This window comes from Phasianus colchicus, chromosome 3, assembly GCF_987193195.1.
Source record: "Phasianus colchicus chromosome 3, bPhaCol1.hap1.1, whole genome shotgun sequence".
NCBI classification, from domain to species: Eukaryota; Metazoa; Chordata; class Aves; order Galliformes; family Phasianidae; genus Phasianus; species Phasianus colchicus.
Window position 1 is genome coordinate 64,227,404 of NC_143438.1, and position 72,089 is coordinate 64,299,492.

The 72,089-nt window shown below is 38.1% G+C and overlaps 1 protein-coding gene and 1 long non-coding RNA gene across 2 annotated transcripts; both read left to right on the forward strand.

Annotated features, from left to right (window-relative positions):
- Window positions 1-395: 395 nt before the first annotated feature.
- LOC149918641 (uncharacterized) lies at window positions 396-11,144 on the forward strand. Its single transcript, XR_016465616.1, has 4 exons — window positions 396-951; window positions 5,620-5,786; window positions 9,006-9,168; window positions 10,392-11,144. It is a non-coding gene; the product is annotated as an uncharacterized LOC149918641 (long non-coding RNA).
- Window positions 11,145-13,972: 2,828 nt separating this feature from the next.
- Window positions 13,973-23,898, forward strand: GDAP1 (ganglioside induced differentiation associated protein 1). The gene is made up of 6 exons (XM_031604827.2): window positions 13,973-14,567; window positions 15,224-15,416; window positions 16,618-16,791; window positions 17,722-17,816; window positions 18,267-18,381; window positions 21,214-23,898. The coding sequence occupies exons 1-6, from the start codon at window positions 14,496-14,498 to the stop codon at window positions 21,594-21,596; spliced, it is 1,032 nt and encodes a 343-aa protein (XP_031460687.2). The 5' UTR covers window positions 13,973-14,495; the 3' UTR covers window positions 21,597-23,898.
- Window positions 23,899-72,089: the final 48,191 nt, after the last annotated feature.

Below are 72,089 nucleotides of genomic sequence, written 5' to 3' on the forward strand. Positions count from 1 at the left end.
AATGAGACTTGATGGGCAGAGGTGACCAATAGAAATTTTAGGAGGGAATTACATATGTTTTTCTGTTAGCACAAATATATTGGTGGGTCTTTAGGTGACTTACAAATGATGCTAAATGAATAGTAGTTTATATTTCCAGGTGTATTAATTTTAATGAGATTCTCTTGGAGTTGATGCTTGGTGACAAGATGTATTTGTTACTACCAGCCTTCTCTTACCATATTTTCAGCAGGGGATAGATTTTGAGAGCTTTGAGGACAGAAGTGCTTTGCACTGAACTTTTAGAGTCATTCAGACATCTTGACGATGTGAGAAGAAGCCACTAGTGTCTCATTTCTGAGGTTATAGGGGTGTTTTTTTTTTTTTTTTTTTCTGAAGTATGGAAGTATATTGTGGTATATAGAGAAAGTTAACCTTGTGTAGTTCCATTGCTAAGTACTCACAGCATTAAGTGTGATGACATTTCTGTATGCAGAACACCAGCACCTAAGGACTCTGCATGTATGCAAAACCTGTGCTGCAGACTTGTATTTAGAAATGTCCTCAATGCAGGGATGTAGATGCAACAGGTGAAGATATTAAACTTTAGCAATTTAATATTAACTAGATACAAAACTGCTGAGTTTAAACTATTAGTCTGATAGCTATCTGATGCATGAATAAAAATTAGGCACATTTATTCTTACTTTTAAAAGCCTGATTCAGCGGGGAATTACTTTAAGTACTTTAGTAATCCCATTTGCTTCAGTGGTACTGCACATGAGCTTTAAATTAAACATCTGTAAGATATCTGCTCTCAAATAAAGCAAAGCTTTGAAGAATATTCTTAAGTACTTTGCAGAACAGAGGCAGGATGCTGAACTGATGAGCTATACGTGTTATATGGGGTGAGTCCACAACAGGACAGCTGCGGGAGGCAGAAAGAAGCAGAGGTAGTAGAGAAGCTGCAAGGTAGGAATTCGAAAGGCATCCATATGAACAACCACAACGTTTGTGCTGATTTGTGTGTGTGTGTGCTTGGAGACTAAATGAACAATTATAAATATAGTTCTGTATAACTTTAACATAAATTATTAATTGAAACATACCGCTTTTTTTTGCAGTCAACTGTGAAATTGAATACATTACTGTGAATAGTGGCGTGATAATGCTACAGGATTTTTTTATCCAAAAAGAAGTGAGAAATTGCTGTCCTATTTGAGAAATATTGCATTACAAAACTACTCCCCCAGCTGCATTAATAAGCCTCGGTTCTAGCTTGCAGCTGCAACCTAGCCAGTAAAATAGAGTATTTAATTCCATAGATGTTATGCTTACTCACTGAATATGAAGTTATTATTTAGTTTGCAAAATTAACTATGAAGCTTATAAAACAAAGATATCAATCCTTTTATATCTTGAAGACAAGATGGCTATGTTTTGTACACAGACTTGCTTTCAGCATTGCTCTGAACAGGAACTGAAGTAGATTTGAAATAAAAATGAGGTTTATTTTTAAGAAAGTTTTAAATGCAGCATTTATATTAATCATCTTTGTTTCTCAAGTGGTTTTAACAGTAATAGAGCACTCCATACAAATAACGTACAGTGTATTGCAATATTGCAATGATATATATACATATTTTAATGTGTGAAGATATTAGGTCATTTTATAAATATGGTATGCAAGTATTATCAATACCTGTGAAATTACAGAAAAACAATGAAATATTGTTTCTGGCTCTTGTCAACTCGATCTGTCTGTTTGTTTTTAATGTCTACAGAACAAAAATAAGAATGCATCACTATAGTTACTCTACACTTAAAAAAAAATTTTAAAAAAACACCCAATCCTTCAGATCTGTTTGATTTATAATTCTTGATTTGATGAAAAGTGTTATACCCTAAGATACCACCCAGAAAATGAGGCAGCAGGAAAAGATCTACAAAATCAGTTTTGTCACTAGCAAGTGTTTTCTAAATGGCAATCTTAATCCTGCAACTACTGGATTTCTGTCTATTGCTTTCTCAGGGATAATAAAAACAGTTAATTGCTTTGCTCTTTGCAGCAAATTCATGAATGTTTGAAGGCTGCTCGTCACATCTTGCTTGAGTAATTTTCTTCATACCAAGTAGTTTGTAGCTTTTGTTTCTTCCCTCCTAGAATGTCACTGTTACTGTTCTCTGGACTTTCTCCAGTTATGTATTTTTAATAATAAAAGTTATTAAAGTATTGGATGTTAGAGAATTTGGTTCAGATTTAGTATTTGATACATCCCTCAGGCCTCAGTAATTAATAACTATCACTTAGTGACTGTAAACAACATGTACTCTCCTGCCGCAGTTTTACTCAGATCGTCTTTAATGAATGTGAGGAGCTTTGCCTAGGTTGAAATAGATAACATCCCTTATAGTGGAGGCTGAATTGAAAACACTTTTAGCACTTCAGTTTATCTCTGTATCACATCAGAAAGCTTTCCTCCCCACAGGGCAGCTTTGTCCCTCAGCCTTCTCCTCCTCCTCCTCCTCCTCTTCCCTGACTGGCTTCCGTCTGCCCCTTATCAGCCTTACCTCGTTCTGCAAGTTGGCCTTTCTGATTTTGTCCCTGCGTACTTGCACTATTCTCTAATATTCTTCCTTTAGTAATTTGACCTACTTTCTACTTGCGTATACTTCCTTCTAGTGTTTCAGGATCATCGAAGAGCTCTCGATTTAGTCAAGTTTGTCTTGTGATACTGTTTTTCCCTTCACATTGGGATGAACTGTGTGTATTTACAACTTTCATATTATTTCTTTATGAACACAGATCGCTGTTTCTGGAATTTATAATCAAATAAAATCCAGTAGAGAGGAAATCTAAGTTTGTGGTTTTAACACAACGGTCCTGGCTGACGCTGGCTTGGTATATTTTCATGCCCCCAAGCCCTCCAGCTTGCGCATGCCAGCACAACTGTTTCTTCAGTAAGCTATGATGTGGATCAGGGAACCAATCCAGCTTAAAAATAATCCAGCAAAAAGATTTATTTTTATTTCATTCTTAAAGCTGAATCATTTTATTATACTGTTTGCAGATCATCTATACAAACAATTGCCTAACGCATCTGAAAGAATACAGAAGAACAACCAGCTTTTGTTTTTAATTCTATTCTCTTTTTTTTTTTTTTTCCCTAGGAGTTACAAATATTATTTGTTCTATGATCGTTCAGCCAAGTTGCTGCTAGTGCTGCTTTCTCAGTTGGTTTACCACACTGATTAAAAGGAAAAGATAGGCCAGATTTGATGTACTCATCTAGTGGGTAAAAAAGTTTTCCCCAGAACATTGTACTGTAGTTGTGCTGTAGTTTTACTGTAGTTGTACCTTTCTAGTGGGTCCTCAGTTGTTGAAATCCCATTTTCCCCATTCTGTGTTTTGGAGTATGGACAGCAGCACCCAAAGCTCTCAAGTCCCGTAGATATTCCAAGGCCTGACAGCAGCTTTTCCTAGTTTGGAGCATTTGTGTTAGCTCTCGGGTCAGATAAAAATTGGGATTGTTTCCTGTTCTTAGAGATGTTTATTTCATCCTAGAGATGTGCAAAACACCCATTTCCCTGGATGCGTTTTGTTTTAAACTGTAGGAAGGTAGGATCTTCAAGATCACAAATCTTCAGATAATTTAAGTTAGCTAATGAGTGAGATCATTTTCAGATACATAGCTTTAGCGCAGTGGAAAAAAGAAGTTCAGCAGCCCCACTCAATACTCACCATGCCATGATGGTCCTAAATACCTCTATTGAGAGCCTCTGCTGTCTTCCCAAGTATCTAGGCCACCTATTCATCTAGTCCACCTATTCATTCTTCAAAATCCCCATTCATCAATCAGCGATTTCATAACTAGTGATTACAGATATTCACAGAGGTTTTGGTTTTAAAAAAAAAAAACAAAAAAAAACCAGAAGTTCTTCATTAAGTAGACAGTACCTCCTCTGTAGTTTCTATTCCTGCAACATGTCTCTGTGGTTAAGGAAACCAACACTCTCCTGATGATGTGCACAGTGGCCAAGGCATCTCAAGAAAGCATCTGTCCCCACTTTAATTGGGGATTGCTGTTCTCCATCTGCTCCCTAGACCTCAGAGGTTCTTATGGTCTGCCTTGTTTCTGTCTCATAGTGTGGTTAGAGACTGTGTGGCTGCCTGCATTCATTCTTAACTGTCTTAGCGTGGGATGTGTCCTATGAATTTCTCTGCCATTTCTTCTTAGAAAAATTAAAATGTCTTGCTTTTTTCTTTCCTTAAAAGTAGTGAGTTGATGTTAAAATAGCAACAGCTATCATATTTCTAATTTTTAAATGTGAAGTTAATTTTAAAGCATTGTTAAAATATATGTTTATGGCTCTGGCCTTGAAGTCTGGATTACACCAGGCTAGAGCAGAACAAAACAGCTGTTGCTTTTACCAATGAACTTGGGTTAGTGCTTCTGTTGCATTTGGTAGTTGATTAATTTAACATAAAATACTTTTTCCTTTGAGTGAATTCATCTATGAAAGTGACTGAAAATCACTGCTATTCTAGAAATGAATTATAGGTAAAAACCTTGGAGTTTTTTTGAGATGATGGAGAAAACATTATCAGTGCTGCAAACAAGGCAAAAGCTGAGCTTTTTGCTCTTTCATATTTAATATCATATGGATATTTCTGTGCACTGTACAGTCTATTTTAAGATTTGTTTCTATTAACAAAGTCCTCAATAAAAGAATTGGATTTTAGTATTCCTAGGGTTCCACAGGGCGAGGCAGCTATGATGCAGGTACTTCTAATAGAAAGCCACTCCCTCAATCTGATTAAATGTTGGTGAGGATAATATAGCTTACTCTGCAAATTTTTGATAAAACAGTGGAAGACAAAGAGAAGCATGCTATGCCCAGGTTTATAAATGCTTCTTAGTTACGTATTTATTTTTACTATTGGTGAACATTTTTTTTCTGGGGGAAAAATCATTGTTCTCACAACAGTTACCGTGCAAGTTGGACACTTAAATATGTTTTGATGTTTTATTTTACATGGACAAAAATACTGCAGTGGCCACAGTATTGTAATCAGCCTAACAAATGGATCAAAACTCCCAAGTGGGATGAAATTTTGTTTATTCTTAGTTTGTTTTCATTCTGTTGGCTTTTTCACGTTCCAATAACTATAATGTAATATCGTGCTGTCTTTGTGTAACAAAGACACCTCTTCTCCATGTGTACATGGAGCTCCATGGGCTACACTAGTAGCCCATTTTTTGTCTTAAAAACCATAATTCTTAGCAAATACATTTAATATAATATTGCATTGCTGCAAAATGGTTTTCTATTTATCTTGTGAAATTTTGCTCTAAAGATTAAATTCTACTCTTTGGAAGACATAACCATCAAAATGGAATATTGGACAGTTCTCTCTATATTTTAGTGCAGTACAGTATGAAGTTACTTGAAATCATGTTTGCAGCTCTCCTTATGAATAGGTTATGTATATCTGCTTCTGGCAAATATTAATTGGGCACATTGCACTTGTGTTATTCTTTCTCTAAAGATGAACAGTATGTTTGGGAGGATTTTTAACCTTAATTTTGAATTACATTTCTTTTTTTTTTTTTTTTTTTTTTTTTTTTTTTTTTTTAGCAGAAAACATCTCATGTTAGGTGTGGAATCTAAAACAGGTTTCCTTATGTTCTTTATCAAAGCATCATCCTGAAGTAATCACAGATAATAAAGTCCTTTTGTGTAAAAGTTTATGCTCTTGCTGCAGTAAGATGCTAATGAAAAAGAAGCCATTATTTGAAATTTAGGTGAGTACAATTTTTTGGTCACTGATTTAGGTGTAAGAGAAAAAATATGACAAAGAGGCCAAAGTATCATTGATTCAAGAACTAAAATCAATTTGAAATTCACTTGCTTCATATTATGCAACACGGCAAGGCTTTTGTTAATTCATCCACATTTAACAATATTGTGATTTTGCTTATATGAGGGTCTGCCATGACAACTAAAAATGTAATTGAGCTGGAAGAGAAGGGTTCTGAGGTAAAGCATGCTGGGGTTAGAAGCTGCAGTTTTGTTTTCATATATGCAGGGATATGATTTTTCATTTGTTTTCATTTGAGACTGCTTTTTTTTTTTTTTTTTTTTTTTTTTAATTAAGCAATGCAGCTTTTAACAAGAACTCATTTTAAACAGCTGGTTGGTCAGAATATATAGAAAATTGATCCGAAGGAAACATTTTTGAAAATGTTAGCTATTCTTCAAAATACTTGACATCAGATATTTCCTACACAAAATTTCAGTCTCTGTAAAGTGAATGAATTAAGCACTACATAAATTTGCGATCCTCCAGTTTTGGTACTGAAAATAGATTTGGATAGGTTTAAGAGAAGAAGAAATATTGTGATCCTTCCTGGCATATTTCTAGATTGTTAAGTTTGATTAAATATTTTATCACTGGCAAAATAATAACATTCAAATGTGAAAAATGTGTATGTGACTTCAATCTAAAGTTCTGCATGTTGGGTTTTCTTTTTCTTCCCCCCCCCCCTCCCCCCCCCCTCCAGCCTATTGCAAACTGTAGATCTTAAGCTTGGCTGGGTTTAATTAGTCATGGGAAGTGCTTCTCTCCTTCTACTGGCTACAGTGGTATTTACATTTGTGTGTCTAAAATCTGCTTGTCTCAAATTGGAAGAGACAATCCTACATACTTTCAGGAATGTATTTTTTTTCTCTCTTTTCACTTCTTTGGAGATACATCTACTGTCCACATTTTGAGAGACTGAGCACAGCTGGAGGTATTGTATGATGCCTCCCCAGCAGACCTTGGTAAAATCACTCAGTGGATCTCGGGTACAGTTGAGTAGCCTTATATCATATGACAGTAATCTGTAGTTCCTACCAACTAAGTTAAGTTTTAATTTGTGGTGACACATGGGCTTCTGCCTCTAAATTAATCTGAATTATCTCATATAGTATTTTCTTTATTTTTGTTTATTTGTTTGTTTTGTTTATTTTTTAATGTAACCTCAAGGTCTAATCTACTTAGACCACAAAATATTTAACACCATTATTGAAACAAGCATGTGTGTGTGTATAATGAAGTTGTTAACATATGTCTTCTATATGCAAGTAAGCTTGCTACCAGTAAATTTTGTTTTATTTCATCCTGTCATGCTTGGAGTGAGTGTTGAAAGATGAACGGGTGAACATTGCTCAGCCAGATGGGAGAACGTCATAGGTACCCAAGAATAGCATCAGTAATAAATATGGTCATGCTGTTCTTCACCTGAGATAGACCCAGATCACATTTGTAGTACCCAACAAGTCTGCTGGTTACCAGATTTTCAAGGCCTTCAATGAAACATTACAAATGAAGCTGAAGTTAGGAGGGATCTTCTTCCAGCAATGAGATATCAAAAAATAATAAAAAAAAAAAAATGGGAGGAAACGGTATCAAGAGCCAGAGTTCAAACAAAACATGACTTAAGGGGATTACAGATTTAATCAGAGTATGAAACACTGTTCCAAGATATGAGCCTCTTCTTGTTACATGTTAACTTGATTGTGTTTTCAAGTGACTTATAAGCACTGAAACACTTTTGTAAAGGAGGAAAGGTGGATTGAAAAATAGCTCTTTGTCTTAGGTCATATAAAATGTCAAAATTGGAATTAAAATGTACTCTGAAGTGAAATCTGAGGGGCTGAGAATAATTTTTTTTTTCCACATTCCTGTTTAATTCAGTAATTTCTCACTTTGTGCTTAATATATTAAAGTATTAGAGCTTTCAAGGTGTTTGACAGCAGCCTATTTAAAATGTTGAAGGGCATTTTTTAATTATTAAAGTCTAATCATCTTCAAAACATAGATTATCTTGTCAGGACCAAAAGGACATTCTTATTTCCCTGTCTATAAACTCTGTTCCTATTGACTCTTCTATTAATACAAATACTATATCTTTTTATGGTTGTATTTTACTATGAGGACTGTAAAATAGACATGGTAAGAATTAAATTTGAGGTATGGAACATTCCCCCCTCCCCCAGACGTATGCATCGCTCTAAAATTTGAAAAGCTAGTTTCAGCTTCTCAGTTTGGGCTTTGCCTGCCCACCCTGTATATTAGCTGGGGTGTTAGTGGAAAGGGTTTGTTATTTCAGACACATACCATCACCTGCTGCACTTGCTTCTCTGCACTTGCATAGGGCACGGAGACAACTTCATGCTTTTATTTGTATCAGTTACACACACAGGATTTAAATTCACCCCTTTCTCTATATAGCCTAGTATTTATATATATATATTTTTTTTGTCGGATTACATTTTAAAACATTCTGTCAGCTGCCAGTAATACACTACATCTGTTTTTCTTATGAAAATCTCATTGAGATCAATACAACGAAGGAAGTGTGTTTTCAGAGCAGTGGCTCCAGTATTTGTTCTCTATTCACGAGTGACGTTATGCAGTTAAGAGAAAATCATGCCAATGTATTTCAGTCAGTGCCAAAAGAACACAGGCAGCAATTCAGTGCCCAGATCTATTGCTGCCCATAAGTGTATCTCGTCCTATTTATACTTTCACAAATGAGGGTCTTGCTTACAAGAGGAGGTAGGTGAATATTGTGGGTGTGCTTTCTGATAATGAATTTGTCCAGCCACAGTTTATGTTCTTTTCTTTTCCTTCAGGCATCAACAACTTGAAGTGGCTTAGATAGTTTTTAACAAACAAGTCAAAGAATACTAATTTCTTAAATAATTATTACTCACAGTGGACATAAGTCACTGGAAATACCTGGGTGCCACAAAATGCCTTTGTCCACAAAGGCATTTCTTGCCCATTTCTTGCTATTCAGTACACCTAAAATACACTTGATTACTGTCCTCGTAAATGTTTAAGGAATAAGACTCATCCACAGACTAAAAGGATAATTTTACTTACAGTGGAATCTCTTTGGATCAAGACTCAAATTAAGGGTTTACTAAATGGTATCAGCTAATAATCCACTTCTTTTGTGCTTTTTCATCAGCACTTTGTAAAGGGGCTGAAAACCTCAAAAATTATCAATCAAATATGGAATAGCAGTTTTGTTAAGTTGAAGAAAAAAGCGGAAAAGAAATCTAATCTAAAGGCCTGACGAAATAGGATTCTGCTCTCCGACTGAAGAGAATGGAGATTGTGTAACAGGAACTGTGAGTCTTCCTTTGTCAGGCATAGAAATGAGGGTTGGTACTACTGTAAGTCATGCATGCACAGGGCCCTCCACTGGGAAATATCAGGAATAAAAATTCAAATTCTGATTGGTTGATACAGATGTAGTAAGAAGTGAAACATAATATTCAGCTTTTCAAAATGAAGAACATATAGTAAGTATATAATATCAAAGCTGACTATTACAGTTTCCCAGTTGTCTCTGTTGTACTACAATTGTGAAAAGACACTGCAACGCTGGGCATAATTTATGGGATTTTGGAATAAAAAATTGAAGTGTTGCTCTGGAAGGCAAAATATTCTGTCCGTGTTTATGGCTCCTGTCCCTAGAGGAGAAATTCTGAACGGCCTTGCCCTGCCAGCCCCTGTGGTTTTCCTGCTGGGTGGGTGACGCAGGGAGGCTCTGGCTTAGTGCAGAACAGCCTCTGTCTGTCCTTGTTCCTGCTTTGGTGTACTGTGCCTCAGAGCAGAGGGTGTCCTAGGCTTTTAAAAGAACTTTTTCATCTATCAGGGATGTCTGAAATCTCCTAAAGTGCAGTTTCAAGGCTGCCAACAGAAATATTTTGCCTGTTACTGTACATTTTTCAGTCCAGGCTTGCTCAAAGGTAATGAAGGAACAGCAAGAATTAAGGCTGAAGAAATAAGAATTTCCTTATTTAAAGGAAATATTTAATGGTGTTTTTGCGTTATTTTAATGATTAATGATGTTATGAGGAATGGCTCTTCCTTATTGGCAGCTGTTTTTCTATTTCTCAACCTAATGTTTGGACGTTCAAGATAACCCTTTCAAGTACTTTAAAAATATTTTTGTAAAGAGTTGGTTGAAAAAGATCAATTGTTTTGCTTAAGCTCATTCTATAACGTAAATTGACAGTTTTTACCATATTTTCAATAAAACATGTAACTAAGTGTTTGTAGAGATTTTTGAAGATTCTGAAACTTGGAGCTTGTTCCCTCAAATTTCTTCAAGGCCATGTTTGATTGTTGTCCTAGTTACAGTGTGATTGCATTAGAATTTGAACTGGCTTAAGACCCACTGAAATAAATATAAATCCTTGTTTCAGCATCTAGATAATCTATTTTACTAGTTCAAAACTGAATGTTCTGGTTTTGGCTGCAGGCAATAGCTCTAAGATATTAATTTTTTCATTAATAGTTTGTGCTGTGTTAGTATGTGATTTATTTTATTTTATTTTATTTTCAGGCAGCCAAAACTTAGTGTGCTTGGTAGTGCTGTTCCATCATGATGGCAGTCTTTGCTCAACAAACTGTCATCACTGCTAGATTAACAGCAGAATACAAATCATCACCTGGATGCTACAAAGGAAGAGTGCACAGGAGAACTTTCAAATAGAGCTTTTACTAATGCAAGTAATCACATTTAAGTTGATGCAAGGAAAGCTGAGAATATGAAGCTACCCTGCCCGTGGCAGGAGGATTGGAATTAGATGATCTTTAAGGTCCTTTCCACTCCTGGCCATTCAGTGATTCAGTGCTTCATTCAGAGAGATTGATTTGCAGAACTGTTCCTAATAGCTCAATAACAATCAAGTTCCTTGGCCAACATATTACATGCACAGAGAGACACAACAAGAACAGACAAGTATGCATAAACACGTTTATTATTTGAATGTGACTGATATGTTAGATTTTATAATTTGAAGGTATGGTGAGTACAAAAGCTTGAGAAATTAAAGATTGGATACAGCTGCAATGGTAATAGCAAGATTTCAAGTGTTATTCCTAAAAAAAAACCTGTCGTTTTTTCCTTCATATAAACATAATAAATGTATTTCTGTGCTTGAATTAAAAAACTGAAATTTCAGGAAAAAAATTTATTCAAACTGTTAAGACTGTTGAATTTAATATAGTAACAGAACAATAGCAACTTTTATTATGTCTCAAGAACTAGAAATGTATGCCATCACTACTACTAATTATTTTGTAGTAGGCTTCTTGTACAACTACTAAGAATAATTTTATTAAAAAAATAATTATTAAGCAGTATTTCTGAAGTGTGGTTTTCTGAAACTCCTGCACTGAACATGATGGACTGTAGTATTTAGGGAAAAATTCATCAGAATGTTGTGAAATCCCTGAAGAAAACCTCGTATGGTGTGGCAAGTAACTTTGAAAATGAGTAAATAAATTCTGTTGATTGCTGGATTTGTTGGATGTGAAATTGCAACTCAGTAATGCTTGTTAAGAATACACATCAACTATCAAGAATCGTTCCTACACACACATCTCATCCCTTTTACACACACTTATGTTAGGGCATGGACATTTGAACTGTGGCTGTCAAGATTTATCTTTGCTCTGTGTTCTCGCTGTTTCTAAATAGTTGCATGTCTAATTCATCAGTCATATTAGAAGTCACATAAAAGTCAGTCATCAGTCATATTAAATTTTTAACAACAGTTCTCGTGTCAATATTAAATCTCACCTGTGTATCTGAATTCAGTGCTATGCTCTTTCTGACTCACGTCATCACCAGTAATGCAGAGTCTGCAACTGGGCTTTAGCCAATAAATACTGATGACAGAAGGTCCAGAATAGAATCTGTCTTATTCTCCAAACCGATATTAACTCCTGCACCATTGTCTGCCTTGCCAGTTCTGCACCTGAAACTGAATCCGTGATTTTGCTAACAATGGATATGCAGATTTCAGTTGCTTTTCACACATAATGGCTCTGCATAGAGAAAAAGCAAGAGATTTTTTTTCCTGCAGACTAATCAAACTTAATTTTGAACATATAGAAAGAACTGATCATTTTTTACTTGTAGCAGTCACTACAAAGGCACATCTGGCCTAGTCATTTCCTGACAATATGAGGGAGTGCTGAAGTACGGAAGAAATCTTGACCTAATTTATACATCTGCTTATTATGTAGTAAGTTGATTTTGATACTGTTTATCTATTGGTAATATCTGTAAATGTTATTTTCACCATGTACAAATATGGGCACAAAAAACATTACAGAGGTGTATGTGTACATATAAATACTACATATACATATTTTATATATATATGCATATACGTATACAAAATACTAAAAAAGTCCCAGGAGAGGACATATAATAAAAGAGAGCACAGTTATCAGTATGGAAAGAAAACCTGTTTGTCAGATGATGTTAACAGCCTGCTTTCAATGGCAGAGCACCAAGAAGGACTTGCAGTTTGGGGTTGTTGTCCATTGTGCTCCTTTCGTATTTATCATATTTACTCATTAAAAAGTACCTTTCAATTCTGTACAAATTTGGAGGTCTATACAAATACATTTGGACTAAGGTTTTTTTTTTTTTTTTTTTTTTTTTTTTTTTCAGGATACTTGAGCTTTTTCAAAATCTGGCACTTCTGCTTGCTTTTCTTCACATATCAGAAGGCAGAGGGCTTGGGAGAGAACATACGTGCGTAAACAGGTGTTAATTCAGAAGTGAATGGAATCAGCTGCATCTCTTCCTCAGCATCTCTGTCAGGGAGAAGTTGCTTTGCCTCCTATTCGTAGACAAGGGAGGCCTCGTGTGGTCAGTTCTGCTAACAGCTTCGTGCAAAGCTGCGGGGAGGAAGGAGCCCTGCCTCGGGCACTCCTGACTGCTATCTGCCAGCAGCCTGTGGCATAACCGCGCTCTGACACGCTCTGATTTGAGGAACAAGAAATACCTGAATATGATCGCAGGTGGTCTGTTACAGGACAGGTCAGAAGTAGGAAATACTGCTTTCCCTGTTCCTTTCTTCCTTACTGTGTTAGAACACACATACACCTCTGAAGTGAACATTTTAGTGTTTTTGGATTTTTTCTAAAAAATGCCCAAGCAATAAAAACTTTTTTTTTCTTCTAGTGGATTCTCCAGCAAAAAAGTGACGTGGAAATGTTCTAAGAGAGACCTTATGTCATCAGAAATACAGTCAGTACTCAATGGGGACATTACAGATTCCTGTGTTGCTGTTGGTTGTGAAATACAAACTGCATATAGCTTTAAAATGTTAGGGTCTGAGAACCCAGTTTATGAATAAAATGAAAACATCACTATTATCTGTTTTTACATAATTTCTTATTGATTCATTTTGTTTTAAATACTATGGAAATGTAAAGCATTTAAATACATGTAATATGTTCAATTAAAGAGATTCAGTACTTACTAATCCAAGCTTTTTTATGGTGGGGGATTTTGATACATACATGGACATATAATCTATTACAGTCATCATATTACTTGTGTTTTATAATGTTAACTAGAAAACAGTTTGTCAAATATCATAATTTGTACTTGATTGCAGACTGCTTGCAAGCGATTGATGTGGTAACCTTAATCATAGGCCTCACTTTCTTCAAATATAGGCTTTCTGTGTTCATCCCTTTTGACTTATAAGACTTGTTGCCTCTTTCAGTGGATTTAAATTCATTTCCTTGCTTGACATTAGTCAAATTTTCCCACAAAACTGAAGGTACTCAGCACTGGGATATAGCTCTGAAACACACTGCTCAGGCAGGTCATCACTTGGCATACAGGAACAGTTGGTGTGAGAGGCCCTGAGGCTCCAGCTGTACTCAGTGTTAGGGTGTAGCTCTCACAGCTCTGCTCGTTCAGGTCATCACCTGGTGCATAGAAATGGCTCATGTCAGGGGGGCCATGAGCTGGCGCAGCACACCCTGAGGTGTGATCGGTGACTGCATCTCCGCACTGGTGCAGGTGGGGCACTTTCTGACGATGGAAGCTGTTTGGGTTTTTTTTCATCATATGCTCCCCAAGACTTCACATACAACACCTTCCCCCTCACTGCAGAATAGTTCAATTTTTTTAGACCAAACCAAAATGGAGCAGCCTTCTCTCTTGAGATTGACAGGATAGTTGCGAGCAAAAGCAACGTGTATTATTTTACATTTGTATCTTTATTTCTGTGAATGTAAATGAGGGGCATTTGGCAATGGAGCATTTTACCCCTGGAGTTCTACTCAGGATCTGATCTCTGGTAACATATTGGTATTTTCTTTTCTTTTCTTTTTTTTTTTTTCTTTCCCCTGACAGCACGATGCTGACGTCCCTGAAATCCACCATCAAAATCCCTGCTCAAGAAAAGCAAACAACCCCTCCCCCAAATTTTTGAGAGGCCACGTGACCTTTCCACCTGCGCATCCATCTTCCCGCACCACCCCAGGGAATGTCGTAGCCGGTTTTGTGGCCGGCTTCCCCGTAGGCAGCGTCGGTCCCCCGCCAGCCCCCTCGTTCCGCTGCGGACAGCAGCATCCCCACGCCGTGCCTAGGCGGGCCGCGTCGCGCCGGCTCCCGGAGCAGCGGGCGGGTATGGCGGGGCCCGGCGGGGCGGCGGCGCCGCTGGTGCTGTACCACTGGACGCAGTCCTTCTCCTCGCAGAAGGTGAGGGCGGCGGGGAGGGGGCTCGAGGCTGCCGCGGCGGCGGGGAAGGCGGGGGCGAGCCGCCTCGCATCGCCTGAAGGGCGGCTCCGCGGCGGGCGCGGCCTGCAGGTTGAGTGGACGGGCGCGGAGGTGCGGGTGTGCAGAGGGTGTCCGCCGAGCCCGCTGGGGACGAGCAGGGCAGAGTGCGGGGCTTGGCACGCACAGCAGGAGCCGGCGTGCCGAGAGGAGCTGGGCTGTGCGCGCTGCATTCCCATCTGTTAAATCATAGAATCATAGAATGGCCTGGGTTGAAAAGCACCACAATAATCATCGAGTTTCAACCCCCCTGCTATGTGCAGGGTTGCCAGCCACCAGACCGGGCTGCCCAGAGCCACATCCAGCCTGGCCTTGAATGCCTCCAGGGATGGGGCATCCACAACCTCCTTGGGCAACCTGTTCTAGTTCGTCACCACTCTCTGTGTGAAAAACTTCCTCCTAATATCTAACCTAAACCTCCCCTGTCTCAGTTTAAGACCATTGCCCCTTGTCCTATTACCATCCACCCTCATAAACAGCTGTTCCCCTTCCTGTTTATACACTATCTTCAAGTACTGGAAGGCCGCAATGAGGTCTTCCCAGAGCCTTCTCTTCTCCAAAATCTGGTCATATCTTTCCAGGTGCGCCTAGCCATTGCTGAGAAAGCACTGACGTGTGAAGAACATGATGTCAATCTGCCCTTGAGTGAACACAACGAGCCGTGGTTTATGCGCTTAAATGCATCTGGAGAAGTACCTGTCCTCATCCATGGGGAAAATATTATTTGTGATGCAACGCAGATCATTGATTATCTTGAAGCAACGTTTGTAGATGGTAATCCTATAGGTGTTTTAGTCTGTTGTCTTTCTCACATATACAAGTATCATGCAGCAGCGTCAGAGCTGGATCTGTATTGCTTTGTGTTTGTTTTGTTCTTTATGGCAAAATCTTTATAATCTTGCAAATAAATGGGCTGTGCTGGTGCTGGGTAGTATGGGACAAAATGCCTTCCTTTAATGTGGCCTGGTCCAATCTTCCAGTACCTTCATGAGGATCTGTAAATAAACATGCTGCTGTCTTTCTTACCCATTCTGGTAGCACAGAGAAGTAGAAAAATGACAGCACTGTGCTGTGCTAGTTCTGCTCTGAGGCTGCCCTGGAACAGGCTGTATTCAACAGAATTGCACAACTGCCATTGTCAGACAGCTCCTACTTTTCTGCAAGAGAGAAAGAATAATGGACATTGCGGGTCAGTTCCAGAATAATCATGGGGATAAAAAAAAAAGGAAGTAGAACAAATTTGTTATTTTTGGAGACAAAATGGAACAAAATGGTAAAAAGTAGGAAGAAAATACTTGCATATGGTTGCTTTTGACATTGTTTGTGTCTATGTTACTGGAAAATAGCCTTTCTCAATTTTGAAGAAAATTAATGACTTTCTTTTTTTGGATTGGAAGAGGGAGCATTTTTGTGTTTCAGGGGTTCAATGGTTCTGCTGTAATTTCCAGGGCATGAAGAAAACTTCACATGATGGGCAGTTTACACTGGTATTTTGGTCAATTAAGGGGAAAGCGTGGATAGATTGAGGGCAGGGTAAAACTCAGTGTTGCATGCAGGAGTACTTACAATGATGCTATGAGTTGGTTTTCTCCAAGGCAGTATTCAATTTTCACAGCACTGCAGCTGTAGTAAGGTTTCAGGTGTAGCAGCGTATCTGAAGCTCTGTTGTCAGAGTGAGAAAGGCTTGTGTGCCACTATCGCCTGTCCCTAGAAATACTACATAGGTGCTGAATCAGCTTTGCTGGTTTGAAGGCCTCTTAAGTAAATGCTTGTATAGAATGCTGCATTAGAATGGGAATATTCAAATGACCAAAGTATATATGTGTACATTTTGCGAAGGTATTCAATAACAGTGGGGAATAACAAAGCTCTTAATGGTTGTGTCATTCATGGTAGCTGGACTAACAGGTAACTTTTGAAGTATTCTTCTCAGTCATGTGGTTCTTCTGTTTTTAACTTTAATTTTGTATTGCAGCTGAAGTGCCAAGACTAATGCCGGAAGAAGGGAGCATGTATTATCCAAGGGTGCAACATTACAGGGAGCTTCTAGACTCCTTGCCTATGGATGCCTACACACACGGCTGTATTCTGCACCCTGAGTTAACTGTGGACTCCATGATTCCAGCCTATGCTACAAGCAGAATCCGTAGTACGTACTGTTATAGATCTGAGTGCATATCATATAATAAGATGCTGGATTACGTTCGTCTTGTGTCTTTAGTGTGTCTTAAGCAGAATACATTGAGCATATATTTCTGATTTTAATTTCAGTACTCAGTAATGTTTGCATATACTTTTTATTTGTTTTGTAGTCTGTTAGCATTTGAAAATGGGAATGAGGAAGTGTCGCTTTTGAGATGTCTATAGAATTAATATTCCTAATGATGGAAAATATGCTGCACAAAACAAAATGACAGCTATGACAGGTGTAAATATTTTAATTTCTGATCTTGTTCATGTTTATAAAGAAGTTTCCAGGGAATAGAACTGGAAGGAAGTAGCCTGTATTCATCTGACAAATGGAAATCGTTAAAGCTCAGTTTAAACCCTGTGTGCAAATAACACAGCAAAAGGATGAAGTAGAGATCTGATAGAATCAAGGTAAAATATTCCTTGATTTCCCTTAAGTCAATATTCTACCTGGAGGACTTTTCTACATGTACAGCCACAGAGTTGCATGAGGAATCCTCGTTCAGCTTATTAATGATCATTACTTCAGTTTAACTTTTCAGAACTGCTTTCAGACTGTTAGACTTCTCTACAAGAAAATTGGCCTGTACCTTTTGTGAACTATACCTTTTGCTTCAAATTATACTTCATATCGGATCATACTGAAACAGATAGTACTTGCTTAAGCTCACTTTAGCAGCCAGTCTAGACCACTGACTATCACTGCTATGCTGAATATGTAATATCATAGAAGGTGATATCGTCTACCATCATTGAAGTACCACTTCTCATTTTTTTTGGTGTGATATTTTTACACACTACTAATAAATTTCTGTGAATTGGAGTGGATTTGGATAGCTAATGTAATTCCTTTGTTGGTTTTTTTTTTTGTTTGTTTTTTTGGTATCAGGTCAAATAAGTAATACAGAATCAGAGTTGAAAAAGCTTGCAGAAGAAAATCCAGACCTTCAAGATGCCTACATAGCAAAACAGAAGCGCCTTAAAGTAAGAAAACATTTTGTATTCCAGCCCTTTATTATCAGCTTGTTAGTGTCAGATTTTTTCTGTCATTATATAAACATTTGTTTCACCTGTCATTACCAGTATAGTCATGCAGTGGTTTAACCCTACAAGGCGTGAAGCAGTCTATCCCCCAAATCAGCCACACGCTTCAAGTGTGTGCTGAAGTGTTGGACTGGTTCCACTGACTTCATAGGTAAGTAGATATCAACACTGGTGTTGGAATGTTGAGTGCAATACAAGACGAGGCAAACTGTGCTATCTAACAGCTCTAATATAACTCCTTGTGGTATCTGAATTGTTAGGAGTACCCAAAAGTTATGTGGAGAAAATAATCACGTTTTATGAATAAACACTGTAGTATCTTAAGTTGAAGTTTATCTTACAGAAGTATGAACTCTGTACATTAAGAAACTAACATGTATGTATCTTTAGTCTAAACTGCTGGATCACGATAATATAAAATACCTAAAGAAAATACTGGATGAACTGGAGAAGGTTTTGGATCAGGTTGAGACTGAATTGCAGCGTCGAAATGAAGAAACACCAGGTAAAGAATTATTCTTGCTAAATCCTGTTGATTTTTATGTTTGGGGTAACTGAGTAAAGCAGTTTACAGCACCATTATGGGCCTGTTTTAAATACATCCAAAGTGATACTTTTAGCATACACTGATCTGACTTCACGGAACAGATTAATACTGTTTAAAATACTCATTCAGTTTACTGCTGCTGTCAGTGAGTGGAAATCTGAGTGCCTGATCACATTTCAGCATACTGTGAGTATAATTAGTTGCACAATTTTACAATATCTTGTAAACAAAACAAGAATAGCTGTAACTACAGAATTTTATTCTTGATGTTGTAGTTGTGGAACTCAGTTTATTATAATGCTCCTGACTTTAATGGTAAACACAATTTATTTAAAAGTAGGGTCTCATTTAAATACCATAAGGACATAGGGTGCTGATATCTGTAGCATGTTCAGAATTAGCAATTTAGATGAGTATTTTAATCATTGCACAAGCCTGCTCTCTTGAAAACCTTGAAAGTGTATACCTGCCATCTGTCTAAATGAAAGTTGAGTTTTGTTTGAATGGCAGTAGTCATCTTATTGGGATTCTGGTTCAACTCCCAGTAATACTAATAAAAATTCTTCCTCTGACTTCACTGGGATCTGCATGAAGCATCAGTCAGTATCAGCTGCATCTGCTCAGGTCAGTAATGGTGCATTTGGCTCCGTAAATAGCTGTTATAATAATTATGGGTTATCAGTAAGACAGTAGATTTGAAAAAGCAGTTGAAAATCACAGAATCACAGAATCGTAGGGGTTGGAAGGGACCTCCAGAGATCATCGAGTCCAACCCCCTTGCCAAAGCAGGATCCCTACACCAGGTCGCACAGGTAGGCGTCCAGGTGGGTCTTGAATATCTCCAGAGAAGGAGACTCCACAACCTCCCTGGGCAGCCTGTTCCAGTGCTCCGTCACCCTCACCGCAAAGAAGTTCTTGCGCACATTTGTGTGGAACTTCCTACACTGCAGTTTCTGTCCATTTCCCCTTGTCCTGTCTCCGCACACTGCTGAAAAGAGTCTGGCCTCGCCACTTTGCCCCCCACACCTTAGATATTTATAGACCTGGATCAGGTCCCCTCTCAGTCTTCTCTTCTCAAGGCTAAACAGACCCAGATCACTTAGCCTTTCTTCATAGGGGAGATGCTCCAGGCCCTTCACCATCTTTGTGGCTCTCCGCTGGACTCTTTCCAAGAGATCCCTGTCATTTTTGTACTGAGGAGCCCAGAACTGGACACAGTACTCCAGATGAGGCCTTACCAGGGCAGAGTAGAGGGGGAGGATCACCTCCCTTGACCTGTTGGCCACGCTCTTTTTAATGCACCCCAGAATGCCATTGGCCTTTTTGGCCACAAAATCTAGGTTAACTTTTCTACTGAATCAACAGTGAAAGAGTTGCCGAAAGTGGTTTAGCTCACACAGGATGGTGGAAATCTGTTCAGCCAACACCCTGTCACCATTCCCAGCAGCCCTTTACTTTCTGTGCTACACAGGCTTTCCAGTGAGTCAACTTGTACGATATTGATGAGCTTATGAAAACTGGCAGACTTTGTAGGATTTAATAAAACATATGACTATTAAATGCCTATTTTAATTCTGTCTGAGGTATTGACATTTTGGGAGCTTGTGAACAGTGCTTTTATCAGTTGCTGACTGATCTCTGAGCATTTGCTTCTCTTAGTACTGCTTAGATTCTTCATTGCTGCTGCTACTGCAGTGGCTTTCACACAGGTTACCTTATTTGGTCTTCCTTTCTATCATCTTAATGCACTGAGTTAATTCCCAGATGGCCTTTCCACAGTACAGGAAAGTCTTAGAGACCTTTCTTACAGATCTGTATAGCTAGTTGAAGTGGACCAAAAGTGTCCTGTTTTGTGGGGTGTTTTCCTCAGGTGATAATTAACTTCAAAGGATATTGCAGAATTTCACTTTTTCTGCAGAGGTGCTGCTGAACATTCATGCCAGTGTTTTTGCATGTCTTCTGTGAGGGAAAAACTGCAAAAAGTTGTAGATAGGGAGGGAATAGCATAGTCCTGTTTGAAATCTAAGCTAGAGCAGAGTACTCACTAGCAGCTAGATCTCATATCCTAGGTTTCAAAAGCTCCTTATACAAGTCAGTACAGATATGCCCTTCCGATGATCTTCATATCAGTGTAGTTAGAGCAGTGCCTGCTAAGTCATCTCAAGAAGATTGACCTCCTTGCTTTGACTTGGTTTTGGATAATGATCATTTCTGAAACATCTTGATGTAGACAACATGGTTTTGGGTCTAGGAGGCACAGAAGAAGAAACTCTCTTCTTTTGGAACTGGTGTGTTTGGTACGTGTTAGTCATCTAATTTGTTTCTTTTTTACTTGAAAATCTTTAGCAAGCTAGAAGCTCTTGAATGAACTACCATAGAGATATTTCACTTCAGACAAGATGATAAATTCTGAAGGCAAATAATAGCTTTTCAACAAAAGCTCAGCAGCCTTCCTCCTTTTTTGCTCCTGTTTATGTTACTTCAGATTTGAGAAATGCACTCAAGAAAAATAAATGTTTGCTGTGGGTTTCAATTTCTGAACCTGAAATGTGGTTCTTTCTTCCTTTACGTGCAGGCTAGGATGCTGAACCTTAGACTTTATGTGATTGTGTGAACAATGGAGAGAGAATGTGATCAATGAGGATTGGTAAAATGTTCAGATCCTAGCATAACTGCAGTGTTAGTGTTGTTTGCTAGCATTTTGAAGTAGCACTGAACTAGCCTATGCAGTTTTCTACTTGTGTTTGTACCTCTTCAGCTTTTAATTCTTTATGTTTTATCTCTGATTAGAAGATGGAAGTCAGCCTTGGCTCTGTGGTGAATTCTTCAGTTTGGCAGATGTATCACTTGCTGTCACATTACATCGGTTGAAATTTCTTGGATTAGCAAGAAGAAACTGGGGAAACGGAAAACGGCCGAACTTAGAAGCATATTATGAGCGTGTCCTGAAGAGAAAAGCATTTCACAAAGTTTTAGGACACGTCAACAATATATTAATCTCAGCAGTTTTGCCAACTGCATTTCGAGTGGCCAAGAAGAGAGCACCCAGAGTTCTTGGCACCACCCTGATGGTCAGCATGCTAGCAGGAATAGCTTATTTTGCTTTAGTGTGTCTTCGGAAGAGATTTGCCAACATGATGTTATCAATTAGAACCAGACAAAATTATTTTTAGATCTGTTTGCCCCTGGTGGCAAGTGGAGGCCATTTCTATGCCCCCAGTAGACTATACCCAATAAAATATAAGCGTATAAGAAAGGTTATGTTTGTGAATTAGAACTTTGTCACAGTAATCATCTCCTGCAGTTGTATAATTTGATTGACAATGATGATGTATTTGCAGAAAATATATATGGAGGAGAGGGCAACAGAGGAAAGAATCATTATAGACTCATAAAATTGCTTGAGTTGGAAGGGACCTCAAGGATCATCAAGCTCCAAGTCGCCTGCTGCAGACAAGGCCACCAACTTCCCCATTTAATACTAAATCAGGCTGCCCAGGGCCCCATCCAACCTGGCCTTGAACACCTCCAGTGATGGGCCATCCACAACAGAATCACAGAATGGCCAGGGTTGGAAGGGACCTCAAGGATCATGAATCTCCAACCCCTCTGCCACATGCAGGGCCACCAACCTCCCCATTTAATGCTAGACCAGGCTGCCCAGGGCCCCATCCAGTCTGGCCTTGAACACTTCCAGGGACGGAGCATCTACAACCCATCTGGGCAGCCTGTTGCAGTATCTCACCACTCTCTCTGTAAAGAATTTCCCCCTGACATCCAACCTAAATCTCTCCTCCCTCAGCTTAAAACCATTTCCCCTTGTCCTGCAGTTATCTACCCTTTCAAAGAGTTGACTCCCCTCCTGTTTATAGGCTCCCTAAACCTCTCTGGGGAGCCTGTTCCAGCATCTCACCGCTCTCATAGTAAAGAACTTGTCCCTGACATCCAACCTAAATCTTCCCTCCTTCAACTTAACAGCAGGACAAGGGGAAATGGTTTTATCTACCCTTTCAAAGAGTTGGCTCTGCTCCTGATTGTAGGCTCCTTTAGGTACTGGAAGGAAGATACTTTCTTTTCAGGTGTGGAGGTATAAGGGCTGTGATAATGTTTTGTAGAAGTGGTTAGTGTTTCTATCTCCTTTACCTAGTAGCTGACCTGACTATAATATATTTAATAGCTGCAGAAGTGTTTTCAGTTTTCACAGCTTTTCACTGTGGGTAAAATGCATTACTGTGCAGAAACCAGCATTGTTAAAATACTGAAGATAGTACTTAGTTTAAATGCTCAGAGTAGGATTTGAGTGCCTTTCATGTATGAGTTGAATATCTCTGTACTGATGAATGTCTACTGATATGCAGTTGGATCTTTAAGAATGCATTATTAAGCAGCCTTCTAGAGCTGCTTTTTCCCCAGTATGTCGTTCATGCAGTAATGCAGGAAAAGACCTGAAAGGCATATAAATATCCATAATCTGTGGGCCACTAGAGTGAAATTCTTTAGAGGCATCAGCAGTCAACAGATTCTGGACTTCTCTTGATACATAGATGAGAGTGAAAAACTTGATATTTGCCTTTTCAATGTCTTTTGGGCAGCCTTTGTCCCAGCCAGATACCCAGTTCAGCTACAAGGCCTGGCTGAGTCATGCCAAGCCATCCCAGTGCGCGTGTCCTACTTTCATTCCTATCCCCTCCTTCTATCTTGCTCTTGTGGTGGCCTGATGCGGTTTTCTCCATATTAGTGACCCACATACACCCTCTTGTTAATATGAGCACTGGCTGGATGTTTTTGCACGTGACAGCTATATTAGCAATTGCATGAGCCTCTATGAAATGTTTGCCCACAGTGTTCCACAGCCAACTAGATAATGTATGTATAACAATGCATTTTGTAAAAACAATTTAAGACAGTCTGATTGGGTAATCTATGTTGAAGGTTTAGCAACCTTTTTACTTACAGAGAATTATCATACTGGTGATAAGTGAAAAATATAGGTCAGTTTGGGAATAGACGCAGATTTTTTTGCAAAGCTACAATCTTGTAGGGAAGGTGTAGAAAAACACTGATACTTTCCACGGCTCAGTAAGTATTAACACTTCCATTATGTTTGAACTGAGCTCCACTTTCAGATAGAAATGCCCATCTACCTGAAGGTAGACTCTGAATCATTTTGCAGAAAGAAAGCAGTGAGGAATTGCTGAGAATTCTGACAGCTGTTTAGTAAGTTTTCTGTATTCTTTCTGAATGTTAGAAAACCTCAAAATATCTATAAGCTGTAGATAATTACAACAAGCAAAACATAACTTGAGATACTCAACCAGTGCAAACAAACCTAAGTGCACTTCATATCTGATGCTGATGGGTTGTGGACTATGAATACCTTTGAGCACCAAGAAGATTCATTCTCAACTTTGCTACATAATGCTATATAAAAAAAGCAGATAAAATTATTGAATTATTGACTCCTCTTTATAATTTAATATTATTTTATTTCCTCAGCAAAATAAGATTTAATTCTCATTGCTCCATTTCACTAATGAGAAAAATGTTACCTAGGAAACAATATTTTTTTTATTTGTAAAAAAGGCAGTTTTATATAATTCTATTTCATGACCCAGTTGTTTTCAAGGACTTGATGAAATAAATTGCTCTATTTAGAAAAGAAAAAAAAAAAATTGTGTTATCTAGAATAAGTTTAATCGTTTAACAGTACTGTTTATGTTCTGACAGCTTTAACTGAATTTGGTTGTATATTGCTGTTCATCTGCATTTATGTGTAACAAATTCCACCAAGTTAACAAACACAGGGTAAACCTTGTAAGTTAATGCTTCCCTGGCATGTTCTTATGGCAGGCCATCTGTAAAATACACTCTGATCAAGTCACAGTAAAATTCAATATTTATGACAGCTCCCTGTAGGATAGATTTAGATTTTTTTTCCCCCTTTTTTCTTTTTGAAATGTGTTAGTTCTAGTTAAGAACACACATTTCCACTTATGTGCTGAGATATGGGCTAATTATTGATGAAGCTGTTCAGTTTTGAGCTTGATTGTACATCAGCTAGTGCTCATTGCTTCCCAGGATCTGCAGGTATTGTTGGGAAGGACTGAATTGTCCACCAGATGTCAGTGGTCCTCCAGTGCATGCCTCTGAGACGTACAGGAAATGATGAAGTTTTCACAAACAAGATGTGATCTCAGTGCAAGATGGATGATGTGAGCATGCTCATGAAACCAGCAGTCTCAAGAGCCTTGAAACAACTGCTTCGGTCTACTGCAGGCTAGTTCTGTAATATTTATAAGTTTTGCTTGTGAGTAGTTTCAATACTAGTTAATTAAAATTGCCCAACAGAGAACAAAGCTTAAATGATAGCTCACATTAAAATGAATGCTACTGAATAGCAGTTAAACTTGTCTGCAGGAATGAACAGGGATAAAACTTGCTGAGAAAAGTGTGGGTCCCTAGTTTTAATAAAGTTCTGTTCAACTAAGGCTACTTACTTTCACAGTCCTGAAATACAGTGCACAAAATCGATTTCTGTACAGGTGGCAGCAAAAGGCTTATCCATGATTGTATTCTCAAAATAAGTAAAGATTTTAAAATACATACACTATAGATGACTCTTTGTGCAGAGCACCTTTTGTGTGGTTCTTGTAAGTTTTCTTTTCAGCCTGCCTTATTTTCTTTGCTGAGTACCTCTGGATACTGTTTATATTGGATACACAGTCTTCTGATTTTCATTTACTATTTGCTCTCATATCATGCATCAGATAACATTTCATATCATGTCTTTATATGTGGGACCAGCAAAATAAACATAGATTCTGAGACTACTTTCTAGATTGGTTTATGTATTCTTTTGCAGTAAAACAAAGCACATTTGAGGATTGTACAATATTGCTGTTAATAGTCTGAAGCTGCTCAAGGAGAGAAGCCTTTGATATTTGAAAGGTGTTCAACAGACCTGTGTGTACCTAGAAACAATAATTCCAATGGTAGTTTTTTTTTGGCTGTCTGAGCTGTATATGCACAAGGCTCAACAGAAGCTATTTAATAATGTTAAAAACCCACTTGCAAGAGGGTAAATTGTTATTGTGTTTTCAATTAACCTATTAAAATAGAATCAAAAAAATTTTCCTAGTGAATGTGACTCTTAGTGTACATTGTTGCACTAGACACTCCATTCTGTAAGGTAATGTGATAAACAAAAAAAATGGTGTGTCTACACTGATGGTCATAAGATGGCCATAAGTTCTTGTTTTACACTAAAGCAATCTCATTGGATAATCTTTCTTGTTAAACAAAGGAATAGATAGCAATACTTGTGGGCTGCATATGCTTTCAGTGTTTAGAAAGTCAATAGAGCTCCTATAGTCAGACAGCTGACAGAGCTTGACTTTAAGGATATTATGACATATATGGTCTCTAGACCAGCTTCGAGGTGGCTGCGATGTCAGCATTAACTGGAATTACACGTGGAGCCCTTGCTGTGAAGAGTTTTTATCATCTAAACAGGAAAGAGAAACAAGAGTGAATGGAAAGGTAAATACAGAGAGTATAAATACCTTTTCCAAATTTACATAGTCATACATCCACTGTTGCATGTCACATTTTTAACAGCATTTGTTAGTTAATGTCAATATTAATTTCAGAGAAAGGAGTTACTAGAATGTAGAGAGCAGACTGGTATGCCATGCCCAATTCTCAGCATAGCAGGAGATGAAGTATCATAGAATCACCAAGGTTGGAAAAGACCTCCAAGATCATCTAGTCCAACAGTCTAGCTGCCACCAATATTTCCTCACTAAACCATGTCCCTCTGTACATCTAAACATTTCTTGAACACTGCCAAGGAGAGTGACACCACTATCTGCCTTAGCTGCCCATTCCAACTCCTAACCATTCTTTTGGATAATAAATTTTTCCTAATACTCAACCTCTCCTGGTACAACTTGAGGCCTTTCCTTCAGTAGTTACACAGAAGAAGCAGCTGACCTTCTCAACCTCCTCTCAGGCATGAGATCTTCCTTGAGCCTCCTTCAAAATAAACAATCCCAGTTCCCTCATTCGCTCCTCATAAGATTTGCCCTTCAGACCCCTTCACCAGCTTTGTTGCCCTTCTCTGGACACACTCCAGGGCCTCAGTGTCTTTCTTGTAGGGAGAGGCTCAAAACTGAGCACAGGACTCAAGGTGCATCCTCACCAGAGCTAGGTACAAGGGAGCAATCATCTCTCTGCTCCTGCTGGCAACACTGATACAAACCAGGCTTCTTGGCTACCTGGGCACACTGCTGGCTCTTGCTTAGCTGAGCACTGACCAACACCTCCAGGTCCATTTCTTCCACACAGTCTTTCAGACACTCTGGCCCTGGCCTGTAGCATTGCCAGGGGTCGTTGTGGCCAAAGTATAGGACTTAGCACTTGGTCTTGTTGAACTTTATTCCATTGGCCTCAGCCCAGTGATCCAGCCTGCTCGGATCCCTCTGTAGAGCCTTCCTACACCGTGACAAATCAGCACTTCCTCCCAGCTTGGTGCCATCTGCAAACTTAGGGTGCACTCAAGCCCCCTATCCAAGTCATTAACAAAGATACTGACCAGAACAGGCTCCAGTACCAACCCCTGGGGAACACCACTTGTGACTATTTACCACCACTGTCTGGGTCTGGTCCTTCAGCCAATTCATTACCCAGCAAAGAGTGTACCTGTCCAAGCCATGGGCTATCGGCTTCTCTAGGAGAATACTGTGGGAGAGTTTCAAAGACTTTGCTGAAGTCTAGGTAGACTATGTTAACAGCTTTTCCCTCATCCACCAGGCAGATCAGTCAATTGTAGAAGGAGAGCAAGTTGGTCAAGCAGGACCTGCCTTTCATAAACCTTTAGTGGATGGGCCTAATCCCCTGGTTATTCCACATGTGCTATATGATCTCACTCAAGATGATCTGTTCCATAGCCTTCCTTGGCACTGAGGTAAAGCTGACAGTCCTGAAGTTCCCCAGATCCTCCTTATAACCTTTCTTGTAGAAGGGAGTTACATTAGCAAGCATCCAATCCTCTGGGACTTCTCCAGTTAACCAGGAACACTGATAGATAGTGGAAAGCAATTTGGCTATCACCTCTGCCAGCCCTCTCAGCACCTCAAATGGATCCCATATGGCTCCATGCACTTGTGAAGGTCCAGGGAGTAGTAGGTCTCTTAACCATTTCCACTTGAATCATAGGGGGTTTATTCTGCTCCCTATCCCAGAGTTCCAGGTCAGAGGAATCCCAGGATATTTGGTAGAGTATTCCAAGGATAATTTGTCTGACTTTTAAAAACAAAGATGGTGGTATAAATAAGCCACTGAGAACCTTGCCTTTTCTATATCCTCAGTGGTTGTGTTCCCTGCTGCATCCAGTGAAAGCTGGAGGTTCTCCTTAACCCTCCTTGTACTGTTAATGAATTTGTAAAAATGGAAATGAATGTATCTAGCTAACTAGAGAACACACTGTTCTGCATTAAGGCATATGATTGATTATTCTTTATGGAGACCTCCTTAATAAACTTATCTCATTGTTTAGCTGATGTTAAACAAAGAGTTTTAAGGTTGTGCTTAGGCAATTTATAAGATGTGCTGAGGAAATCAAAGGCATGTAGAAAAATCCTAAGAAAGCATGTTTTTTTCTCCCTGCCTTTATTTAAAAGGAAATGTTTAGTTTTGGTACAATACCAAGACAAAAAGTCAGGCATTCAAAACTCAGGAAATTCCAGAAGCCATACTTCTTACAATACTATTAACTCACTCATACAGTGCATCAGCAGCATTTTTATTTCAGTTTTTCTTTCTAAGTTACAATCACGGTGCTTTACTTAATGTGCTATTAAAAGTGTTGCACCACGAAATAGTTGAGCTATATTCATTTTAGTACTGCATCAGAATTATTGTTACTACATATTTAAAATAGTCATAAACAGTTGTATAAACACGTGTTGTGTTAGCAATAAACAATAACATGATTCCATTTTGCTTTCAGATCCTTTACATATATATATTCTGTATAATATCTTTTTTTGTCCATTTCATAGTTATTCTGCTAAAAATAGCAAATTGACATTTATGTACATTAATATTTTTCCTTGTAAAATCCACATGGAGAAGGAACTAGTCTGCTAGTATCACTGAAATAGTTCTGCATGGGTAGGTGTTTCCCTTCACACTATTAAGACACTATGTAAGACATCATCAGCTGCTGTCCGTCCTTTGAGAGCATTAGAGCAGCATATGGTAATATCATCAACACAATGAATACAGAAACTTGAGCAAATATGTGCTTAGTGTTGTGATGCTTAATCTGCATCATTAGTTGACCATCCAGGTGAGAAGCTGAATTTTATGCTTTTAGATTGAAGGAGGAGCTCTAGCAATTGAGGAAATGTTGCTATTTTGAAAATTACTCATTTAGTGCTTCATTTAGAAAGCCTGCCTAATTTGAAGGGTTTAAGCAGATGGTGTCTTTGCACAACAAAAAAAATAGATCATTCATGGGACCAGACCAGGTATGAGAGGACCACTGCTTCTGTCATGTAATGGTTGAGACACTGACTTCATGGAAAGTGAAGTCTTTTTCTCCAATTTAGTACGAAGTTGGTAAAAGTCAAAAATAGAATGAAAAGCTCTCCCTTTGTATATACATGCCTTATACAGTAAGATGCAGAGCAGGCTCCTGTTCCTGCCTGTTTTATACGCACAAAATGTATCCAGCTTTGGAGAAGTGTGCAGCAAAAGGTGTGATTGTGCCTTCTACCAGGATAGGAGCACACTTATAAAGGTATTAGTCAAGATTTAGTTTAGAACAACACAGGAAAAAGCAGCTACCTTTTCCAGAGGCTGGTGGAGCCTTGAGAAGAACACAGCTTCCAAACAGAGATTCTGCTCCCTCAGTTGCTAACTTATAAAGGGTTAGCAGCACCCAGGGTGAGAAGGGTCCATCCCTTCCAGTACTTAGGTGAATTGCTTGCACCTGTGCTCCTTGGGTTATCTATGCCTTCTCAACTGATGCTTAATCACTGGCTCAGGCCGTGACCTAGCAGTTCCCATTCAAGAAGTCAGAACCATTTCCTTTGATTAGATAGATTGGACATTAAAAAGTGCTGAATTTTTAAAAGGTTTTGAGTAAGCAAACCTGAAGTCCCTTGATTTATTCAGCCCAGAGCAGAAGAGGCTGAGATGGGGGGCTCACATTTGCTTACAGCTCCTCATAGGGAGCAGAGGCAGTGCTGAGCTTTGCTCTCTGGTAACAGCAACAAGGAACGGCACGGAGCTGAGCCAGGGGAGAGTCAGGCTGGGTGCTAGAGAAAAAAGGTCCTTCCCCAAAAGAGTAATGGAGCACTGGAACAGGCTCCCCAGGGCAGTGCAGTGGTGATAGCACTGAGCTGCTGGAGTTCAAGAAGCATCTGGACAACATTCTCAGTCAGATTTTTGGGTGGTACTGTGTGGAGCCAGGAGGTGGACTTGATGATCCTCGTCGGTCTCTTCCAACTCAAATATTCTGATTCTATGGTTTGAGCAAGTGACTGCTAATCACTCAGGTATGGGAGGAAGGACAAGAGTTGTTACACAGCTTTCTCTAGCAGGTGTTCTGAAAAGTCAGCAGTTTGCAAATGCTGGTGTAATGGAAAGAATACTTCTGGGTGCATAACGTAGGTATGGTTAAGAAGGGTATTCCAAGTTCAGGGGTGCAAATGAAGCAAAGAAGAAGGTGTCCACCAGCAGCACAGCTCCATCATCTTTTCTTCTTGCTCAGCTCAGTGTTTGCCCATCTTGCTCTTGCACTGCCACTTGATGAAACATATTTGTTCTCTCTCAATTGAACTATCTATCTGAAATCAGTGGAGGGAAAGACTATGAAGGAATATGTATCTATTGACTGCATATCTACGGTATTTAAGCTAGGCTGCTCGTTGAAAAGGTACTGTGAAAGCACATGCTTTGAACTACACAGCTCTCCCTAGATATCATGTCACAAGACTAGGCACCAAACTGGAGGTCTAAATGATGCTCCAGAGCCAGAGGCAGTAAAAGGGCTTATTGCTTAAGTTTTTAAATCTTTTTTAATAGCTCCAGAGACAAAGAACTCACAGGCAGTCTGTATTGGGTGAAGACAGATGCCCTTTGTCCAAATATGATGCCTGAATGAGTTGTGCATACTTCCATCAACTCTGAAATACAAAGGCAGAAGCCATTACAAGTTAATGAGAAACCAAAATAGGCCACTGTTGCAGAAATGGAGTATCAAGATTTCAGTTTTTAATAGAGCCAGGTTTAGATGTGGTATAAATCATTATTAAAAAAAAAAAAGAAAGAAAAGAAAAAGAAAAAAAAAGTAGTGCATCTACTTACATCAAATCTGAATTTGATTTTAAAGTCATTATGCTATGAATCAGATTTTAAGACTTTGCCTTGAAAAGTTTTGCTTTAATTAACCTGTTACAGAAACAATGAAAGCTGCACAATACCTTCCGGAAACAAAGGATATGTACACAAATTAAGCTTTTGAAAGCTGTTTAAACTCTTAATATGGGCAGCACACACAGAATCAAAAATACTGTAATATGGAGTTATTTTTGGAATAAATAATTCTTTTAAAACAAGTCCAAGAATGTATGTTTAGGGCTGATTCCAGAACAGCATCATAAATTTTTTGTTCTTTGGTTTTGAAAGAGAACCAAAAAGCTATGGCTGACTTCATTTCTCTGTTGTGCAAATTGTGACTGTGATATAAAGAAACTTCATCAAACAAAAAGATAAGAAATTTTCTCATATACACACATATATATTAATAGCTGTGTCCTGTTAAGAGTAGCGTAATAAAGATTATGACTATTCTTGGTTGCTCTAAGGAATTCTCAGGGCTCTCTTGCATAAAGGGAAAGATGGAAATCTTCTCCAAATGGCTGGAAAAACAACAGTGCAGCAAAATCAGCTGAGATTGCAGCTGTACATCTGTAGTGTGAAAGTGGAAGTCTGGCAGTAAGAAATTCATTGCAATCCCCAGTCTTGTGTGGGGGGAGAAGCAAGCTAAGCTTCTAATCTAATCTAAGTGGCAATGCTTAAACTCAGAAAACCCTGTTGGACAGGTGGATGTCCAACATGTCCTGAACATCTCTGTTTAATTTGGAATGACAGAACATATGAGTGTTTACTCAGGCTGTGTTGCTAATAGCTGTATCTGTTAGCCCAGAGATAATGCTTTGGTAAAGGCCTACGTATTGAGACCTGGAATCAGGAAAGAATTCATATCTTGTGTTTATATTTCTGTGGAGAAAGGCTTAGAGGTGTATTCGTGAAGAAAAACATACTCATATCTTGTTCTTAAAGACACAGGAGGAAGAAAGAACATAGGATTTTATGAGGCTAAGTGTTACACGGCTAAGTTATTTGTGCTTAACATTCACAAGACAGTCCAAGTGAGCATTTTCAGAGCAGAAGCAATGAAGACAAGGCACTAGTCAGATCAACTATGAAATTGCCTTCATACATCTTTACTTAAATAAACAAATATTACTATTTAAAGACTAAAGACACCGTGTTTCCTCAGAGTAACTGCCTTGAAGAAAGACTAGAAATATTTTCTTGGTCTTCCAAACTTCAAAGTAATTTGGCTCTTACAGAAGATCATGTTGCATAAACGAAACACGAAGAGGGCTTTCTGTGGAGCAAGGACTCTAGAGGAGAGACAAGAATTACTCAGCAAGAATTAGATTTGAAATAAAGGCTTTAGCTTAATTGGCGCCCTCATGTTATGGGACTGGGAGAGAAAATGAACTGGGAAGATAGTTATGGAAACTCTGAAACAAGATCTGAGTGAGGGAAAGTTGCATTAGCAGGCTGATTACCCTAAAATTTATTTTTATTTTTTTACTGCTTTGTTTTTGAATAAAGAATATACTATGCTTGATGCTAGAAACTACACTGCAATGTGTGCAGTACCACTGTGTGGAGGAGAAGGAATCACAAGATGTAATCTTTCGTTAAGCATGTAGAGACTCTGCTTATTGTTTGTGAGAGTTTATCTGAACATCATTCTGTTAGAGGTTCTAAAGGCAGAGTAACAAGCATTATTACAGGGTTCATTGATGCATTCAATGATGATTCTTTTTACTGAGATGCTCAGTGTTTCAGCTAGTGTTTAAAACATTAATCCAAAACAGTGTGTACTTCCGTGCTTAATTCCATCAATGATTTATTAGGTATTAATGAATTCTATGGTTTTGCATGTCTTGAAATTAATCTCACCACATACCTTGCCTCAAAAGTAGTTTTGTCCTGCTACACTGCAGTCCTTCATGTTGTGTTTGTTTGTGCAGGCTGGTTGCCCTGTAACCTACAGTTTCCTAGGCTACTGCTGGCTGCAAACACTTTCTGTAATGTTGCATCTTGTTGACAGGCAATTTTGGAGCAAGAGCATTGTCTGATGTTACTGTACCACAATTATATGTTGTACTTTAGCAGTGATGGGCATTTGGCAATCTAAGGGTACTTAACAAAAGTAAATGAGACTAATACTCTAATAATAAAATATTTAATTATTTGTGTCATGAATAGAAAAAAACCAGGAACAGAATGCTTCCTTATTTTAACAGTTTTACCAGAGCTGGTGTAGCCCTAGCTTTGACTATGGGAATAAGAAAACCTGGGGGAGGTTGGAGTCCACTTTAAAGAAGAAAAAGGACAAAACTTTAGACAGATTTTCATTTCTTTTTTCCATGAAAAAATTATTTTAATGTTGTGTATTAATCACTGTTGCTGTAATTTGTATTTACAGTGAGTGAGGACAAAGTGGTTTGATGACTGGCTGCCAAAATGGTTTAATTCAAAGTAGTTGCTTGCTTAGGTTAGGAAAGTAAGGAATTTATCAAGCTTTATATGCTCTAAAGCTAAGTTCTTGGTAATAATAGATACTTGGCATTAGCTGTCATTGATGTGACAGATACTTTTGGAATTTCCTAACTTTACATGTGGAAAATATATGCATATTTATGCATATTTATGCATATTTAATTTTCTTCAACACACAAATTGCATAATTTATAAATATAACTGAAAAATTTTTGCAGTAACATGTGAAGGATGGTGCCAATTCTCCATACCCTAAGTAATAGAGATCCATTTACTACTGTGAATACTTCATCTGTAGCATAATGGTCTTTGCCTAACTGCATATGAGAATACATCAGTCTCATTATCAAGGTTACTGAGAATTTAAAGCTCTCACCTAACTATGCAAGAAGAGTGGTCTTCTGCAATTAGTCTCATGGTTGATGTATATATTATTAGGTACAATGATGAAATTCATGTAGGAATAATGTACAAAGGTAAGGCTCAAAGCAGGTCATTTTCACACAATAAAATTCCTTGAACCACTTGCAGATAACAGGCATATCTGATGCAATGTGGTGTGACCATGATCAGTCTGATGGAGTGACAATTTATCCAAAAACAGATGTTTCATTTTAAACAGGCTCATGAAAACTTTTTTCTTTTATAGTTGCACCAGCATTTTCTATGTTTTAGTTTTTGAAACTCATATTTAGAAAATCTAAATATTAAATTGAACCTTTACTAGTTAGTTCACTCATTACCAACTGTAATTTTTTTATTCACCAAAGTTACTACGGAAGCCACAAGGTTCAATGTGACTTCTGAAAAAGTTTTAAAAAATAGTAATAGTTGTTCAACCTGGCTCTCACTGTTTCAGAGCTTCTCTACCATCACCAGATAGAAAGTTCAACAGAAGCACAAGTACTTATTTGTGCAGTTTTTAAATTAAGGTTTTTCTCTTTTGTTCTTGCAATGCAATATTGAACTCAATATAGATTAAAAAAGGTACAAGTTAGTTATTTGGGAATGTGTATTTCTTCATTCCTTATACTGGAGAATAGTCCATTAAATGCCTAAATCTATTATTATTTTAGAAATGGTCTTATTCTTCACTGTGCTTCATGGGAGACAGTTAGATTTCAGTGAGTATAAATGGAATTTTCCTTGTATGGCCTAGCCATACAAAATGTTTATGGGTTTTACATAATTACACTTGAAGTTTTGCTGATGAAGTGTATCCATTGTATCCAGCTTTACCTGAGTACAGTACTTGGTTTATGGTCAGGAGTGTTTGAGTAAGGTATTTGCATAATCTTCTCAAGAGGCAATGACTCCACACTGTCTGCTCAAGTAGCTTTAAAAAAACACTAGATGGTTTTCTAAATGGTAGTATCTCTGTTTGCATGTGAACCTTTCTGTCTGCATTTAAAACAGAAAGTTTTCATACATGGTAAATCATTTTTCCTTTGTTCTGTGAAATCTGACTGATACAGTGTGTATAAGGAAGATGAGGATGTATGATTTCTGAAACACTTTTCCAGACCTGTATCAGAAGAAGCCCACCAAAGAATGATGAATGAATGTATACTTTTGCTTTATATTCCAGCTAATACTACCTACTGATAACTTTTGTTATAATTAACAGCAAGAGTCAAGTGTCGGAGAGTGTTCTATCTGTTCCTTACTTCATGTTCAGAAATAAAAAGAGCATTCTAAAAACTTGTCTAAATATGTCCTGATATTTTTCTTTTAGAGTTGTGTGACAAGTCTCTTCTAAGCTTTGAGCCACAGCTAATTTTAAAAAAGCCTAATCTATCTGATATTCCAGAGTTGGAATGCTAAAAAGAGACCTCAGTTTCAGAGCACTGCTTCCCGTTTGTTACAAAGAATTTTGACAAGTCCATTTCCATTATTCATCTGAAGCAAAGTACAAAGTGGACAGAATTAAGAGCAGGTCTATCACAAAAGACAATGCACATTTTTTCAAGTACTTTTTGTTACTTTTCCACTTCTTTAATTTGCATTTCATGTTTCCCCTGAACTCCTCTATTTCCCTGTTTTTTACAAGTCTTCAAACCAATGCTTTTAAGCTACCAATTTTGAGGCCATCCTCAACTCCTCATTTTAGTGCAGAGATCGAAGATCAAAGGTGTGGAAGACAGAGCTTCCTTGTTTGTCCTTAGAAGTAGCTCTAGCCCTTTCCACAATGTCAGGGTTTAAACTATTACCATAGAAAATACCAATTTCAATTTATCACCCCAAATCACGCTTCCTCCTCCCACAAGACCTCTTCTGTTTGTCAAACTATTCTGGTGGGCTATATGTTAAAATAATTGTGGCTTCTTGGTCCAATGTCATCTATTGCAAAGCATCTACTGCAGAACCTTTCTTCTCCAACTATTAAAATTTGTTATCTAAGCTTTTTTCTGGCTTTCATGGCTCAGCCATACCTTGTTGTTCTTGTGCTAGTAATGATGTTACAGCCTAAGCAAGTTTTCCTTACTTTCATAATGTATCTATATATGAATAATAATTGGTCTACGATGACACCAGAGCAAAATAGTAGAGTAAAACTAGTGTGTTTTACAGGAGAAAAGAAGATATCCACAGGATGCTTTATTCTATAAATATTTTCCCCAGAAATTAAGATTATAAGAAAATACCTGTTACTTTCAAATGTATTTACTACTTTAAAGCCTGTTACACAGGAGAACACAAGAAGTGAGAGCAGTATTCAGTGCAAAGCCAGCATTTTCAGCAACCTGATAAAAAAGTTAAAATACTTGCAAAAAAGCCCAACAATCAGTAACACAAAAAACAAATGAAAAAATGAGCAACAACAACAAAACCAAACCAACAAAAACCCACAAAGGAAAAGAAAATAAAACCAACAGGAAAAAAAAAAATAAAATCAACCCATAAAACTCTTAAAACTGCTTTTGGAAAATCAGTTTAGTCCAAACAAATTGTTAGTACTGATAGATAAATAAGCAGTGATTTCATGATACTGTTTATTTATTGCCATTGAGATTTGATCTTGAGCAAAATATGTAAACAATTACACAACTCCAACAGCTTTGGAATTAAATACAGAGCTGATATTAAAACTGTAATTCCCGTTGATATAGAGAACAATCTGGCCAGAAACTTAAATTAAGGTTGCATTACCAGCCATCTGTATTGCTATAAACACTCTTGCTGCATGCAGAAATCCAGTCACAAAAGAATACTTCTTGTTCAAGACTGATTTTTTAAGAAAAACACATTTATTCATCGCATTTATTTTATATTGTTTTAATTATCCCAACAATATGATCATTCAAAGAAAGGCATTCTTGACCATGAAGAAAAGTGTGATGAGTGATTAAGATGAAAAATGTCATTTCAGAGTCTACTTTCTAAAGCTTCCCTCTTGCCAAGTAATTGACATCATAGGTGATGCTGGCAGCTTTGGAATATCATACATCGTCTATGACAAAAGAGTTTCCGTCCTAGTTTGACAATAAATACTAATAATGTGTAATTAATTACTAAGTTTCTATTTTCCATATTATTAAAAAAAAAAAAGAAACATTTAACAAATCCTCATAGCAACACTCTACTTTCATGCAGAAACAAAGCAAAACAAAACAAAACAAAACAAAACAACAAAAAAAACCAGGCTGGTGAGACACTTTACATTTACATGGCCAGCTGTGTCATCTGCTCCACTCCAGGCACCGTTACTTGACTGTTCCCCCTCAAAGTCCCAAGTGCTGTCATCTATTGAACAAAGGGCAGCTGCCTCCCATCCTCTTCTGAGGGCACTGGGGATTAGCTGGGGCCACTGAACATGCCCCAGCTGCTCAAAGGACTTCCAGCAGGGCTATAGCTGGAAGACCCCTTCCTTCATAAACTGGGGAAGCTGGGTACACAGGGTGATACTTGGAGTGCTGGCCTGTGAGTTCTCCACAGGTTACAGACCTTAGCTTCATCCCTCAGGGGCGCAGAGGGTTATAGACATCTGTGCTACTCACAGACAGATCCTGCTGGCTCTGATTGACCTGAGCACCTGGCCTGGGCCAAGGCACTGGGCAGTCAAAGGAAACCATGGGGGTTTACAAAATGCATTTACAAAACCACAGCTACAATTGATGTCACACAGTGAGAGAAGCAAAAGCTTTTAAGGCCTTCATATGGATGAGGAGCGGTAGTTTTCTGCTCCTTCCTTTCCCTGCCCTCACCTCTGTTGGCTTTCTACTTTGTGTGCTGTCAGGGGACAGTGGTGATGAGTGATCAGTGAAGCCACAGTGAAAAGGTCAAGTTGCTGGATGATGTTTGATGGAGAATGCTACTTAGGTCAATGCAGCCTTTGAAGCAAACAAACCAACTCACAGAATTTTGGGGCAAATGCCTACAAGTTTGATCACAATTGAATTTGCTGCATTAGATTAAAAATTTATAGCTCAAACTCATTAAAACAGAGATGACTGGCAAGGAGCTAGTGGTCAGAAACCTATAAACGCTAAGTGTATGGATGAACAGCAAATCAGACAGTACTGCTCCAATTCCTTTGCTGTGCCAAGCTATTCTTTGCATGTGCAGAAGAAAATAGCTTTCCCTAAAATATATTTTCATACTGAAAAATCCGCACAGCACATCTTCATCCCAGAAATGTATGTTTGCACTGACTCTTTCATACTTCTTTCTCTCACTATACCTCTTTACCGTGCAAACTTTTAATTTACACTCTCATTCTCTTCTGTAGTTCTTGGACAACTTGGCTTTTGCTCAGGCCTCCACTCTTTATACATTTATATCTTTATACATTTCTTTTATATCTTTATACATTTCCTTTTGTTTTTCTTCTCCAGTACTTTCCAGCTTCACACTGTATTTCTCTCCTATCTTGTATAGTCACTCTCCCTACATTCCCATTTGTTTCACTTTTCACCATAAAATTCCATTCCTCCCTCCCTCTCCTCATTCCCTCTCTCTAATAATATCTTCTCCCATCTCCCCTAAAAGGAGAACATTTAGTTGTTTCTAGTCAAATTATAAAATTATTCTAACTACCATTTTTCTCCTTATCTCTTCAACCTACTGTCTCTCTCTTCCTTCTTTCTTGCTATACTTTGCTTTCCTATTATTGTTCTGATCTCCATGTCTATGTCTAGTTAATCTTTCCATTTCTTTGACATTTATATTCTAGAAAATGCTAGATAGTCCTGTTATATGCAGAACAGATTCCAAATTCAGCTGAGTTCAGTGGATGCTGAATGGTGTTCCCATGCAACAGATCGTGATTTCTCATTTTCTCTATTGTTTTCACATACACTTGAGATCACGCTTCCCATGCTGCTTTTTCCTTTTTCCTTTGCTACTCAGACTCTCTTCTCTCTCTTAGATGATTATCTATCTTCTTCCCCATCCTCAAACTCCATTTCTTTTTTTATATTTAATCATAATTTTACCATTACTTTAGTTTCATAAATAGTATGGGTTTAATTATATTGATTACAGTGATTTTAATAAAATACATATTAGATATAATAACAGATATGTATTATTTATAGTAAGATAAAAACAAATTTAGAAAATAATTTTTATGTATTATTAAATAAAATGTAAGATTTAATAAAATGTATTGATACAGCATGTTTATTATCTGTACAACATTACAGAGTAAATGTAAGTATTTTCTTCAATATGTGCATATTTTGGTATATTTGTCATTGAAACACATTATATTTAAAAATCTACTGTAAGTAATCATTTTCAGCTATGGAGTTAGTGGAAAATTCCTATTTTCATTGTTTTAGAATAAACATGAGATATATTTCAGTGTAGAATGTAAGAAAATAGTCTTGGTTTGGAATTCATTTGGAGATTGCACTTTGATAAGTGTCTTAATTTTATTTTGTTTTTGGTTTCCAGAACTGTAACCATACATATAATCCTTCTCTTCCAAGAGGAAAAATAATATTTCATTTCAGTGGAATATAATTAAGTACTATGTGCATATACTTATAAAAGATTATATATAAAACTCTAAATCTCATAATCTTCTTTTAAAACACATTTTTTTTTTTATTTCCATTATATTTTATTTAGCAATGCATATGCCTTTTTCTCTGCGTTTCAGTAAACTGCTGGTACTTTTCACTATCTGTGTAAGCTACTGACAACACCCAAATCTTCCTTTGCGCATGAGAAATATTTTGTTTTTGGCTTTCGAAAACAAGCTTGGAAGCAGACTGCGATGCAAGACTAATGAGTAGTGAACCAAAAATTTTCATGCGGTTGCACTAGAGTAGCGAAGGCAAATGCCTTCTCCAAAAATATCCTACCATTTAACCCAAACACAACTGCTATTTGTATTTACCCCTTGAAGACCTTTAATGTTTTGTCAATGCCAGTGCTGTTAAGAGAAAAAAGTAGCATATTAAAAGTTATTTATCACTGACCAGGAAAACTCTTGGTCATACCACTTTTACTGTTTGATGGATAAGTAGTAGGAAAAGTCTGAAAGTGAAACATGCCAAATGGTTTGTATCTCAGTCTTGTAACTTTGAAGTCCTCGTAAAGTACTAAACGCAGAGATTTGACTTCTGAAATTCTGATGGACTTAAATATAGTTATTGTAACCTATTTCTTTTTGAGAAGATTATAAATGTTAGGTTAGGTTGGGTGTATCAATTGTAAATTAAAGTTACCTGAGAATGTTTACAGTTTGTGCAAAATGCTCCACAACAAGATAGGAAGGAGTCATGGAAACATTTGTTTGCTTAGTTTTTACATTAAAAAAAAATCCAGTTAACAAGGTACAACCAAAAGTGGTCATCTGTGTTTTGGGGTAAAATCAGAGTGAAAGATGAATGCTCTCCTAGAGCATGCCTTTGAAATCAGGGTGGGCCAGAAAAAATCATACACTGACAGGATAACATGAAACATCAACTTCCTAATTCCGCCTTCATTCCTTTCTTCCAAAACATGTTTAGAATTCACTGAAAAACTGTACCTGTATATTTAGATATCAAATTTTTAGAAAAGAGACAGTATTCTGCTTTGTTAATTTGCTTCAGTAGTTAATTGCATTTTTAAAAAATTAAGACTTGATTCTACATATTTGAACCATGATTGTATCCCTCCACATTCAAATAAGCCCAGCTGTGCTTATCATCACACAAAGCTAACGCAGTTGGATGAACAATAAACCAAATAAATGCTTGTCTTTAAAAGCAATGGCTTCCACATGCAGGTCAAGCTCTAATATTCGTTGTGATTGATGAGGAGCTGGTAAAATAGTTAATGAATACAGTATATTAACATGACTGTTGGGATGGCTGGTGGGTTATTTGTGCACTTAAATACAGGGCTGGAAGAAAAGCAAAAGAGAAAAGAAGAATAGTCAGAGATAAGCCATATCTTGGCACACAAGATAGTAAGACAACTGAGGCAGACCTAGGGATTTTACACATACTGCCTTGACCCCACCACTTAGCTCCTTCTAAGGAAATAAAATCCCAGAAATGGAAAACAGGCAGATATATAGAAAAGTAAGTTCTGGGAAGGGGAAGAACTAGGCAGTTTGTTTAAGCATTTGTTGTTTTAAAGTCCATTTTGTACTTTGTATATGGAAACAAGCCAATGAGCATCAAAGAAGAGAGGTTCTATTAGGTTGTTCTGCATTACTCTCTTGTCTTGAACAAAGGCCTAAAGCATATTCCTAGGAAGGAAGAGAAGTTCAGAGGAGTCATATCATTTTGAATTGCTCTGGGAAAAAATCCCAGCTGACAGTGGTTTGCAGTGAAGGGACTTTCAGAGGTAGAAATGGTTTCTTTGTGCTTAACAATGCAATTTATTTCTTTTCGGTGTACTTTTAAGTCTCCTCTTAAGCCTATGTAAACTTTTGCACTCACTATCTTATGTCAAGTGATTCCATAACTAAAAATAACTTAATCACTTCATAAATTAAAAATACACAATGTATAAAAATAGTTTCCTTTTGTTTGTTTTGAATCTCCCACTTGCTGTCTTTATTCAAATGTCCCTCACGCTTGCCTGGGGAAAAACAGTGAAAAATTATCTTTTGACAGCCAATTCAACAAAAATTGAAAACAATTTAAAGCAAGTGTTTCTGTCCCCATCAGGGCCTCCAGGCACTATGAAAGTACATAGACAAAAGACAGAGCTGCTGGTTTTCAGTCAACACAGACCTATTGATTAACTTTAATTGGATACAAATACAGTAATGTAATTTTGAGGTATGATTAACAGAGCTATAAAATCTGCTTCCAAGAATGGTATAAACTGGAGACCTGATAAATAAAGAGATACTTTCAAAAAGATCATAGAATCATGGAATAGTTTGGGTTGGAAGGGACCTTAAAGACCATCCAGTTCCAAACCCCCTTGCTGTGAGCAGTTGCCACACACTAGATCAGTCTGCCTCAAGAAACCTCTTCTTCTTGTGAACCAACTTGAAGAAGGAGGAGCACATAATAGTCCTCTGGCTTTATAAGACCCATTAGCCTATTTTTTATGTCTTGAAGGCAGGTTCCAGCAGGCAGAAAACCACTCTGCAGAGATCGTCTGGGCAGCAAATGGGTACCTCAGTGCCTCTCAGTCAGTCAGTAACACCCTTCACCTCTTTTTTATGTCCTTGGTTGGATCAAGTTAATGCGACTGTCCTTTCTCTGGTTTGAACTTTTAGCCATGCTCTCTTTTCTTTTCAGCCCCAGAGTCTTATATCAGTTTCTTAAGGTCACTTTGGGGGTGAGGGGAGGCTATTCCTTCCACTCCCTGCAGAGAATAGAGTCCAATCTCCCTCGTCTTGTACGGTCTGTCTCCTCGAGGTTTGGAAGATAACTTAGCTTCTTCTGCCTGTGTCACTGCATACCATGCACCAATTTATCTCTCATATTATTGAAAACTATATTGCCTGGTGATTTTCTCACACAACCTGGCCAGCTGCTTGAAAAGTTTTCAAGCTGGGTATGCTTGCACCCATTATACCCTCCTGTCCTGAAGCCTTTGGGGAATTTCCAGATTCTGGAGTTCCCCGCAGCTGAAGATTTTGGCAACAGTTTTGCTCCTCAGAAGGCTTCTCTGGGTGCATGCGTAAGCCTGGAACACTTGCTGCCCCTAAAATGGGTTTCTGCCTCAGCCCAACCACTGTGGCAGGTGGTCAACAAGGAATACAAGGAATGTATTTCTTTTTCATGATTCCTTTTCCTGAGCAGAGCATCGACTGTTTCTAAGCTGAACACTGTGTGTGTGATCAAACGAAAGGATCATCTTGGGAGTGAAATAGTGGTGCTAAATACTGCAAGTTCAGAGACAGACATACAAGTTTTTTTTCTCTCTCTCTTTTTTTTTTCTTTTTCTTTCAGAATTGTCACAGTCTCACTGATTTCCCTCTCAAGATGTAGTTATCCCATGGGTCATAAATATTTTCTGCCTTCACTTTTGCAGCTTTAAGATGTTCCTCTTGCAGGAGGAAGAAGTTTAAGCTTAAATGTTTCAGAGCCTGAAATCCTGATCTGAAAGTTGCTCTGAGAGGATATAGAATTCTTACATTTGCAATGCAATTTATCTCAGCTTAGGGCTTAGATAATGTTTTTGAATTTAAGTCATCTTGATGAAACAAAGCTTTAGTTTAGAAAAAACACATCATTTCAGAGCAGAGAGCAGGAACATTTGGAGTTTGAAAGAAGTCAAGTTCTCTGATACTTATCAACAGTTACAGTTTCTTGGAGAGAGACATGATAAATGAAAATTCTGGACTGCTTTCCAGAAATAGTTCAGCTCCTCCAAAGAGGAAGACTAGCTCAGAAAGAATCACTGATGAGCCAAGGGAAACAGCTGTGACTAGTTAACGTAGTAAAAATTAAGCAGAATAATTGCAAGATAGGGATAGTACAGCTAAATCATTTCAAAACAACATTTTAATGAAATTAATTACAGCAAAAGTCTTGCAACTTTATAATCTTGAAATGTGAATCTTGAAAAGGAAAGAAACAGATGAGGATAGTCTTAGTTAATTTCTTACTTTATTGATGGATTTACAGTTGTATCAATATGCATATTCGTTAGCAGAGTCCTAAAGACACTAATTTCCTAAAATCTCTCTTTCCCTAAAAGGACAAATGTGTAGTTCTTACCACTTTGTACACCCAGGCTACCTTAGTCCCTTAGCATTGATTTTTTGGTTTTATTTACAACATCTAATGTACAAAAGACTAATTCTTGGCAAAGCATTGCTCTTATTCTCCATTTTGCTGTTGTCTATCTCAGTCTCCACTCTTGGCAGCTAAGAAATTTTGATGTTCTGGTGTTTGTAAAGCAAACTAATTCTGATATATTCTGATAATTCTAAACTAATTCTGATATATTTTTGAATACAGTGCCATAAAGTGTAAATGTCATATTTATAATACTTACTGTGGTAGGAATGTGTCAAAGAATAGTCTGAACAGCAGACCTGTTATACTTAGCACAATCAAACTGTCGGAATATCTCCATGGCAAGTTATTTTAACAGCCAGACATTCTAATGAACATTTAGACCTGCAGAAATCTTAAAGGATAATACACCAATGTCTGAAGGAGACCTTGTTGAAAATTTGTACTTAATTGTCACAAATCCTGCATGTAAATTTATCAACTTTGTAAACATCTTACAGAAAGCCAAGATATCAAACTTGGCTGAATGTAAACAACCATGACCTTCCCGAGTTGAGGGCAGAACTAAAAATTGAAAGAAAACTTGGTCAAATTTAATGGAAGACATGACAAATGTTACTGACTGGTTTATCTCATGTGCTCTGATTAGATGCAACCTAGCACTTATTTTCTTAATTTTGCATTTAAGTTCCAACTATTTGCAAACAGCTACATCCATTTCCTTCTTATGTTGTAACTTTTCCATGCAATGAGGTGTGAATTTAAAGCACAGCATCATTCTGTGCTCAATGTGTCCTTCCACACTTCGTTAAAAAACTACCAGAATAGGTTAAAAACCACATGTGTTGAGGGAAACAAACAGATCTGAGTTCCGTCTGCTTTGTGATTTGGTATGGAAGCTAAATAACCACACTGTCTCAGTAAAGACGTGCCTTATTTTATGCCTCAGCAGCAGGGAGGGGGATGAACAATAGAAATGTAAATAGGAAAAAGAACAGATAAAAGGGAAGGTACAGCCACAGCTGTGATTATCACCTTGAAACTTTCCTTCCTTCATCTCCTCAAACATCATTATCTTTATATTTCCTGAGGCTCAGCCAGTATTGTTTCCTTCACTGTGCCAGCCTCCTCCAGAAAGAGGCAGACTGTCACCAGCCCATCTGGGCAGGGCAGCCTGCTTCTTACCACTTTGCTGAACTCCACCAGCTGAACATACTGATGCTTTATGCCCATTCCCCTCCTGCTTGTTCACACTCATGCTGCTTGCATGATTTCACCTGGCACAGGCTTTTTGAGGAGGCTGAAGAAGATGTGGGGACATGGTGAGGAGAAAGGATGGGAGAAAAGACTTCTAAGGTGGAGGGAATGTGGATGTGGGAATAGCATCACTTCTGCCTTAGTGTGCACTTTCTACCTGCACAATGCTTTCTAAGAATGTCCAGGATATTTTCAGAATGTTAAAATGCTAAATCTGCCAGTATGTGTGGAAATATTTAGTTCTGGAATGGCTGAATGACTACTTGGAAACAGTTGAAAATATTTTATTAATAAGATCTATGTTCTGATAATTATTGTGAAAATTTTCAAAAGTGGTGTTCTTTTTTTTTTCTTGTACTCTAGCTTTTCAGTATTTGCTGTCAAAGAAAATGGACATCTGCATTTATCAGTATTTCTGTCTTAAAATCTGTGATAAGTTGCAAGTACTAGACCAAATGACAGGACCCATAGATGTAATGAAAGAAATCATGTATAGCATTCAAATATCTGAGTGGTCATTTAATAAGCAAAAATTAATTTAACAGTATATATCCTGTCATTCTCTCTCTCTTCTTTTTTTTTTTTCTTTTTTTCCTTTCCTAATGCACTCTGCCCTCTTTCAGTATAAAATCTACTCTTTCACAAGATTCAGGATTGAAATCTTGTTCTTATGGCTTCAACTGGACAGATTTTGGCCCTCCTTTGCATCCTCCTCCAGTTAAATCATCACAAACCACAGTTTGTACTGTGTAACTAATAGGATGATTTGGGATTTATCCAGCTGCAAAGAGTCTGACTCACACCATTTATAGACATGCAATTTGTATTATTTCTGAATTTTCCCCAAATGTGAGCAATGAGTGCAGAGTAGGTCACTGATGAAACTGGGAGTGAGGACTTGATTTTCCACACTATCTAATCTCTGTGTTGCTGTATTTTCTGTTTAAAGGCAGCATCCTTTTGTACTTGAAGTTCAAACACTAGCTTAGCATCTGAGATGTGGAACTCAAAATCCCCCTAGGATTTACAAACTGTAAATCTTTGTCTGTGGTCTGAATATTCTTTTCTTATTCTACTCTTGTTTTAGCTACACATCAAATTTTCCTTTGTTTTTGTCTTCTCTTTGTAATATTTGCTAGAGTTTTTGCAAACAGCTGAGTGGTGGTCCTAGGACTACCAGAGATCAGGATGGATGGAGTTACAGCTGCTTGCATAAACACATTAGATGAACTCTGACAATTGTCCGCAGGAGTGCTGCTAGTCCACTGCAAATGCAAAGTAAAACATACTCTCAAACTGTGATGAAGAATGTTCAATGCATTTCAGTTCTTACAAAACAGAATTTGAAAGATGTTCCTGACCTGCTCTTGAAGCTCAGATGAGGTACTGTAATCCATTAACCTGTGGTAACTAAACCAGGTGCTTAAGCCTTATGACAAAGAAAGTGAGTGTCAAACAGTACGAATAATCCAGATGTTTCTCCAGCACTCTTTCTTACTTTTCAAACCAGGCTATCTAATATAACGAGGGGTGAGCTGAGGATACTTCTCTGTAGTGCATTTGTTTATTCACATGGTGTTTGCATCAGAATTCCCATTTGTTCATCCTTCTAAGAAAACCCTTGAAACTTCTGTTATTTTCTTATCACTTAATGGAAGGCTCTGCAGTACTGGATGTCCCTTTGTGTCCTTCTCTCTGATAAAACTGTTGTGCTGGCAGTGGCAGATTTTCTCAACAGATCATCAGTAACAGATAAAGGTCCCTTAGGAGAAAATACAATCTGGATGTAGCATCGCTAGAATTACACATCAGTCTTCATAATTCATGCATTTGGATGGTACTAAAACCATGATCTTCCAGAACAGATGTGAACACTTTTTAGAACTCACTCATAATTCGACCACTGTACATTTTCTGATGACTGTTTGTAGACAACTGCTGACATTTCCTTTACTTATTTGTGTATCGCATTAACTTGTTGTGTGATATTATTTTATAGTGATGGGCTTATTTGTGACAGTTCTAAATTTCATCCTTTTGGATACTGCTGATTATTAAATCATCCTTTTATTAGAAATCTTATGATGGAACACTGAATTTTAGATCAGAATAGGAGTAACTAGGAAAGACTGTGAGGTTTGTCATTGGGCCAAAATTTGCACTACACTAGTGAATGAAATATTATTCTAAATAATCAGCCTGCTACTTTGATGTGGTGTATGAATCTCAGTTGTATAAACTCCAATAGCTGTTCAATGTGACAGATGTAATCTAAATTATCTTGAAGATGAGGCAGCTATCAATTCACCTTCCCTGTGTGACTTCGTTTATGTATTTAGATATGAGTTGTTGCCTGCTCCCTGATAACAGCCAGTGAAAATGAGCTGGTATAACTGTAATTTTCTATCCTGAGATACAGGGTCAGTAAAATATGCTCTGAAGCCGTACAGTCTACTCCAGTGATTTCTGTAGAGAATTCTATGGAGTCAGAGGGATATGGCTTGTCCAGTAAAAAATAGGGAGTGTGAACCTGGATACAAAGAATATAACACCTACTTACCCGAAAATGAGACTGTATGGAGCTAAATTTATCAAGTGAATTTATCATTTGATGAAGACAAACAAGAAATACAAATCCAAACCCCTTCTTTTCCATGTGGTGTCACATGAGAGCATGAGAATTCAAGGAAAGCTCTACATTATTATAAAACTTATTTTTGTTGCCTGCATACACATCTTCTAGCCATGTCTGTATCTTTGGCTGTGACCCTGAACACACAGTTCAAGATTAGCACTATACTGGGTGACTAGCATATAACTGGAATATGACATGTAGCTATCTTATTGTGAGGGAAGTGAGTTTGCTTGCACACTACACTTAAGAAAGGAAAGTATATGTATAAATGTTATCCCCACATCTTCCTTCCTACACCATTCCAATGTAAATTGATTTATCTATTGTCACAGAATGATAGAATCTAGAATATTCTGAGTTGAAAGGGACCCACAAGAGCCATAGAATGATAGAATTGTTTGGGTTGGAAGGGACCTTAAAGATCATCTAGTTCCAACCCCCCTGCCACCCATTAGATTGTCTTGCTTTTCTAGGCAAACTGTTCCAGTGCCTCACCACACAATGAGTAAAGAATTTCCTCCTAAAATCTAATCTAAATATCCCCTTGTTTAGTTTTGGACCATTACATCTTGTCCTGTCACTATCAGATTGTATAAAAAGTCAGTCTCGTGTTTAAAAGCTCTGTTTAAGGACTGGGAAGCTGCAATGAGGTCTCTCTGGAGCCTTCTTTTCACCAAGCTGAATAAGCCCAGGTCCCTCAGTCTTTCTTCATATGAGGACTCCTGCCCTCCAGCCCTCTGATCATCTTAATGGCCCTTATTTGGACCCGCTACAGCAGCTCTACATCTTTCTTGTGCTGAAGTCTCCAAGTCTGGATGCAGTATTCTAGATGGAACTTCATGAGGGCAGAGTAGAGGGGGACAATCACCTCCCATTCCCTGCTGACCACCTCTCTTCTGACGCAGCCCAGGATACTGTTAGCCTTCCAGGCTGCAAGAGCACACTGCTGACTCATGTCAAGCCTTCCATCTACCAGAACCTCCAGGTTCTTTTCTATTTCAATGAGTTCTTTCAGTCTGTATGCATATCTGGGATTGCCCTGACCCAAGTGCAGCACCTTGCATTTGGCCTTGTTGAACCTCATCAAGTTCATGTGGACCCACTTCTCAAGCTTGTCCAGCTCCCTTTGAGTGGTATCCCTTCTTTGTATCATATTAACTGCACCTCTCATCTTGATGTTTCCTGCAAACTTGCTGAGAGTGCACTCGATCCCACTGTCCTAGTCATTGATAAAGATATTAAAGAGCACCAGACCCAAGATGGAGCCCTGGGAGACACCACCCATCACTGGCCTCCATCTGGACATAGAGCCGTTGGCAACAACCCTCTGACTATGACCATCCAACCAATTTTTTTACCCAGCAAACAGTTCACCCTTCAAATCCATATCTCTTCAATGTAGAGATAAGAATGTGATGCTGTACTGTACTAAAGGCCTTGCAGAAGCCCAGGTGTATGACATCAGTTTCTCTTTATCCACGGAAGCCATCATTTCATCATAGCAGGCCACCAGATTGGTGAGGCATAGAATCATAGAATCATAGAATCACAAGGTTGGAAAAAACCTATAAGATCATCTAGTCCAACCATCTTCACATTACCACTGCTACCACAAGCTAATAAACCATATCTCACAGATCCTCATCCAGACGCCTCCTGAACACTGCCAGGGACAGCAACTCCACCACCTCCCTTGGCAGGTCATTCCAGTGCCTGACCACTCTTTCAGAGAAAAAGTTTTTCCTCATGTCTAACCTAAACCTTCTCTGATACAACTTGCAGCCATTTCCCCATCTCAAGTATAGGATGAGAATTATCCTTGGTTCTTCTTTTGCCATTGATATATTACAAAAGGATTTTTTATTGTCTTTTACTGCAGTGGCCAATCTGAGTTCAAGTTAGGCTTTTGCCTTCCTAACTTCCTCCCTGCATACCTTAGCTACTCCCTTGTAATCTCCCCAAGTAGCCTGTCCCATCTTCCAGAGGACATAGACTCTCTTTTTCACCCTGAGTCTCAACAGTACTTCCCAGCTCATCCACACTGGTCGTCTACCCTATGGCTTGCCTTACAGCACTCAGGGACAGCCTGTTCTTGCGGCTTTAAGATTTCCATCTTGAGGAGTGTCCAGGCTTCCTGGACCCCTTTACCCTTAAGAAGTGACTCCCAAGGGACCCGTGCTACAAGTGCCCTGAACAGATCACAGTCCGCCCTCTGGAAGTTCAAGAAAGTAGTTTTGCTGGTCACTCTTTTGACACCTCCAAGAATAGAGAATTCTACAACTCTCTATTCACCAAGGCATGATCTGGCCTTGGTGAAGCTGTGTTGGCTGTCACAGATCACATCTTCATCTTGCCTATGCCTTAACAAAGTTTCCAGGAGGATGTATTCCATGATCTTCCCAGGCACCGACATGAGTTTCATCAGCTTGTAGTTCCCCTTTCTACCTTTCTTAAAAATGGGAGTGATGTTTCCTTTCTTTCAGAAGGTAGAAAATGTAGCCAAAAAAATACAGCTTATTCTGAAATGAATGAAAAACTCTGGAAAATTATTGCATTTAATTTACTTACGTTTTTTAAATCGTACATGAAAGCTCAAGAATGATACCCAATAAAGAGTTGATGTTCTTGATACTTACACTCCAGGAATATGAAAACCAAAAACTTTCATGATTGTGGGCAGTTAGTTATCTACAACAGGCCTGCTCCAATCACTGCAAGGTAGTGATTCCTTTTTAGCTTCACACCTTAAGTTGCAAATCTAATTAAATTTTAGGAAGACTATGATTTATTTTTATGCTTACATCTAGTTGATTTATTTTCCTTTCTTCTATTTGTAGATCTTCATGTGTAAGGTAATTCTTCCAGAGAGAAGTAAAGGAAACCACATTCTGTGCCAGAATAGAAAACAACAACAGAAAATCATGTAGTGCTGACAGTCCTGGCCAGATCAAGATCGGCTTTGGCACTTGGTGGCTGTTTAATATAGCAAACTCTGTATTTAAATTTTATTAGCCAATAATGAATTCATAGATTTACAGGGCCTAGCTTTGCTGCTCTGTTTTTTTTGTTTGTTTGTTTGTTTGTTTTTTTAATTTTTATTGGTTTTCTTTTTATTTAATTATATCTGTGGGTTTTTAGGTATTTTTGCTACCAAAAATGTTTGGTATTTTTTGCTATTACATTGTTTTTGTTACTTTTGGTGCTAGATAGTTGTACAAATGCTTCCAGAAGCTATTTTAACTCTGAGGCAAATAACTTGTTTCCTTCCCTGTTTGGTCCTAAGTGCCAACAGAATCCTACTATCCGCTGGCAAGGAGGGCCACAGGTTCAGTTTCTGATGTCGTATGTCTGAATTTTAGAACTTTCTGTAATGCAATGTGTACCAGCTACTCCTTGTCTTCTCCATGTGGCTCCTCATGAAAAGAAATCCTCTGTTCTCTTTTTAACTGCTCTTTGGGTACTGATGAACGATATCCACCGCTTTTCCCGTGTTGACAGAAAATGCTATTTTGTTGTAGAAAGTTATCAGGTTACTGAATTGATATGTGCCTGCCTTTTGTTTTGTTTTATTTTGTTCTTGTAGATACTGCATAGCTACAGCGCTGCATAAAGATGGCTGAAAAACAAGGAATTGTTTCTAGGAAAAAAATGCAAATTGAAAGCAAAATAAATTAGGTGTGATATTAAACACTTCTTAAAATCTGTTTCTGAAAAGAACGGAGAAAACCTTCTTGCTGCTCAAGAAGTAGTGGGAGATCAGGTGTATTCCCAAGAGTGCACTCCTAAAACTTACTGTTCATTTTGAGACTGTAATTCACAGTTAAATTGCATTAGAAATTCCATCTTGGATATTCAAGATCTTCTTGATTCTTACTTTATTTTAAAACATAATTTGAAACCAGTGATCAGTGTCTTGTTTTAGGCAAATTGTATGTGTTATGAAGGTTTTACAGCAAAAAAAAAAAATTCTAAAGAAACAAACAAAAGGAATACTTCCAAGGAGCCTAGAACTGACTAGACACAGAGGTCTTCTTCAGTGTCTCTAGCTCATACTTACAACCCAGACTGTTCTACTGGACTAATTCTTCTTCTTGGGTGGTTCAAGTTCACTGACTTTAAGTTTTATATTACAACACGAGGTATTCCATAATCATGCTAAGGTTCACTGTTTGGAGTATACTATTCCTTGATTGCTGTAGTTTTCCTGTGCTGATGGAAAATCAACAGATCAGAACTTGTTCCAAAGAATTATAACTCATCTTGTAACGTGTTGACCTTCTTTTGTTTTTACTTTTGAAGCTAGTGAAATTCTGGGCCTTGCTATTGAAAATACTTTTGTTATGGAAAATTATTTATTCTTTATTCTTAGTCCCTACAAAGATTAGTAATATTCAAATATCATTCTGTAGCAGCGACATCATTTGGAATTGCAAGCCCCAAGCTTGGCATTTGAAATAAAACCCACAAATTAAGTGTGGAATGATGAATTTATTTTCTGCTTGTTGTGTCTGAAGAGATTCAATAACACTTTTAAACTTCCTTAAATCTTTGAGACGAACAATTTGAGAAAAGACAAATAAGAAATACATTTTTTTTGTTATGCTAGGATTCTAGTGCCTATTGTAATCATTTCTTTTATGAGTTTAATGTGGCTTAAATGAGAAAAAGGCTATTGGAATACACATTATGTTTTTAGAGCGTGAGGTATTCCTATAGAGCCCTGTAGATTAATAGTCATGTCCAGTGATATGTGGAAGGAGAATGGGTTGATAGGATCATGCCACTTTTCCTGCACTGAATGACAAAGAAATGAAGCAGTGTAGGAAAATTTTGTGGTATGCTTGCAGAAGGGCAGAGAGTAGGAAAACAGTAACACCACCTGAAAGAAAACAAAAAAGGAAAAGTGCTTATTGAGCTGCAAGCTCTGTTTAGTTGTGAGTATAATTTCATATTAAGGATAAAATTTCAAATGGAAACTTTGAATTTGGAGAAAGGAGTTATCTTGTGGTGAGGACTTGGTTGAAAATGTTTTGGGTTTTTTTGTGAATCTGGCAGTGTTGTTATCCACTGTGTGGTTTTCACACATAAACACACTTTTATACTGAAGCTTACACCCTTGCCACAAGGCTAATGGTATCTTGGGCTGCATCAGACAAAGCATCTCCAGCAGGTTGAAGGAGGAATCATGATAGTTCTCTTTGCCTTAACAAATTTTTAGCTCTGGCTTTCTTGCAAATTTCTATTCTTGATGCAGTAGTCTCTAAGGATCACATTTTTCAGGCATTACATCTGTAGGTGAATTATTTCTTTCTCTCCATTGTAGAGCATATTTCATAGGGCTTTTACCTGCTAGTACATTTCGTCTGCAGTAAAAATGAGACAAACTCTTTGTACAAAGAACCTCTTGGAACACAACAACAAAGAAATAATCCCGATTCTATATTCCAAAGTATCCACCAAAGTTGGACTCCAAAGTGACTGAATTTCAAAGATTGATTCATACTGCATATCTTAATTTCCAGAGCAGCCAGACAAAACCTCATGTTATCCTGCTTACTGTGTTCAGGTGATATGTTACTGAAACAGCCTAGTTGTTTCTACTGCTTTGCAATATCTTTTCTGCACATTAAACATCTGCTTTGGTCTACAAAATGTCTGCTCATTTTCTATAATGAAGTATCTAACAGATTCTTTTGGGTACGATAAAGCACTGCATGCAAATATTAAACCAGTAACTTGGCAATACAGAGTGAAGCCTTTCGAAAAACTAAACAAGTTAAGACAGTTTTTGCAGCTTTAATTTGACTCTCATTTGCTTCTTGTGCATATGTGCAAAACAATCTTTAGCTATACAATTGTCTAAGTTCCCTGCTATGAAGCCAAATCCTGATTCCACAGTGACTTTCAGTGTTCTTCTGTAATAGTATTAGAGACAGCAAATGGCAGTTGCATTATCAGTAGAAAATCTGTTGACTATTGCAAGGAGACTATTAAAAATTTCAGAGGAATAACATGGAGGTAATCAGTAGCAGCAAGTGGCAAATACAACCCCAGCAGATACACTCATCCGTTCTTAGCACAGCTATTTGTAATCTAAACCTTTGCTTTTTGGGTAGAGCAGACTTTGAATCTATCTTGGAGCTCCCTCTAGTGCTTTACCGGCCTAGTGCAACTAATATTTAAAAGGAGGTGTTGAGAAGAATTGCTTTGGAGTGTGCCTCGGTAAATACGGGTAACTATAACAAAAAGTCTATGAGTCTTCAGATTTCAGTTATTCTACCAGAGAGTTATGTGGTGACTTCCTATTGAAAAAGAAAGAAAGAAAGAAAGAAATCCCTTGATTTCTTTTATCTTTGACAACTGTTTTTATTTTCAAGTGAAGAAAGGAAACATTTTCATCTCCAACTGTAGTGTTGGTTACTGAAGCTATAACAAAACAGCTGTGACTTGGATGTATCTGATAGTGTCAGTAGTGAAAACATGCATTCATCTGTTATATCATAGTAAAAGATAAAAGAAGAAATATATAAAATAAATGATTGGGACCACTTTGCTGCACATTCATGGTTTCTTCTCTTTGTGAAGAGAAATCTTTTAAATTTCTTTGTTGATACCATGACTTACCTAGTTGTAAAAGCTCTGATTTGAAATTGATGTCTATGGGATAAGTTTAAAGCTAACCTCTGTGAAGCCACAGCGTGGGGTCTGAGGTGACTGCTCAAGAAATTTCAAACTGTACTAAACTGAGATCAGTTGGTCTTCAATTACCTGCTATGGTGTCTTTTGATTCCTCTTCACCATAGTCTTCATCAAATCAGTACTGCAAATTATTTGCTTTTGTTGACAGATAGGGACAGGCTTCTGCAAAGACTGCAGCAACTTGTTTTTGTTTGCCTTTTGTCTCTTGGAAACTGCCCAGTTTCTCCACTTTGATGTGAAAGAAAGAGCGCTTATTTGCTGCCATCGAAGCCAAATATACTGCCATTTGATGAACAAAAAGAGAACTTTGCCATGTGTTATGTGACTAAACACTTTACATGAGTATCTCTTGACTCAGATCAGTGGGATCATGTATTGTGAACTGATGTTTGGAGCAAAACTTATTTGTACTTGTTTGTTTATTTTATTTCAGAACATTAAACAAAAAGTATCTGTTTGTTCAGACTTTGGCTGCACATGTTAATGATAGTTGGAAAACTAAAAACCTCTTGCCAAGGCAAATAGCATTCACCAAAGTGAACTGTTATCCAGGAATCTGAACCAGCAAATTCTTTCTGCTAGCATTCTAGCATTTTTAGGGAACAATAGTGAAACCTGCACGCAGAAGGAAAACAAAGAAGGAAAAAAAAAAAAAAAAAAAAAGAAAAGAAAGAGCATGCTGTTCTTGGCACTTGAATTTGTAATTTATTACTCTCCTGTCAGTTTGAACCTGCAGATATTCCTGTCAGCGTTCCGGTATGGGGCACCACATCCAGTCTATCCAACTTTCTGCATTTCAACAACAGCTTTCAGAGTGCTTACCATATGTTTGGATCCACCTGCAAAGCTTTAGTTAAATAAGCAATGGTCTTTTGGGAGATAATTTTCTGCAACAGGAGTCATTATGAATACTAAGTCAAAAGCAGTGTAACCCCACTGTATCTGCAGTACAAGCTTACACAGTAATACTAAGGATACAGGGAAATTATGAGGTGTGCTGTAACTCACATTGTTACCGAGGAAATAATGCATTTTGGATCAGCTTGAATTTTAACAGTGAAGTACCTCTGTAAATTCTGTCTTGTTATATGCTACTGCGGGCCAAAAAAATGCATTTATTACAAGAGACAGTTACAGAAACTTCCGTATCCTTCCTCACATAGAGCAGAGACTGTTGCATTCTATCGAAATGGGTATGAGAAAAACAAAAATCTCTTCATCTTCACCGTATCATGCCTGGGCTTCATTGCTGAGACATAGGTCTGCTTACTCTGCACCTGAGAGGCTTGTAGCTTGCTGGGCAGACAATCCACAATCCTTTGTGAGCCACCATGACTATTTGTATTTGAAGAATTCAGTTGCTGGTAGGAAGTAGATTTCTCTGTTTTCTTCCATCTGTGGGAAGTCACTGTAGACCAAAGGAGTTAAAGTAAAACTAATCTGAAGTGATTCCTACTAGAGAAGAAAAAAGTAACAGGTCCTGAAGTGAAGGCTTTCAGATATCTTAAACTCTGCTGCTGGAGCTGGATGGACTACAAGCCTGCTCTGGGGGGAAGTGTGGACGTTGGGGTTGAGGCTGACATCAGACGTTTCTGAAGAGCCTTACTTAGACCTGAGAGGTAAATGTTTTGCTGCTGACAGAACAGTAGTGTTATACTCTGAGGTATTGTAAGCTTGTTCTGTTAAAGCTTATTATCCTTCCTATTACCTGTAAGATTTTCAGTTTTCTTTTTATGTAACAGGCAGCAATGGACTCTTGGTTTGTAACTCCTCTGACCTATTTTCTGTCTCTGTTTTAGGGAATGATTGAAGCATGCATGCCATTGCTTCTGCTTGCTTAGAGTGCATTAGCTTTGCTGAAAGTTACATTAAATCACACAGATCCTAGTTTTGCAGTACCAACAGTATTTTGAAGCTCAGGCTGCTCTCTTAGAAGGCAACAGCAGCAGGACTTGGTGCCTCTGGGAGACAAGCCAGGAGCCAAGGGAAAGCCTGGCATGGGCAGGTCAAGTCTCCCACCTCATGATCACAACAGCAAGGTAACGAGCCAGGTCTGGGGTCAGACCAACAAGAAGACCAGCAAGCCAGTCAGTTTTAGCTGGGGACAAAACTAGAGACAGGTACACATAATGGCATCACCAGAGGCCAGAAACTCTGAGCTGAGCTGAAATGTGGCTCCTTGCCCATGGGCGCAGTGCATGGCAGACTCCACAGGTGGGCCTGGTCAGGGTGGTTAAGGCCCATGGGGCCCTGACACGGGTTTCTGAAATCAGTGATACTGGAAGGAATCAACAGGAGAGGAAACATCTCCTCCCTCAACCTGCTGGCAGTAGTGTTAAGGTGCTCAGTCACAGGCTAAGGTTGCCCAGGGAGCCTTGAACAGGAAAGCATTGGACTACATGATCTCCAGAGGTCCTTTGTAACCTCAGAGATTCTGTGATTCATTCAGATCATCTGTAACAGGTATCTTTTTACAGATGTCCTTCATTTTTAAATGCAGATACAAACAAATGATAAATGTGTACAGATACATGTGCATGAATAAACACATAGGCACGTGCTGGTTAGAACTAATTTAGGAACTTATTTTGGAATAAAGGGAAAACATTTAAATGATACAACGTCAAAACAAAACAAAAGCAAAACTGAACAGAAGTATAAACTCACTCTTCCCACAATTATACAAATCTCATTAAAAAGCAAATTATCCAAAGTGAAAGTTCAGATTTGTGATAAAGGCTGAGGAAGAAGTGTAACAAGGTAAAAGGAACAGTTTTCTGAGAGTGGTTCTGTCACTCAGAATAACAATCAGCCATTTTTCTGTGTGTGATTTGCAAGGAAAGATAGTTTTAATGCCTTAGTCTACTTATTGGCCAAGGTGTTTGTTATTACTTATCCTAAATTATTGCTTCTGGGATTTCCTTAACCTCTGTTAGCAATATCATCCAGAATTAAACATTTGTACCTCATTTTCTCAGAGAACGCTGCAGGAAAATGATGATGTATCTTTGTGTAATCACAGCAAGGGTGGATGGGACTGTGTGTATGCACAACAAGTAGTCTTTGCAGCTGTGCATTTCTTTTCCTGAGGCTGGGACTGTAATAGATTTTTAATTCCATAATAGATTTATGTGTGGTTAAATGACAGCTAATCATTAAACACAGTATGTGCTTCCTCCTTGATTGCTAAGTGCATTTCCTTTAAAACATGTCCTCATGATGCATGTATTATTCCTGCTCAATGGTACAGGAAGGAAAAAATCAAAACCTAGAAGCAAGAATGAGACTTATTAGTAGCAGAGTAGGAGAGCTGAGCAAAAACCCCAAGGATTTCCACAGCCTAGTAACTGTATGCTCTTCCTCAGCTAAGAAATAGGGAAGTACAGTTACATTAATGCAGGCAATGGTTCTTGTGAGTCATTAAGTTTTGTCACTTGTCAAGAAAAAGCTATCATAGAAATGCTTTCATGATTATGATTAAGACAGAGGAATTGCCTCAGAACTTGGAAATATAAGATCTTTGTCAACTCTGTGGGCTTTAAATCTTCAAAAATGTTTTTGCTGCTTTCCATTTACTCTGATTTTAATGTGGATTTTGTAGACAAATGTATACACAGTCCATAGGAACTTTTTCTCTAAAGCAAATTAAGGCACTTTAAATCAGTTATCCCATGGATTAGATGCCAAAGAACTAGAATTTCTGGAATGCAATGCTTGAATAAATAAATTCAGAAAACTGGAAATAATCTGTAGGGAGATATTTGAAATGTAACAATAGCTTCTGAGGAAAAAGGTCAGCAAGGTGGTGAGAATTCTTCCTAAGTTTGTGAAACTGCCCAATCTTATCCACAAAACTTATCCCACTTGTTTAGTGTATTAAATAACTTCAAACAAACCAGCTCTGCCAGCTGAGGTTGACCATGATCAGCAAGAGTTGAACAAAGTTTTCAATTTAAGAAAAATTACTGATGCATGTGATAGTATTTACCCTCAGAGCACTTCACTGCAGCCCACTGTATCTGTTACAGTATTCACAGGAATGGAGTTCAGCCAAGGTACCTGCATGCAACTCCTACACGGGAGAGTGCTCTTAGCAGATGGTTGAATGGCATTAGCAAATGGAGGACTAAATGCTTTCTTCTCTTTAACAAACAGCAGGAGAGTGCTATCAATCAATTTAATTAAAGCAGCAGTAACTTTGAGCTTTTCTTTTCATCTTGTCATTCCCACACTGTGGGCTAAATATCTATAGACCTGCTTTATTTGAAAAATGAAACCTCTTGGAACTCCTAAATGCTGCCCTTGATCTTGAGTAAGATTATGAAATTTCTAGTAATCCCTAATGAACAATCAGTTAATGAATTAATTCTGTTTAATTTTATCTGTGTCATGTCAAAGCAGTCAAGAGATACAGCCATAAAAGGACCATAGAAGATTTTGAAATGTGCAGAATGTGGATTTGGAAAGAGAGACATAAGAGAAGGTTTGAAACAAGGCCTCTGAAATACATGTAAAATCCAGCTGTATCTCAGATTCAGTGTTAGGAAACATATTGCTTGCTAGATTCTCCCCAGCTTGTCTTCCTTTTAAAAAAAATCTTATTGAAGAAAAATACCTACTTCTGTATTAAAATGTTTCCTGTGTTAGAAGGGAGCTAAAGGAACTGTAACAGACCTCAGAAATACCTGAAGGTAAGATAACAGCTCTTGAGCTGTTTTGGAGCTCGTCCATCTGCAATTGGACACAATGTGCTATGTATGCCAAAATAGGCAAAAAATCCCAACATAAACTAGAGTTGAGTGCCAGTATTCTAAAATGAAGCAAGCTGCATGAGAAATTTTAAGGAGCTTTTTTTCTTTTCTTTCTTTCTTTCTTTTTTTTTTTTTTTTTTTTTTGAGACATGATGTCAAAGGGAGATATCATTTCAAACAAATGGGGATAGGCAAACAAAGGAGCCTCCATTTCATTCTATAAAAGCAAAATATTTACAAACAAATACTCTGCCATTAAGAAATGTGGAGCTCATAATAATTTCAATGTCTTTCTGCTTATAGGAACAATTTCCCTTAAGAAATTCTAGTTTGAAATACTGAATGTTTACAGAAAAATATCTGATTCACCAAAGGCTTGTATCATGTAGAGTTCATCCTGTGCGGTAGGCCAATTGCTGGAACAGATCAAGGGTGTAGTCAGGAAGACAGGAGAAGACATCAAGCCTGGGAAAGTCACGGGAAAACAAATGGATCAATGACCTGTCTGTTTAACATTTACAGTGTGGACTCTTTTGTCTTTAACACAGCAGGAGATTTGGTACATTACCAGTGGACACAGATATCAATAGGCCTTCTCTGTGATTCACTGAACTCTCCGTTAACTTTAGTATTACAAACAGAAACTTTGAGTGCTGTTGAGCTTTACTTTACAGATCTCCTGGTGTCAGTTCATGGGGAAAAAAAAAAAAAAGGGAAATATCTCTACAGCTATTGTTTGGGTGTTGACTATTTGAATTGATTTTGGAGTATCAGGGAAAGAGTCTAGGTTAGTTCCAATCCCATACTTGAAATCATAATAATCTCCTGACATGCAAACAGGGGTGAAGCTCTATGAAGGTGTTACCTACCTAAGTGTCTTTTATTTTGGACTGAGTAGCTTGGCTGGACCTGAGAAATTAAGTGAAGTTTAGAGACTCAGCAGGTGTTAAATGATGAAGGACTGCTTGAGCAAGGATTAGCATCTTGAATTTTATTTGTGATCTTGAAAGCCAAATGGCAAGCAGGCAATCCTTAATATAGTGATGGAAAACTTTACAACAGTCAATGTTTATAGCTGTGTTAAATGGTTCAAACCTCATCTCCACATGGTTGAATGTGTGTTAAAATGATTTGGTAACAGCAAGTGAAACGAACAGCAAGGGGCAAAATAAATTTGCCAAAAAAAAAAAGAAAAAAAAAAAGAAATGAACACTTCAGTCAATAAAATGAGTGAAAATATGTATGAGCATGTTTTTAATTCTGAAAGGTAGGGAAGGGACAAAGTTCTGAAATGTGAAATGAGGTAAGACTAGATGCTATCACTGCCTGTAGCCTAACAGAGTAAGGGAAGATAGTGTGCAAGACACAGGGGCTAATGCTGCTGTGAAATTACACTAAGGGACATTAGTGAATAGGCTCTGGGGAGAGAAATGGTTTCTGTTGAGAATGCACTGTAGGTAGATATCAGAGCCAGAAAGTGCTGGAGAACAAAACAATTTTAGAGCAGAATGTTGTACGTATACTTGTTGGCTTCATGAACAACTTTGTTCAGTTAGAAGACTTAATGAGAAAAAGTTAAATTTTGTGTATCCTTGCAGCTCTCTCAAACCATATACTACTCCCAGTGCACCAAAAATTTGGAGCTTAGTTCAGTTTTCTAAGTAGAATCATCTAGTGCTTTTGGAGTATGTTTTCTAGCATCCAAGTGTTGGTCCAGAAAGATCTCCTGTGTTTGCTGTGTATTATTTGCCAGTTTTGTGTAGATATCATGGATATTTTCAGAGGTCTCAAGGGGAAGTGTTCCTATTTCATGCATTTCTTTTGATCTTGATATTCTCTTCCATGGTAAAGTGACACCACCGTTCTGCAACAGTCTCTGTATTTCAGATATCATTTTTCTCCATCTCTCATCTTACAATACATCCATAAATGTTGATTTTATTTAAAATTTATCTTTGTTAAAAATTACATCTTTCATCCTTCTGCACTTGGAAATATACTCACATTGCAGGCATCATCATGTTACCCTGTCAGTGCTCAAGTGCAAACATGCTTCACCTGGTGACAGCGTCTCTCAGGACCTAGTCTGTAGCTTGGTATTGTGCTATGGCTTCATGTTGCACCTGCTCAGCCTCTTTCTACTCTGTCGTCAAACAGATTCTGAGTGTTGTAGTTATATGGGTTTGAATACATGGAAATGCTCAATGAGTCGTTCTGTTGAATGAATTCTCAAGAATTTTTTTTTTTTTTTTTTTTTTTTAAATACAATAGATATACACTGAAAGGACTTAGATATCCTCATATTGATACAGTGTGCTAAATCCACACTAGCCACTAGTACGAACTCTTATGTTTTTACCATGAAAACAGCATGTAATAATCACAGCTTTGTAATATGGACACTTCCTAGAAACTATGCAGGAGAGCCTATAAAAATAAGTCACACATACACACTGTCCATGTAATACCTGAATCTTTTGTTCATATTTGCTTCTGTAATCCAGTGAGTTTGCATGTTGTAGATATATGCCATATTGCATTTTCTAGATGCACGTTATTATTTCCACATAGTGATGTATCTGACCATTACTGTATTTACTTTATACTGGACAAAGTTCCTACTGGATAAGAATAGCAATATCTGTCATGGCTGATGTGTAGGGGGGTATTTTATCTAAATGGGAAGCTAGCACTTCTAGAATAATTTAAGCAATGTCCTACAGGTTTTGACTTTTTCCCTCAATTTTACTTTCAATCACTTGCTAAGCTAAGAAAATGACAGATTGAGGAGACTATTAACTTGCCATTGGCATTCCTAGCCTGCTTTCTGCATATTTTATTTCTACATTTCAGAGTGAAAAAGTAGTCTAATAAATCATTCTAATATACACAGATGTGGCTAAAATTATACTCCCTTCTTTACCATTTCTTTTCATGCTCTGATCTGGATTTATCTTGATTTGGAATTACCACTGGAATTTTTACTTAATGCTAGTCCATGCTCTCACATATGTCTGCCTGGTTCCTAGAACAACAGAACTGTAAAAGTAAGCAGAGCCTTAGGGCAATTTTGCTGACTAAATATAGATCTTGACTGACAAATTAATGTATTTTAAAAAAGCAGGTATGAAAACACTTTATAAGTCATTGAAGAAGAGGTTAGCATTTGGGGTGGTAATTTAAAAAAAAAAAAAAGAAAATAAACAATCCCATCCCACCTAAAAAACAACATGAAGAAGATACCAAAAGGAGGTTTTCTTTTCTGTGTAAGCAAATCCCTTGGAAGCAATTCTGCCTGGATTGTTCTGTGGAGAAATTAGGTCACATTTGGCTAACATCAGTGTATTGTCAGGGTAACCTGCTCCTTTGGCCATTCCTGCTTAGACATGTATGCATTTGTAGACTTGCAGCCTACACTAGGAATCCTGCAAAGGGGCAGATGTTTTGTTTCTTCCCATATTACTGTAGGTGTGTTAGAAAGATGTAGAACAAAAGGTTGCTGAATGCTTAGGATTATTTGATCTTGGCATTCACTTTGGTTTCTTTATCAAGAAAATCTATTACCAGTGTAGAGGTCTGAGAACTACTAGGCTGTTTTGCAGGCACTGAAGTCTGCTGTAGAAAACAGCTTTCCAATAACAATAACCATACAATACTATTTAAAAGTAACCTCCTATTATCTAGTCAATAATGAACAAAGAACAATAACTTTGTGTGTGTGTGTTTTTGTTTTTTTTTTTTTCCCCATTTTTTTTCTTCCTTAATCTGAAGGAAATCCAGAGTTTAAGAGCTTTTGGCCTTTTCAAGAACAACAAATACACATGTGATTTATTCAGACGACTGCCATAAAATTGTAATGCTCTCTTTATATCTCTGTTATCGGTCTGATAGTTAAAATATCATGATGTCGTAGTATTATGCATTATTCCAAGAGCTGAACACAACTTTAGAGGATGTCAACTTTTCCTACAATTTTGTGAGTGCAGATAACTCTAAATTATTTGTGATTTTAAAACAGTAAAAAATGTAATGCTCTCAATTAACACAACATATGCTACACACCAGAGGTACATAATATTCTGAATAAATAATTCTGTACAATTCTGTAACAAATGTATAAATAACAGGCATATCCTGTACAGCCTTCTGGAATAAAATCATGCTGAACTGGAGAACTTATGGAATGGTTTTCCATTGCCATTGTGGTTGAAGGTCTTGGGGCCAGCAAGGGCTGAACTGGACTTCAATACAATTTGTGAAACTAGGAGTTACTGCTTTTAAGAAGGGCAGTGATATAGAACATGGGTCCAAAGTGGCACAGCTAATTAGTCTGGAAAGGTAAAAGTGGAAATTAAAGCACTTGACATGAGAGAAAAACTCCACAAACTTAAGTTTTAGCCTAAACTGTGAAGGTGTTGGAATTCCAAAGCTAAATAAAAAAGATATTTAAGAAGTTGAATGACTTGGTTTTATTATACAAAGAACAGAAAAAAAGTAGAAAAATGTTCTATATAACGTCAAATATATTAGTACAACCTGAATCATATTAAAAGGCTGAGGGCTAATTTTAAAGGAAAAATAATGAAGCACATGGAGATAAAAGAAAAATAGGATAAAATGAAATATAAGGTTACGAGAGGCTGATCTTGAAGTTTAGCCCAATATTTTTCTTTAATAAAAATGGATTTTTACACTAGAGAAATACAGTAGATCTGTCTGGATTTCAGTAAAGTGTTTGAAATGCTGCCACATAGGAAATTATTAGTTAAACTGAAATAAATGGGAATTAGAAGAAAAATTGCAAGGTGAGTAAGGAACTGGCTAGAAGAGAACTTCATGGGTTTTGCTTAATAGGGAACTCTGCGGCTAATGGGAGGTTGTTAGAAGCATTCATAAAAAGATCCATATTGGGCTAATGTTACTTAATATTTTCAGTAAAAATCATCAACTGAGAAAAATAACATTTTAAAGCACCTGTTAATGATATGATATTGTGATGCTCTATGGTCTGAGGGACACATATTGTCTTTTAGAGACATCAGTCTGGCTTGCAGCTAGGTCCTACAGACTGCCTTTTCCAAGGAAAATGAGACAAATACAAGGCAACTGGCTGTTGTGCTTTTTGGTGGAGGCAATAGGCTGTTGACTACTCTGGAATGTGCTCCTCCCTGGCCCCTTGCTAGGGACAGCTATAACAGGTCTGTAGCTCCTGGCAGGGCATCACCTGGGGTAGTCTCATTGCGGATTGCTCCAGCAATGTTCATCAGAGCCACAGAACAGCAATAGCTCAGCATTATGCTCAAGACAATACGCCCAGCCTCTCAGCAAGACATATAAACTCTGGCACGGTGCTGTATGAAGGCTTTTACACAGCTCCTGGGTCAGACCTGGCTTGCGGCTGCCCAGCTTGGCAATGTGACTCAGATGTAGACAAACTCCAAGATTACTTGGCTAGATTAGCCTACCAAAATGAAGGCTGAGAAAGAAAAGGATTTTATGGTCTTTTCAGGAATAGAACTATAGTGAATTGTTTCCTTGAGCATCAAAGTACTTGCTTTGATATTCCTTCCAGGTTCATGCCCTAAGTTTTTCAGTTGTACCTGAGAGAAAATAGAAAGAGGTGGTCAGGCTTGTGCACTGGAAAAATTCAGAACCGCCGCTGTGGAAAGTCAACACTTGCTGTTATATCTATGCTGTGTGATTCTGCCTAGGAATGTCCCATCGTTCCTTACACGTGAAAATGAAGCTGACACATATTATCTCCTTTATCTTTCAAAGAAACTGGGCTTGTTTGAAATAATGAATAACTCAGATTTTAACTTCAGCAGAGTCTGTCCTTTTCAAAGACTAAGAAAAAGAAAAGCAAGCAAGTTGGCCCTCTGAGTCTCAGCTCTGGAGCCTTTCTGTTTGAGGTGCTCTGGGCCTGCTGTTTGAGGAATCCTGGCAGCAGCAGTAACAATGTGCTGGTTATGCAGAAGCTCACCAATAACCAGTTTTGGAGTAATATTCAGTAACATACGACTGTTCCCGTTACTATTAACAATAATTGTGTCTTATGCAGTCAGTGACTGCCAGGGATCTTAGGAAACACATTTCATTTTGGAAACACCTCGCATTTAAAAGTTTCTGCAACTAAATAAGATTGGACTTTGGTTCTGTGAAAATTTTCAAGAGTTTGTTTATTTCTCCCAAATCAGGATAAAAAGTATTCTGGTAACTTGAAAATTATCACAGAATGGAAACTCGCCTCCCTGGCCAGCTCTATTTCTGAACATATTAATTCATGTACTAGCTTACCAGAAAAGACTCCATGGCCTTTAATTAAATTGGGAGTCTGTGCCTTAGTGTTGTCCCTCTGGTGTTCTTCCTAGAACCTATTTGAATTTTTTTTTACCTTCTCTCACTCTTGGCTATGAGGGCATAAAGAAACCAGAAGAATGCCAAGAAGTTCATTTCCTTATAAGATTATATATGACACTTAAAGAATAATTCTTAAATTAGCAGTGTCTTCTCTAGTGAGTGGGCCACTTATTTTTAACTGAACTAATCAAAAAAATAGAAATAAATAGTGAAACTTAATGCCTATCATTCAAGGTACTCCTCATGAACATGGTCTTACTCTCAGAATGTCTGATACAGTGATGCAGATCAGGATCATTCTACATTTAGTGCTTAATTTTAGGTCCACAGAATTGAAACATTTGGCCTGCAGTCATGAATATTCGGTTTTTGTCCACCTTTTAGAAGACAAGAGTGTTTGTTTTACTTTGTTTCTGAGTCATTATTCTCTGTGCTTTGTTGTTGCCAAATGTCAAAATATAGCTGTTTCTCTGCTTCAGGGATATATTACATTAAGTGCACTGGAAAAAAAAAAACCACACACACAAAAAAAAACAAAAAACAAACAAACAAAAACCAAAAAGCCAACCAAAAACCCCCAAAACTGGCGAATTATATAATACTCTGGAAAAGAGAAAGAAATTTGGATGATGCTGGGAAAAAATAAAGAAAAAAAAGAAAGAAAGAAAAGAGGAACCTTGCATCACAGAGCTGGCAACTTTTGCCAGCCCAACAGCCAGCCGGTTAATATAGCTTCACTCACAACAAACCTGCAGCAATGGTATTACAGTTTCACTACACTGTTTATGAAAGGCTGAGCTAGTCTGGAAAGCATTAAGCAAAAGACAATTCTAGGAAAAAGGGAAAAAAACTGTAATCATTGACAGCGCTCATGTCTGAAACCTGGTTTTTGAATGTACGTTAAAATCTGCAAAAGTAAATACTGAAGAAAGGAGAGAATATGTTACTTCCTGATTTTAAAGCAGTAATACTCCTTTTATTACAGCAACTTCTAAATTTAGCAACTGTCTCATGTGTATATCTATACAGAAAGAGAGAGATCAAGGATGCTTAGGATACATGTGCCTTTGCATACATTCTGTTTCAAAGGCTGCTTAGGGCTGGCATGCATATTTTGAAGTTATTCCGTGTGCCAAAAAATAAGATTATCAAGGCAGTGTGTTTCAGCACTGCAGCTATACTGTGGCCATATCTGCTCTCCACAAACACACATACAGCATTCTTGCTATTATCATGTGTAGGGTTTAGATGGTGAAATAGCAGTGGGCAAATTGGGATATCTGCATATGTTTGCACATTTACACATACACAAAGTTTCATTGAGGATGTACATGCCCATTCATGACTTAGAACCATTGAAATCACAGAATCATTTGAGGTGGAAGGGACATTTAACAGTCATCCAGTCCCATTCCCTTGCAATGAACAAAGGCATCTACAGCTAGATCAGGTTGCCCAGAGCCCCATCCACCCTCATCTTAAATGTCTCCAGGGATGGGGCATCCACCACCTCTCTGGGCGATCTGTTCCAGTGTTACACTACACTTATTGTAAAAAAAAACCTTAGATCCTTAGATCCAATCTAAATCTCCCCTCTTTTAGTTTGAAACCATTCCCCACTGTCCTATCAAAGCATCACAACAAACCCTGCAAATATGTCTGTCCCGTTCTTTCTCATAACCCTCCAGGCTAACGAAGATCTGCATGTGTGGATGAGAGCATTCTTTGCCATGCTTTTTTCCCCCAGATGCAGATTCTGTGTTGTCCAGATATGGGGCTAGCATAGCCATGCAGGACATGGTTGGACTTAGTGAGGAGTACAGTTCAGGCTTTGCAGTCATTGACCTAGAAGCAAGGTTAGAAGCAAGGGGATGCTGAGTGCTGGTGCTGCAAGCTGAAAGACCACTGTGCTACTGCTGATACAGGTGATTTCCTTTACAGACAGCTTCTGCAATCCTGAGTTGTTTTGCTGTAATCCATCATTCATGACGTAATTCCTCTGCACTATGCTGTTCACTTTTGTGCTGTATGCTACCGGAATATATGTATGTGTATCTCAAAGAGTGAATGGAGTCTGTTGTGTTTCTCAGACCTGTTCTTCAAAGCTTGCATTTTGAAACACCTAGATGTCATCAGGCCTGTAAACAGACTTGTGCAAATACATGTAATAAAAATCGACTGTTTCTAAGCATTCTTTCACTGAAATGCTGCTGTAAAAATTTGATGAGTGAAGGTGTGGGCATAGAAAGCAATTTCCCAAACAGTTAGCTGCCATGAAGAACAATTTGCCAACTGAAAAAAGCGAACACTGTCTGGAGTGCCTCCAGAAGCATTTCTGCCATTCATCTTATGATCAAGGCTTTTGATGACTTTAAATATAGAACAAGGTAAACAATATATATATTTGTATTTTGTTTTATTGAGGCCTGTATCTTCCCATGACATGCAAGTGCCTAAAATGAGGTAAACACCCACACAGCCTCCTGGGGTTTTCTTCAGTCCTGTCCCAGCTCATCATCAATTATTAGAATTTACAGATTTTTGATCATTTTCAATACCATTTGACAATGTATTTTAAGGCTTACCTATCATAAAAAACTTGAATTGCCATGTTTTTTACTTAAATGTGGGTCCCTAAAGTGAGAAGTTAGACTCTTAAACTACACATTTGCTTTTTAGAAATTTAGCACTGGGTTTGTTGTATGTCTGTGAGAAACACACATCTGATCACTGTGGGTTGTCTCAGCTTGAGCCCTTGAAAGCAGTTGGCTTGCAGGAACACAGAGGGACTTCAATTATTACATATCATTTGAAAGGCTCATGTGTGAGCTCTTTTGTTGGCTTGTGAAGAAATGGGAAGAGTTCGCTGGATTTTCCCTGTGCTGGCTGAGCTGAGTTACCACATCATAGTGTTGATGTGGAGTTATCATTTAAACATATGGTGAACCAAATTTGGCTTTGCTTAAAGAGTCATGAGCACATCTGGGGTTTTGTACAAGCCCTACCTCAGTGTCCTAGTTGTAACAATTACTTGTGAAATGTTATGTGCCTGCAGAAAGCATTCTGGGATATTGCAGGGGTAAGGGACTCGTGGCATTTTGTTGGGAAAAATGACAGAAAAGCAGAAAAATTCCAGTTGTATTTGTGTGGCAGTCATCACATGCTCCAGAGGCAAAGAGGTTCAAACACATGGATATGTGCCTTCAAGACTGAAAAAAAAGTGTTAATGGGAATTTAGACTAAAAACACCATTAAGTGCCTTTGTAAGCCTTCTTTTAGCTGCAGCCTGTTCAGACAGATTTGTGAACAGTTTTGTCCAGCTGCTGCTTATGAAGTGTTCACTCTGTAAACAAAAAAAAACCAAAAACCATCTTGTATGACGGGCCCTGACTGGGACTGTGCTTTGGGACAGGCCTGTGGCATAAGGCAGGACAGCTGTGAGGAAATCTGCCCTCTGCTTAACGTTTTTTATGGGAATACTTGTCTCGCCAGAGGAACTGGAGTACTGGAAATAAAAACACTCGCATGTATTACACATTTGTCCTAAAGCAGAGGACTTACTTTGTGACATCTGGTTTGGCCACTGGAGGTCAGTGTTTTGGAGCTGAATGGATGCAATATTTTCTGTTTCTTTGGTAATCCTCTGTTACGGCCATAAAGGCAGGAAGCACTGTACCAGACCTTTCCATGCGTCAATGTGGTGTTTACTATGTGTCATCTTGGCTTGACATGGGAATGTGAGTACATTCGGCAGCAGTCAAGGGGTTATAGTTTTTAATAGCGTGAGAACAGCTGCAGAGAACAGGGTTGTAACTTACTGATGATGTAACAAAGTTGAATGTTGCAGAGTGCAGTCGTGGTTTACTGTGCTAAATACACTTTATTGACGTCACTGCATAATGTGACACTAGGGCAAAATGTTAACAAAACCAGTAGGACTAATTGCCTAACAGTATCATAGAAACACAGATTATCTCCAGTTGGAAGGGACTCACAGGGTTCATTGAGCCCAAATCATGTCTCCATGCAAGACTACCTAAAAATCAAACTGTATGCCTGGGAGCTTTGTCTGAACAATTCTTGAATTCCAGCAGGCTTGAGGCTGTAATCTGGGGAGTCTATTTCAGTGCCCAAGCTATCCCTCAGCCTATTCTCCAACTGCTTGCACTGACAACATAAGATAGGTGGGAAATCAGGTACTCTTTTTGAGTTACTCATTTACCTTCCATGGTGCTGTGATTAGAAGGGTCTCCAAATAAAAGTGAGAAATGAGTGTCACACACCACCAGTGTCTGACAAATGATGGTGAATCCCAGTGGTCAATACTGGGTCTATTTTTATCTAAAATATTTATTAATCATCTTAATGTTGGAGCAGAATGCACCCTCAGCAAGATTTGGGATGATGATGGGAAGACCAGCTAGAGGGCCATGGTGCTATCCAGAGGGACCTGGACTGTCTGGAGAAATGGGCTGACAGGATCCTCATGAAGTTCACAGGAAGAAGTGCAAAGTTCTGCACCTGGTGTATAACCCCAGACATCTGGACATGTCAAAGGCACTCAGCTGTGAAGTAGTTCTGCAGAAAAGGACCTGAGTGTTCTGGTGGACACCAAGCTGACTGTGAGTCAGCAGTGTGGCCTGGCTGCAAAGGAAGCTGACATTATCTTCAGCTGCATTTGGAGGAGCATTGACATCGAGGAAGGGCAATCCTTCTGCTTAATGTTGGTGAGGCCACACCTGGAGTACTGTGCAACATTCTGAGTTCTCCAGTAAAAGAGAAACATGAATATAATGGTGAGAGTCCAGTGGAGGGCTATGATGATGATCAAGAGACTGGAGAATCTCTCCAGTGAGGGATAGCTGAAGGCGTTCAGACTGTTCAGCCTGCAGGAGAGAAGGCTCAGGAGAATCACCTTGAATACCTCAAGGATGCAAAGAGAATGAAGCTAGAGTCTTCTTAGTGGTGCCTAGTGCTAGGACAAGAGGCAATTGGTACAAAGTGAAACATAGGAACCTTTGCCTGTGCACCAGGAAACACTTTTTAACTTGTGAGGTTTACTGAGCAATGGGAGAGGTTGCCCAGAGAGGTTGAGGAGTCTCCTTCTTGGAGATCCTCAGAAGCCACCTGGCACCCTGCTCTGGGTGTCCCTGGATGAACAAGGGTTTGGACCAGATGGACCCAGAGTTCCCTTCCAACCACAAACACTAATTCTATGATTTTGTGATTCTGTAAAGCGATCTCACTATTATCCCTCTGCCTTAACCCCTTCATTTTTGCTTTTGCCTTCTGAGATTATTTATGCTCTCCATGCTGGTTAGGACAAGGTCTGGGAATGCTGCAAGAAGCTGAACAGACACAAAGGAGGTAGGACTGGCTGTAAACAGGGACTGGAGAAGCATGATCCTGTGATTATATGTGGGGTGTAGAAGGAGGATCAACCTTTATATCTCTGCTCTTCTATGCTGCCTTGCTCCAGCTAATGCTCTGATAATCCTTCCAAGCCGATAGTTCCACTCAAAAACACATTTTGTCATTCTCACAGTGCTGTCACTGCCAGCTCTGAAGATAAATAAATCACTTTGTCCCTGTCTGTCAGGACAGCACAATTCATGTCCCAGAAGTCTTCATCTGGCTTTTTTCACTATTACCATGTTACCAGTTTAGTCATAAATAAAGCCACACCTGAGACATGAAGCCAAATTCTGCTCAGATTTTCACTGGTTCGAGTCTGAATACGTAATGGATTGAATGGAGTGACTCCTGATTTACTGTGGTGGAGACTAAAGAACTTGGCTGGTTTGTAGTATTTATCATTGAGACATGCTTTCTGTCAAACCCAGAGATAGGTACAGAGAGTGGAAAAGCATGCTAGTGAGAAAAAGCCAGCCTATTCCTGACTGCATTTTTACATATAGTAATAGGTAAGACTAGCTCCATTTCTTCTTTCCTTTCTTCCAAATGGAATGGTTATGGTGAGATACCATGGTGAGATATGTGGGATTTGTTTCATCATTTTCAATGCTTTAAGAAAAAAGACTTTTGCTTTCCAACAGTTTTTTTTTTTTTTTTTTTTTTTTTGAGTAGATTTAAAACACAGATAACATATTGTTTTTTTGTTTTCTAAAAGTGACAAAAGCCAAAATGTCTTGGGAAAATATAGGTCTCTGTTACTTTATTTCCTGGAGAAAGATTTTCACTGAAAGAAAACAGGTCACTTAGAAAACTGCCCAAGTCTCCTCTTTTTGGACATGGGGATATTTTGAACATCTTCAGACAAAATGAATATTGAACTCCAGGTTGCAAAAGCAAAAGAAATTGCAAAAGCAGAAGAAATTGTGACTAAAAGTTATATATTTATTCACTGAAGAGACAATAGTCTCGTGGCTGTGGAGAGTTAAGCTTCATCACCTTTTTACTTTTATTCTACATTTTCAGAGGCATAAGTATATGCCTCCTTGAATATAAATTAAGCTAAACAATTGAAGGCAAACTCCTGACATGTAATTTCAAACATCCTTTCCTGAAAGCATCCTGCCCAAGAAGTGCTCGCTCACTCCTTGTTTTCTCAAGGCCAAGTTTTTTGTATTTCTCTTGCTGTTTGCTTGACCTTTTGTTAGTCTCTCACAATTGCTTCAATCTGTTTCTGCATTTTATGTACTTCATTAAATAACACCCACTGAAACATCCTATGATTCATTAGATTATTGTGTCATGGGTCTTGCAAGTGGGTTGCATTTAGGTGGTGGATCCCACAGTTTGAAGTTCTGAACTTCAATAAGGGACTTCGCATCTTTCCTCATCGAGAGATGACTGCCAGCATCAACAGTCTCCCCCTAAATATAACGCAACAGTAGTTTGCTACTGTAATGGAACCCATTAAAGGCTCTCATTCATTTTAGCGGAGTTCTGGGGTTTCTTTGGTCCTTCTCTTCTGGTAAC

What these genes read in the sequence shown, in the direction of transcription:
- GDAP1 (XM_031604827.2), top strand. Translation starts at nt 14,496, where the DNA reads ATGGCGGGGCCCGGCGGGGCGGCGGCGCCGCTGGTGCTGTACCACTGG. An exon ending in TGAAGCAACGTTTGTAGATG is followed by an intron (nt 15,417 to 16,617) that starts GTAATCCTATAG and finishes TTTGTATTGCAG; the next exon opens with CTGAAGTGCCAAGACTAATG. An exon ending in TCGAAATGAAGAAACACCAG is followed by an intron (nt 18,382 to 21,213) that starts GTAAAGAATTAT and finishes ATCTCTGATTAG; the next exon opens with AAGATGGAAGTCAGCCTTGG.